Source organism: Cetorhinus maximus, chromosome 13 (genome assembly GCF_964194155.1).
Source record: "Cetorhinus maximus chromosome 13, sCetMax3.hap1.1, whole genome shotgun sequence".
In the NCBI taxonomy this organism is placed as follows: Eukaryota; Metazoa; Chordata; class Chondrichthyes; order Lamniformes; family Cetorhinidae; genus Cetorhinus; species Cetorhinus maximus.
Genome location: NC_135891.1, coordinates 103,196,054 through 103,268,142, shown reverse-complemented (window position 1 = coordinate 103,268,142; position 72,089 = coordinate 103,196,054). Strand labels below are relative to the sequence as shown.

Sequence of the window (72,089 nt, the reverse complement as noted above, 5' to 3'; positions counted from 1 at the left end):
ACCTAAAACAAAAAGGCTGTGTGTATGCTTCAAATAGGATAAATGAAGTGATTGACAAAACTTCTGGGGTCTAAAGAAACCTCTGTATTCTGAGAGAATTTGGCTTCACATGACCCATGTCTTGATCCTTATAAAATACTAATCAGGTTGGGAAGCCTAAAAAGGTCACAGCTCTAGTGCTGAGGTTCTATAATAGAGGCCATTGTCTGATCCGCTCCTGCTTGTGATAACACAAAGGATGAAAGGACACTAATCGAAAAGCAGAATACATTGTTCTTTCTGACGGAATGCAGACTTGAAGTGGAATGATTTGGCCTCGACTCAGTGCAAGGGTGAGGGATTTGCCTGCAGAATGTGCTTCTCTCTCTCCCCTGGTGGGCTGGTGGCGCACTCCTGTACACCACATCCTACTGCGATTGTGGCTGCTCCTTGAACACTTCCAGTAGGGAACTAGATCACAATGCTAGGTGGCACCTCCCTGGGTGGAGGTGCTGTCAGGAACAGCTCGCTCCTGAAGGAGCAGGCCCGTTGCCTGGATACAAATGGGTCACATACATACACATGCACACACATAGCAGTCAGCCTATTCCTCCCATGCCGCATCCCCCGTCACCCCCTGCAATTCGGCAGCACTACACCATTGACCGACAGTGCTACCAGGCAACACTTCCTGATCAATAACCTGCTCACCAATGTTCTGCTTGGACTCCACCAGGGCCAGATATCATTACAGCTTTGGTCCAAACATGAGTAAAAGAGCTGAATTCCAGAGTTAAGGTGAGGGTGACTCTGCCTTTGGTATCATTTGACTGACTGTGGCATCAAGGAACCCTAGTAAAATTGCAGCAAAAGGAGATTAGGGAAGAAAACTCTCCAATGGTTAGACCCATACCTGACATAAAGGAAGATAGTTGTGGTTGTTGGTGGACAATTATCTCAGCCCTGGAATAATGCTGCAGAAGCTCCTTGGGGCAATATCCTAGGCCCAGCCATCTTTAGCTATTTCATCAATGACATTCCCTCCATCATAAGGTCAGAAGTGGGGATTACACAGCATTCAGTCCCAATAGCAATTCCTCATACAATGAAGCAGTCCGTACCCATATGCAGCACAACCTGGACAACATCCAGGCTTGGGCTGGAAATGACAAGTAACACTTGCACCTCACCAGTGTCAGGTAATGACCATCTCCAACAAAGATAAGCCTAGCCATCTCCACTTGACATTCAAATCTTCTACTAATGTTGAATCCCCCAACATCACATCCTGGAGAGTCATTGACCAGAAATATAACTGGGCCAGCTAGATAAATACCATGGTTACAACACCAGCACCTCCCAAAGCCATAACTTCTACCACCTAGAAGAACAAGGGCAGCAGATGCTTGGGAACACCACCACCTGCAGGTTCCCCTCCAAGTGACACAACATCCTGACTTGGAAATATATCACCATTTCTTAGTCATCACTGGGTCACAATCCTGGAACTCCCTTTCTACCAGCACTGTGGGTATACCTACACCACATGGACATCAATGGTTCAACAAAAGAGAAAGCCAGCACCTTCTCAAGGGCAATTAGGGATGGGCAATAAATACTGGCTTTGCCAGCCATGTCCACTCTCAAAAATCAGGCAGTATTTAATGGAGGCATGCTGCCTCTTTTAGGGAAAGCCCGTCATATTAAGTGCCACCCAGGCACTTAACTGGACAGCAGCGGGCTTTCTTTGGGATTAAAGGACCCCAGAGGCGAAGTCCCGCCTGCTGAGAGCTATTGGCCAATCAGAGGCTGGCAGCTCCATTGAACAGCAGTGCCACTGGGGAAGCTGCACAATTCCAATTGTCTTGTATATGATGTGGTACAAGTACAGCCATAGACGTAGAGAAAAAGTTTCTGCTGGTGGGAGTTCTAAACTAGGTGCCATAAATTTGGGAGACACAAATAAATCCAATGGAGAATTCAAGAGAAAGTTCTTTACCCAGAGAGTGGTTAGAATGTAAAACTTGCTACCATATAGAGTAGTTAAGGAAAACAGCATAAATGCCTTTAAGGCAAAGCTAGATAATTTTTTGCTTTTTATTCACTCATGGGATGTGAGCATCACTGGCTGGGCCAGCATTTATTGCCCATCCCTCATCGCCCTTGAGAAGGTGGTGGTGATCAGCCTTTTTGAACCGCTGCAGTCCATGTGGTGTAGGTACACCCAGAGTGCTGTTAGGGAGGGAGTAACAGGATTTTGACCCAGCAACAATGAAGGAACGGTTATATATTTCCAAGTCAGGATGGTGAGTGGCTTGGAGGGGAGCTTCAAGGTGGTGGTGTTCCCACGTGTCTGCTACCCTTGTCCTTCTACATGGTAGTGGTCATGGGTATCGAAGGTGCTGCCTAAGGAGGCTTGGTGGGTACCTGCCATGCACCTTGTAGATGGTACACACTGCTGTCACTGTGCGTTGGTGGTGGGGGGAGTGAATGTTTGTGGATGGGGTGCCAATCAAGCGGGCTGCTTTGTCCTGGACGGTATCAAGCTTCGAGTGTTGTGGGAGCTGCACTCATCCTGGCAAGTGGGGAGTATTCCATCATAATCCTGACTTGTGCCTTGTAGATGGTGGATAGGCTTTGGGGGGTCAGGAGGTGAGTTACTCACTGCAGGATTCCAAGCGTCTGACCTGCTCTTTTAACCACAGTATTTATATAGCTGGTCCAGTTCAGTTTCTGGTCAATGGTAACCCCCAGGATATTGATAGTGGGGGATTCAGAGATGGTAATGCCATTGAACATCAAGGGGTAATGGTTAGATTCTCTCTTGTTGGAGATGGTCATTAATTGGCACTGGTGTGGCGCAGAAGTTACTTGCCACTTATCAGCCCAAGCCTGGATATTGTCCAGGTCTTGCTGCATTTGGACATAGACTGCTTCAGTATCTGAGAAGTTGCAAATGGTGCTGAACATCTTTTATTCTAGGTATGACTCCAACCAGTGGAGAGTTTTCCCCCCACCGATTTCCATTCATTCCATTTTTGCTGGGCTCCTTGATGCCACACTTGGTCAAATGCTGCTTTGACATCAAGGGCAGTCACTATCACCTCACTTCTGGAGTTCATCTCTTTTGTCCATGTTTGAACCAAGGCTGTAATGAGTTCAGGAGCTGAGTGGCCCTGGCAGAACCCAAACTGAGTGTCATTAAGCAGATTATTGCTAAGCAAATGCCACTTCCATCACTTTACTCGTGTGTAAACTAATGGGGTGGTAATTAGCCGGGTTGGATTTGTGCTTTGTGGACAGGACATACCTGGCCAATTTTCCACATTGCTGGGTAGATGCCAGTGTTGTAGCTGTACTGGAACAGCTTGGCTAGGGGTGCAGCAAGTTCTGGAGCATAAGTCTTCAGTACTATTGCCAGAATATTTTCAGGGCCTTTCAGTATCCAGTGTCTTCAGCCATTTCTTGATTTCATATGGAGTGAATCCAATTGGCTTAAGGCTGTCATCTGCAATGATGGCGACCTCCAGAGGAGGCCAAGCTGGATCATCCACTTGGCAGATTGTTACAAATGCTTCAGCCTTATCTTTTGCACTGATGCTCTGGGCTCCCATCATTGAGGATGGGGATATTTGTGGAGCCTACTCCTCCAGTTAGTTATTTCATTGTCCACCACCATTCACGACTGGATGTGGCAGGACTGATTAGTCCTGATCCGTTGGTTGTGGAATTATTTAGCTTTGTCCATCATTTGCCGCTTAGCACACAAGTAGTCCTGTGTTGTAGCTTCACCAGGTTGACACCTCGTTTTTAGGTATGCCTGGTGCTGCTCCTGGCATGCCATCCTGTGCCCTTCATTGAGCCAGGTTTGATCCCCTGGCTTCATGATAATGGTAGAGTGAGGGATATGCTGGGCCATGAGGTTACAAATTGTGATTGAGTACAATTCTGCTACTGATGGCCCACAGCGCTCATAGTCACCCAGTATTGAGTTGTTAGATTTGTTCAAAACCTATCCTCTTTAGCACAATGGAGGGTATCCTCAATGTGGAGAGGGGACTTTGTCTCCACAACGACTGTGCAGTGGTCACTCCTACCGATACTGTCATGGACAGATGCATCTGCGGCAGGCAGGTTGGTGAGGATGAGGTTAAGTATATATTTCCCTCTTGTTGGTTTTCCTCACCACCTGCTGCAGACCCAGTCTAACAGCTATGTCCTTTAGGACTCGGCCAGCTCGGTCAGTAACGGTGCTATCGAGCCACACATTGAAGCACCCCACCCAGAAAAAGTTTTGCACCCTTGCCACCTCAGTGCTTCCTGCAAGTGGTGTTCAACGTGGAGGAGCACTGATTCATCAGCTGAGGGGGTACTGTGCGTGGTAATCAGCAGGAGGTTACCTTGCCCATGTTTGACCTGATGCTATGAGACTTCATGGGGTCCGGAGTCAACGTTGAGGACTCCCAGGGCAACTGCCTCCTGACTGTATACCACTGTGCCGCCACCTCTGCTGGGTCTGTCCTGCCAGTGGGTGATGGTGGTGTCTGGGACGTAGTCATATTCACAGAATCAGACGGTGTCAGGTGTTGTTTGACTAGTCTGTGAGATAGCTCTCCTAATTTTGGCACTAGCTCCCAGATGTTAGTAAGAAGGACTTTGCAGGGTCGACAACGCTGAGTTTGCCATTGTTGTTTCTGGTGCCAGGTGGTCCGTCTGGTTTCATTCCTTTTAGACTTCATACTTGATACAACTAAGTGGCTTGCTAGGCCATTTCAGAGGACAGTTAAGAGTCAACCTGGTCTGGAGTCACATGTAGGTCAGGCCAGGTAAGGGTGGCAGATTTCCTTCCCTAAAGGACATTAGTGAACCAGATGGGTTTTATGACAATGGTTCATGGTCATCAGCCTTTTAATTCCAGATTTTTACTAAATTCAAATTTCACCATCTGCCGTGGTGTGATTGGAACCCAGGTCCCCAGAACATTACCTTGGGATTACTAGTCTGGTGACAGTACCATACACCACCACCTCCCCTTAATACATGAAAAAGAAAGGAATAGAAGTATATGTAGATAGGTGGGGTGGCTTGAGGTTTATACCAAGCATAAACGTAGGTACAGACCAGTTGAACTGGCTGGTCTCTTTCCATGCTGCAAAATTTGATGTAATTTTTATACAATGTAACCCATGCTATCTCAACTTGGCAGCATTTTGTATGCACCATATATGGTAGCAAATTCATGCTTACGCACTGTAATTGGATAGCAACTTAACAGTTTTTTTATTTGTCACAAGTTAGCACATTTGCAGCTTTTAGCCTTCACGGAACATTATTGGCACAGCGGAAAAGTTAGATAACAGAGCAGAAAGCAAATCAGTTTATAGATAAATAGTGAATCTTTTAGTGCTTATTTTTGAAAATAAAGATTTAGGATATTGTGCTCATGAAACATGCTAATTTTGTTACAAAGCCTCAGATCAGCAAGTAACTGGGAAAAAAGTGTAAATGAGGCAATCTTTAATTTGTCATATATTTCAAACATTTTACTGATCAAAATGGGAGCTGTCAGCGTGAAGGAATAATACACTTCCACCCCATTGTCAGCATCCAAAACACTCCCAGACTAGGAAGCACACTGATTAAAAATTCCTACCAAGGGTGGTGGAAGAGACAGTCAATGATTTCAAAAGTAAGCTGAATGGGCATCTGAGGGAAATAAAGTTGTAGAGCTACGGAGATAGAGCAGAGGAGTGGGACTGACTGAACGAGAGCTGACATGGACTCGACGGGCCCAATAGCCTCCTTCTGTGTCATAATGACTCAATGACCTTCATCTAATATCATATGAACCATCCTGTCGTCTCTTTGTGCAAGGCTAGTAATTTGTGGCTATATTGTTGCAACTTTCCTGCTCTTGTTCACTCAGAAATGTGCTGCGATTGCACATGTTACCTATATATAGAACCTATACAGCTATCAAGGAAGGATGGATTAGGCTGGCTAGAAAGACAGGTTACAAAATACAAAAGACCAATCCATTGGGTCCACTTCTGTTTGTAGTACATTCGGACTTTGATAAATGAAACACAATATCGGAATTTGCTGACAACACAAAGGAGGTTTGGCCAACAGCATGGAGGACTATAAGAGATTAGGTGTAGATGGCGTTGTGGTATAATCACCTGACTAGTAATCCAGAGACCCAGGGTAATGCTCTGGGGACCCGAGTTTGAATCCTGCCACGGCAGATGGTGGAATTTGAATTTAACAAAAACCTGGAATTAAAAGTCTGGTGACAACAATGTAAAAAAACCCATCTGGTTCATCTGCTGTCCTTACCTGGTCTGGCCTACATGTGACTCCAAACCCACAGCAATGTGGCTGAGTCTTAAAATGCCCTCTGAATTAAGGATGGGTAATAAATGCTGGCCTGGCCATCCATGAACATCCATGACATCCCATGAACAAATTAAAAAAAAAAGATTTCAGGAAGACAGACCAGTTGGTGCAATGGGCAGACGAATGGCAGATATAATTGAATCTGAGTAAACTAGTGATATCGCCCAAACACACAGCATCAATTTCTACAGACAGCATCCAACTCTACTTCACCACCACCACCACCTCTCTTGACCTTTCCACTGTCTCCCAATTGTCACACAGCTTGTTCAACACCCAATATTGGACGAACAGAAATCACTTCCAATTAAATATTGGCAAGACTGAAGCCATTGTCTTTGATTCCCCTCCCCCCATCCAAACTCCATTTCCTCATCACCAAATCCATCCCTCTTCCTGGCACCCGTCTGAGGTTGAACCAGGTTGTGTCATATTTGACCCTGACAGACCACACATCTGCACCATCACTGAGACTGCCTATTTCCACCTCCATAACGTCACCCGACTTCACCCTGCCCAAGGCCATCTGATGCTGAAACTCCCGTCGGAGCCTTTGTTACTTTATACTGGCGATTTCAATGTACTCCTGGTTGGCCTCCCTCTCAGTAAACTTGAGGTCATCCATAGCTCTGCTGCTATTGTCCTAACTCTCACCAACCTACTCGCTGACCTACATTGTGTCCTGATTAAGCAACGCATCAATTTAAAAATCATCCGTTTTCAAATTCCTCCATGACCTCATCCCTCGAATCTTTGTGATCTGCTCCACCCTGTAACCCCTCCAAGATATCTGCACACCCCCAATTCCAGCCTCTTGAGCATTCCTGATTTTAATCACTGGCCACTGTGCCTTCAGCTGCCAAGGCCCCAAGCTCTGGAATTCCCACCCGAAACCTTTCGATTTCTCTTCCTCCCCCCTCTCCCCCACCTCTTAAAACACTCCTCAAAACCTACCTCTATGACTAAGCTTTTGACCATTCTGCCTTAATATCTCCTTACATGGCTTGGTGTCAAATTTTGTGAAGTGCCGCTGAGAACATTTTATTACATTAAAAAAGTGTGATATAAATACGAGTTGTTGGTTGAGTTTAATCCTAAATTAATCTCAACAATTTACAATATATAAATTGCAGACTCCATCATCAACTATTAAATTATAATCACCAAGGAGTTAATGCTGAACTGACTGATATAGCTGAACAGCCTTTGTAACCTCTATATATTTGTTTTATCAATTAACCCTATAATAGAATCATATAGTACAGAAAGAGGCCATTTGGCCCATTGTGGCCAAGCTGTTTTTTTAAATGATCTAATTAGTCCCACTGTCCATGCCCCTTTTCCTGCAAATATATCCTTTGAATATATATCAAATTCCCTTTTAAAAGTTTCAAAATTGAATTGGTTTCTATAGCCGTGCTGTACACTCCAGCTCGTAACTATTCGCTGCATTAAAAAAGTTCCCTCATCTCACCTCTGATTCTTTTGCCAATTACATTCAGTCTGTGTTCTCTGGTTACTGTCCCCCTTGCCAGTGGAAACAGTTTATTTGCTTTGTCAGAATCCTTTACAATTTTGAACACCTCTATTAAATCTTCCCTTAACATTCTAAGGAGAACAATCACAACTTCTCTGGTCTCTTTCACATAACTACAGCCCCTCATGATCCCTCATGCCTGGTACCATACAAATAAATTACTTCTGAACCCTTTCCAAAGCGCCTTTGACATTCTTCCTAAAATGTGGTGCCCAGAATTGAACACAGTATTCCAGCTGAGGCCTAACCAATATTCTATAAAGGTTTAGTATAATTTCTTTGCTTTTGTACTGTACATCTTTCAGCTTCAAGCCTATGTACTTTTAACAGCTTTAACAATTCGCCCTGCCACCTTCAAAGACGTATGTGAATGCCTAGCTCTCTCTGTTCATGAATCCATTTAAAATTGTACTGTTTAGTTTATATTGTCTCTGCTCATTCTCTCTGCCAGAATGCAGTGCCACACTTTTCTGTATTGAATTGCATCTGCCATATGCCTGCCCATTTTGCCAATCTGTCTATGTCCTCCTGCAATCTGCAACTATCCTCCCCACTGTTTACATTTCTGAGTTTTTTGTAATATACCCAGGTTCGGGCCATTAATACATATCAAAAACATTAGTAAATTTAATACCAACCTCTGTGGGACACCATTATATACTTCCCTCCAATCTGAAAAACAGCCATTCACCACTACTCTTTACTTTCTATCTGTTAGCTAATTCTATACCCATGCTGCCACTACCCCTTCTATCCATGGACTTGAATTATTTACATTCTCAATGTTTAAGTACTGTTAACCTGAGGTTACTACAGGTCGAGTATCCTTTATCAGTAAATCCGAAAACCATGCACTTCTAAACGCCCCACTTTTTTTGAACCTCATGGACCTTTAGCGTGGGAAGCCCCTGACCTGAGCCGACATGAACCTCGCCATTTGTACCCAACTTTTAGTGTCGGAATTCTGGTTGTTTGTCCGCACACTGACAATCTGAACCCACTCCTACAAGCAGGATCGCAGATGGTGCCACAGGTGGGAACTCATGATAGATATTAATTTATTATTCAGTGATACATCTTAATTTTCTATTTTATTGACTTTAGACTATAGCCAGCCTAGGCTTGGGCTATTGTAATGTAAGTAGGCCTAGTCCTAAATGCCGTATCCGAAAACCAAAATGATCTGAAATCCAATAGGCCCTGAAGATTTTGGATACTTGACCTGTATGAATTATTAGTTTGTGATTTTCTTTTCTGATTCTTTGCTAATTGACAAGGGGTGACGGTGTCTGGCGGTCTGGAGCCACTGCCATTTTGTGCAGTATTGGGCTGCTGCTATTGGCGATGATACAGCAAGAAGGTTAATGAAGGGTGGCTGGTCAGTGGAGAACTGAATACCGTTTTTAATTTGATCTCTTTAAACCAATTTTGGTGGTTGGTTTCAATCTGGGGTTAAAATAAAGAAAAAGAAAATGCTGTCCAGGTAGTTCCGCACGTATGACTTTTTGTTGCCGCCAGTTCTTGGGAGGTGATCGAGGAAGCCAGAGCTGTGAGTGGAGCTGTGAACAGCAGTGGGAGTCTGGGCCAAGCCATCAAAGACAGGAATCAGTCTGCAGGAAATTGAGGAAAACCGACTGCTGGCTTCTCACAAGGGACCAAGATGATGGGTATCACCAGAGCTGGCCAATCGACAGTCTGCAACAGACAAGACGCTAGCCCAGCCTCCAAAAACAAGCTCAAAAACAGGATCATGTGACCCAGAGGGGCAGCATGAAAACTGCCCGAGATGACCAGGCTTGAGAAGAGAGATTGTAGCGTAATTGAAGAAAGGTGAACACGAACGCTGGGTCTGGAAGCGAAGATGAGGGAAAATAAGGTAATTGCTACTGCTTCAGTTATTTTTAAAAGGAACTATTGACCAGAAGCGGCCATACAGTACACAGGGTTGTACTGAGGGTTCAGATAAAGGGATCCTGGTGGATCTACGCCATCCAGACTGTTGTGAACAGGGTAGAAGAGGTTCCGCAAAAAGTGCACCATTTTGGCGAAGAACGTGTCTATGGACCTTGGTTCGGCTGGGGCCTGCTGTCTAATGAGAATTTATGGCTAAAGTCATTGAAGAAAAGGAGTTGGAATTCTACCTGAGGAATTGCAAAGCTTTGAAGGACTTTGTGGCTGAAATTAGTACCATATATGCTCAGTAGATTGCCCAGTAAACCCAAGAGATCTATCTTTGTTGTGGGGAGGAGATGGTGGCATAGTGGCAACGTCACTGAACTAGTAATCCAGAGGCCCAGGCTAATGTTCCGGGGACATGAGTTCAAATCCCACCATGGCAGCTGGTGGAATTTAAATTCAATTAATTAAATCTGGAATTGAAAGCTATTTCTCAGTAATGGTGAACATGAAGCTATCGTTGATTGTCATAAAAATCCATCTGGTTCACTGATATCCCTTTAGGGAAGGAAATCTGCCATCCTTACTTAGTCTGGCCTACATGTGACTCCAGACCCACAGCAATGTGGTTAAATCTTAAATGCCCTCTGAAATGGCCTAGCAAGCCACTCAGTTCAAGGGCAGTTAGGGATGGGCAACAAATGCTGGCCGAGCCAGAGACGCCCACATCCCATGAAACAATAAATAGAATAAAAAGTGTATAATTTTGTGTTTTACATTGACAATTCCAATTGACACATTGATTTGTGTTAACTCATGTTTAATTTATGTTGATTTTGATTTAATTGTTAAAGTTAAGTTACAAAAAGTGAAATCTTGACATTGTTTTTTTTTTGGGGATCATTCAGTAAATTCAGTTCTTTTGGTTGTTGATTCCATGGGGATTATAACAAAATGTCAATCCATTCACTCTGTAAATTGTGTAAACGTTAATGTTAATATAATCTTTACTCTTTAATGTGAACCAAATTTAGACATTATCTACCAGGCATAGTTTGGTTCAAAACCCTAAACATGCGCTTGACAAGGTTAGGTGAATGGGTTAGAAATACATTTAGTGCCTTTGATGAATATTCCTGTCAGGGTATTGATTCTTGTGTTCCTGCAATAAAGTGCATTAGGCATTATAACATTCATAACTAGGACCTGGATTTAAAGTCCTGTCTAAAGTCTATTTTTTTTAAAGTCAGCTGAGTGTTCTCCCTGCATGGTAATCAATTACCATGGTTAAAAGTCAACAAACTAAGCCACTAAAAATCTACAGTAGATTTTGTTGGCATAATATGGACCCCATTGCGTCATACATTAATCAACCTAAATCCACTGTTTCATTAAAGAGCATTAGTAATATTAAGCAAGAGCAAATATTAACAGATTGAACTTATACTTTAAACTGATCGGAATTTCCCAGCCATTACCTTACCTTCTCAGTTAAATGTTTTATGGCATGATTGTTGTTTAGATCATGTTGTAATATGGAATTTGCCATATATTCTTTACAACTTGAGGTGCATCCAATTTACTCCTTCAATCCTGACCAATATCAGGGTTAGGTTGCCAACACAGCCACAAGTGTTGTGTTGGCTATAGAATGTGTGTGTGTGTGTGTATGTGTGTATGTGTGTTTGTATGTATGTGTGTGTGTGTATGTACATACGTATGTATATTTAAAAACATGCACCTCTTTTACAAATACTACACAACAAAGTGAGAACTGAGCGCCTGCTATTCAAAGTACAGATCCAACAATCAATGTCAAATAACATGACCTCACATTAGTTGAAATTCTACAATAATATAAATAGTGATATAAATGCATTATGCTGTATATTTAAAACACACTTGGATACTATAGCTTTATCTGTTGTATTTATATACTGCAATATTTTACTCCAATTATAAACTTCAACATAAAATAAATAACTGATTCTTGGCTGTTCGCAAATATTAGCTGCAGGCTGACCCATTACAAATGTTTATCCTTTTTTTTCACATCACCAATGCACAAATTTATTCGAGAGTACAACCAAAGGCCTGGTTGGAGAGTATAGATTTGACATCAAGATGTTTAGCATCACTCTCAATGTTGATAATCTAGCAGCAATGTTTAGGTAAAACTTGTATAAAAGTGTGTAGGCTAGTTTAGTAAAGGAGGATGCCTCTTCAACACAGGCATTAGCCAATTCCTGTATTGTCTCAACCATATTCAACCCACAACTCCAATTAGTGTTCAAAAAACATTGAACAATCTGCCATGTAATATTTACTGCCAGCTGTGATCTGCATAAAATTACCTTGTCAGAAAGGAAAGCCATGATGGATATATTATGTTCCTGTGTGTTCATCTGTGGATACGAAATCCTCCGCGCAGTTATTTGTTCTAAATCAAAACCTTTTGCCAACCATCTCTTTCAAGTGAGCTGCTCCCCTAAATGAGATCAGAGGGTAAACACACAACGGAAACACAGCCGTGATTCAATTCAAGAATTCAGGAAGAACTCTAGTAGAAATAAAGCAGTGATGGTTGATTTGGGCAAATACCGCCCTCATTACTGGTACAAGCCTTAGGCTCGCTGCCCACAGAAGTGCAGAGCACACTAACATGGCAAGCCAGTTCCAGGGTTTTATGGGGTGGGGGGTTCCTGTCTTAAAGGGGAGTGTTCAATTTTCCAGCAGCCTTACACACACTTAATGACAACGCTTTCTATTCATCCTCTATTTTCTTTGACTAGTTCTCAGGCCTCCCAGCTGCTATCCGAAAACTTCGTCTGGTGCTATTTAATCCAGCAGTGCCACAATGACAAGTTCAGTTGTCTCAAGGTCAGAAAAAAAAACGAGGTGACTGGCTTTCTTTCTCTCCCCGCAAACTTTAAAAGATTATTCAGCTGTGATTTATTGGTTCTCTGAAAACATCCGAAATGCCGTCTAGAATATGTTGACTCCTTCCTTACAGCTGGATTTTTTTCCTCTTGTCTGCTGACCACAGTTTCAACATGAATGTTTCTAGTATAATAAAATCATTCAAAAATATTACAAGATTACAGGTGGCCTTCTGTACCTTTGAATACCTTCATTAAGGTTTTTAACTCAGTACTTCGTTGAAAAGAGTTACCAACTCTGTCTATGCCTGTAAAGATCTGTGCGCACTGTGAAGGATTTTGCACTATGCAGCAGTCTCTTTTTTTTGCGTTCAACTCATAATTCATTTTTCCCTCATATCATAACGATTTCTGAGTTTTGTTACTTCCCAAAATGATTTGAAAACTGTCAGTGCAATTTACAGAGAAACCAGCTCCTCTCCCCCCTATTAATGTCTGAAATTCTGTGGCCTATGACTTTGAAAGCAACTTTAGCATTCACTTTAAATCAGGTGAAGTTTCAGATTTAAACAACCAATTTTTATTTGGAAAAGAAAGCCAAGTTCTGAAAGAGAGAGAGAGAAAGGAAGTGATGACACCATCTCCATTTATTGTTTATACTGAGGATTAATAAATAATTTACAAAGAGTGTATTTTTGCTGCAGCAGTGCAAGTTATGTTCTTCCTGTCGTTAGATTTCTTATAATTCTGAAATGATTAATGCCAAAATTTAACTGTGCAGCTGAGCTATTTTATAACGTCAAAATTTAATGAACTTCCCTCTCCCCAGTGATGTCAAACTCTAATATTGGCCCAATGACCTGTCAAATTGCAAGTTCTTCCCCTACTACCAAATATTAAGATCTGTCTCACTCCTAATACTACCCCCCAACTAATCATGAGCAGCAGCATACAGGATGTTAACATTAAAAATGCTACAACAGCCTATTCAGCTGTCACAGTACAGATGTGCATTTTACACTTTCGCTACAGATGGAGCACAATCTTAATATGCTGTGTGTTTCTGTCAGAGCCTAAAACTGATAAACGTATTCCAATTTGCAAAGCTTTTTCAACATACAAAACTGAAATTCTTTATTGAACAATTAGTCTTTTGTGACCTTAAGGGGATACAGGTTCATGCAATTAGCAGAATAAATCATACTGCATGACATAGCACAATGCTTCTAGTCAGTGCAACTTGCTAGGAGTGCCTCACTGGGAGATTAGCAATATAATAATATATTTACAGACATTCCTCTCAGTCACACAATAATTCTTATGTAGGTCTGTCAGAGCTAATTCTAGGCATATTTCACCAACAATCTTTTACAAAGAAAGAAAAGTTGGTTTGTTGACATTTGCAATGTCCTTTGCTTGAAAAAATATTTAAAATCATAAACCCATAAAACATGATAAAAGCTTATACACACAGCTGCCTATATGGTGCAAATCATGCAGAACATTTTCTGAGGTTTACTCTTTTGTCACAAGCCTGAGACACTATTGAGTTACTTGGATGGAGGTTCAGTTATTGAATTGAACTCTTCTGATCATTTCTTTTCTTTGAAAGTTTTGATATCTCCTCGTTTGCTCATGCCACACGTCTGTCAGACAAAGTCCTTCCATCTATCTTGGCTCTACAAAGTGGCTCAATATTTACATTACTTAATGTTTGTAAGCTTACCCATTTGCAATCCTGTGGAAAGCCTGGAAGGCTTATGTTGTGACTTTTTGTACAATAACAGCATAAACAATGAAATGCTGGTATTTTTCCTGAGATAAATTATGTAGGTAACTATAGAAGAAAGATTTGCATTGATATAGCAGCTTTCTCAATCTCAGGATGCCTCAAAGCTCTTGAAAGCCAATCAAGTACTTCCGAAGTATAGTCACTGCTGTAATGTCGGACACAGCAGCCAATTTGAGAGAGGTAAAAGGAAAAGTAAAAGGATTTACATTTTTAAAATTTCTAATAATAATTAAAACTAGAAGAATAAGACTTCACACTTATGAAAGTTAATTTTCAGTGCCAGAGAGGTTGTTTGACGGTAATTAAGACTTAACATGCTGCTAAAAATTTACTTAAACTGCAGTGGACAAGTGTTAATTTTTTTCTGGCAATTTTAGTGGTTATCTATCATTTAAGTACAGGCACTTCATGCCATTCCATGCGTTTCGATACCGAGATGCTCGGCGAGATACTGGTATAGCTAAGCTTCTGGAGGAACAGGGAAACTCAGGACAGCTTCTTAATTCCTGTGTTTAACTGTGCATGTGCAATTGCAGAAGTTGCAGCCCGATTTACTCTTTAATAATGGCAAGTGCTGATAGCCTCATTGTTGCTTTTAAACCATAAAATCTGGGCCTGTGTGAATCATCTTTAGGAATTTAATCTTACAACAGTTTTGGTTACAAGTCGGAGGTTAGACTTGTACACAGCTGCAGTAAATATATGTAAACAAAGAGCTATAAAATTAATATCAATGCTTTAGCTATCACAGCAGTAAATGAGTAAGCAGGTATAAAGTAACATGTTACAGCCTGTATAGTTGGTATAATATATATAGATAGAGAGAGATGTTCAATAGCTTTCTTTGGATCTGACTTACACATTTAGAACCAGGTTCTCTGGATCTGTGAAGACATTTATCCAATCCCTTACCTGCTACCAGGCTTGCTCCGCCAATATTTTCTGTGGAAGGTAACTCTTCCTGTAGTACAGGATTAGCAAATTACTGAGGTGGGCCAAGAAACTTCTTACTGTGCAGGAATTCAAAAGCACTTCCCTGTCTTCCCTTTTGATGCAGGTGAAAATGCAGCCATTTAAATTTACTTTTTACAGCCTTTACTAGGAAATCTTCCCTTTGACTATACTTTCTGTGGGTGGTAAAAGGAAATATGTTAAACCACACCCCCCCAAAAAAAGAAATCTGGAGTAAAGAGTCACCCTGTGCTTCCATTCATCATCAAATTCCAAAGCAACTGTGGTTTATAGAAAATCCACATTTTGCATTAGAAGGATTGGAGGTATCACTTTGTTTTCCAAATTACAGATACCAGGACCTGACGTGTGCCAGATTTGTGGACTTTCCGGATTTTGGGTCCTGGGGGGGGGGGGGTGAATAGGATAATACTTAATTAAAACTTAAAGCCAGGCTGATTTCTCTGCCCCAGGACCAGGCCAGCTTCCACGCCATCAATCCCGACATGGAATAAATGAAGCCGGGCCCAGAGAGCAGGGGGTCAGCGTGCTGCTGCCCGGATGTGATGGACAACAACGCATGATGGGGATTGTAGTTTCCAGGGCGGGAGCTGGTTCTCAGGTCCTCTCGGATTTTGGGAAGCCGAATGAGGGGTCCGGTACCTGTAATTGAAAACACCTGGATTAATTTTACATGTTGTTTGGGCAAACTGCTTTGAAGTTATTAAAAAAACAAATAGAAATTTAGATTGATAAAAACGATTATGACACCTGTGCTTTTAAAAAAACACTTGTATACAATATAGTGTATAATTATGCAACTATGCTTCTTATTTAGCCGACTACAGTGGTTAAGGGAGACAAACACTAAAATTAACATTGACAGTAAAATCATTGCACAAACCCCCTTCCTTCAGTCTCGCTAAATATCCCACAGGATGGGTCGATGGTGCCAAATACTTGTGCATAACTGTAAGGCATAAGTGAAGCACAATCATAAAGTAACTCGAGTGTCCAACAGCCAGGAAACAAAACAAAAAAACACCGACCACTAGAGATATTCTCCAGCATGTCTCCCTTTCAATGCTCCCAGCTCAATACAACCCTCTCCCTGTGTGTTCATACCCCAAGTCCTTTTCAATTCTTTCAGAACCGGAGTCCTCTTCTGACTGCTCAAAACCTTGACGTAAGTGATCTCAGAGCTTAGTAACTCAAGCAGACACCTTGTTATTGAACCGATCTTTTCTGCTCCACCTAGTCCTGACAATTCCCCACCTAATATCCTCCCGCTCACCCAATTCTGAATGGTAGACGTTACAGCCAGCTTGACTGGTGTCACTTTGCAATCTCAAGTTCAGTTTAAAATTTTCTCAGTTCCTACTTTTCCTATTGCTGGTGGATTTAAATTTCTACTTACAGGTTTTTCAGTTCACAGTTGGTTTGTGAAATATGCTATGAGAAAGTGCAGGAAAGTTGGGAGGGGGGTTTGGGGGGATAATTGTTTTAAGGCTCTGATTATTTAAGTTAGAGATATGGAGTTAGGGCAGGAAAGTTGACGTGAGGTAGATCAGCTATGGATTTATGGAATGGCTCAATGACGCCTTTGTTCTATATTAAAAAAAAATCAAAGTGTAACTGATGGAATTGAATTAGTCAAGACATGTCTCTAAGAGCATTTTTGCTTTTATAAACAAGATGGCTGATTTTGTTAGTACTCCTTTCCCATTCCTCTCCAGATAGCCAACTTCCCTGAAAGGGGTGGAGGTGTGGATAGATTCAGGAAAATAAAAAGACAAAAAGGATAGAATTCAACAACTTCAGACCATGATCTCTCTTCTTCCATCCGCACCTTTTTTCAATATTCATTTTTCAATTTTTTATCCACTTGTTTTTATTCATTGTTTTATCCCCACCTTTTTTCCTATTTTCGATCCTTTTTCCCTACCACTGACCCTCCCCCCACCCCACCCTCACTAGGGGCATCTGTCACTTGTTCATGTTGTTCTTTCCAGAGTGCTTACCCTTGTCCTGCAATGACCACATTCTGCTTTCTGACCTTAATGCCACCATCAGCACCTCCTTTAGCCAGTACCACTATCATTAACACCCCTTTGCCCTTTTGTTCATGACATCTTTGCCTCCACCTACTCGCTGGTCTTCCATTCAGCTTTACTTGCTTCACCACCCCACCCCCCTTAAACAATATAAATTTGATCACATTTTTACTACTCTTTAGCTCTGAAGAGGAGTCATATGGACTCGAAACTTTAACTGTCTTTCCTCTCCACAGATGCTGTTAGACCTGAGTTTTTTCAACATTTTCTGTTTTCGTTTCAGATTTCCAGCATCTGCAGTTTTTTGCTTTGAGAGAGAGGTGAAGTGTGAGAAAGGCACACAGAGGGAAAGGAGAAACAAAGGCAAAGTGGGAAAAGGTCAAAGTTAGAAACAAAGATGAACTTCAGAGAAGGCAGCTATTTAGCCCATTGTGTCTATACCAAAGATGAAGGTGTTTTGTCCATAAGCAATATCAATGAAGATCAACTAGCAACCAAGCATTTAAGGAATTTAAAAAAAATACAAATCTTTTATGGCATGAGATAGGTGCTATTCATTGAGGGAAAAAGGAACACTATGGAACAAAAACAGGAAATGCTGAAAAAGCTTAGCAGATCTGACCATCTGTGGAGAGAGGAGTTAATGTTTTGAGTCTGTATAACCCTTCTTCAGAGACATACACTTAAAGCTTTAACTCTGTTTCTCTCTCCACAGATGCTGACAGACTTGCTGAGTTTTTCCAGCGTTTCGTTTTATTTCAGATTTCCAGCATCCACAGTATTTTGCTTTTACACTATGGAACAAATTTATTCAGAGCTCTGCTCTTGCAGGGCAGACTTTGTCCAGTGTTTTGTTTTAACCTTGAAAGAGGAACTCCAACTGAATCACTGCCACTCCCTTGACTTTGTCATCTCACTCAGTCCCTGTATTCCCATATCTTATCACAGGCAAAGCTACTGTTGATTACTTACTATCTTACCCCATCAATTCCACTTCCTTCTACAAAAATCTACAAGTCACTTACAAGGGCACTTTCAAACCCCCAACTATCTAGCATTTGGTGTTCTGTCCGCCACAATGCTTTTGTAGTTAATCTATCCTTGCCCTCTCCCATCTACATGTTGTCCCTCTATGATAACACATGATGAAAAACACATCAGACTCCACATGTACAGATTAGATCCATTTCTACCTCACCATCACCTTTCAAACCCTCCACTGCACCAGATTCATTCTGATGCTCATTTTGGATGAGCAGGTATTCCTTCTCAATATTTACTTGGAAACCATCAACTTCACCCCACAACTGTTCCCAACCCTGACATTCTATTTGACTTTGGGCTGAACTTCCAATCTCATTTCCTCACCCATCACCAAGACAATTTACTTCGATCTTTAATATCGCCAGCATCTGCCCTTACCTCACCCCATCTGTTTCTGAAACCATCATCCCATGCTTTAGTTATTGCCAGACTCAACTATCCCAAAACAATCCTGACCGGCCTCCCATATTTCACCCTCTGTAAAGATGAGCTCATCCAAAACTCTACTGTCCATACCCTGACTCACCAAGTTTTGTTCACCCACACCCCTGTGCTCACTGGTGCAGTTCAACTTTACTTGATTTTATCATCCTGGTGTCCATATACCTGTAACCTCCTGCAGCCCTACATCCCTCAGAACTGTGTTCCTCCCATTCTGGCCTCTTGTGCATCCCCGATTTCCTTAGCCCCATCAATGGTGGCTGTGCATGCAGATGTCTAGGCCATAAAGTCTGGAATTCCCACACTAAGCCTCTCTCTTCTCCTTTAAACCTACCTCTTTGACAAAGATTTTGCTCACCTTTTCCAATACTTCCTTATACAGCATGATGTCAAATTTTGTTTAATAATACTCCTGTGAAGTTTTACTATGTTAAAGGCACAATATAAATACAAATGGTTACTCTTGTTGAATCACTGTATGGGGAATTCACATGAACTCTTCACGTTTAGTGCTAAATTGTGCATGCAGTTTGCGGGCTATTAACCAATTAGGAACCAGGTAAGAATTGCTCAAACTAAATTTCTGTAGATCTCAGACAAGGAGCTGTACCTTTTAGCTAGCCCTATTCTTGAAAGGACTGGATGTGACATTCCTGCAGGAGTTATCAACTATCAAGCAGGGATATTCAACAGCAACCACGAGGCACACAGAATTCTGGAGATCTATCGTATAGATTTTATATAAATGAAACATTTAGTTAAATTTTGAATTGGACCCGAGTGCAAAATTCTCCGATATTATGTTACTATTTAGTTGCTCAGGTTACTGCTGCACATCAAGCTGCATTTATACAGGTATTCTGCTAACAGCCACAAACTATTCTAGGAACCTCCATATTTGCTGGCTAAAACGATGGTAGTAGTCAAATCAAGTTTGCTTTGGAGCCCCGATGTTAGATTCATATGAATTCCATAACTACATTATAATTAAAATCATAGCATGTGGGGCCAAAACAACTATGATGTAATTTACTAAGTACTTGTACAGATAGATAACTCAAATTAATATTTAAAATCACCCATTCTGTTTGGAACACCACCCATGAAACAGCTTCCCACAAAATCACATGGATATTGCAACGTTTGTTGTATTGGTTTCCATTTAGAGTCAGTAAACAGTTTCTGCGTCACCAGGATCACAGGCTCCGATCCAACAACAGCCTTCGGTTTCAGTTACACCCGCATGATTGTAAACGTCATTCATTTTGTATATAAATAATTAAAATAGAACTGGGACAATTCACTCTCCTCCCCTTAGATCAGAACTAAGGTTATTTTGGGAAGGAGTTGATAATTACATAAGGCAGATCTTTAGATCTGCATGATGCTACAATCTATTTTAGTATTTCAAACATATTATAGCCACAGACAAGTGAAAACTAACCAATTACAATGGGTCTTAGAGACAAAAAAAAAGGAACTTTACATGGTGCTTATATCTGTACAACAGTTTATTTACACATACAATTTCCAAACACAAGCTAAAACATAGGTATTACTTGAATATAATAAAGTGTGCTCTGTACAAATTCAAAATCCTAGAGTTTTAGTGACAATTAATGTACAACAAACGCAATCAATATACTGTAAAATATAACTAAAGTAAATGAAATGCATGCAGCTATTAAAACCAGAAGCCTGTAATTTTGCTGGGTAACAAACTGCACGTTGAAAATAGTATTTTGTTAATGAGGGTATTTGTGAAACAGTGCCTTTTTAAATCATTCAACTATCCATGTTGCTTAGTTTTGAGGTGGCAAACAAAACATGTAGTGATATTTCTCCATAACCAGTAGCGTCATCAGCCAGCTTTAGCAGAAGCAGTATCCCATTTTCACCAATAAATACACAGATCCATTTCTATGTTAAAGATGGTCAAGGAAGCTTTGTTCAGTTTCAGTCATTTATTTATAACACATCCCTTGTGCGCTTCTCGGATACATATGACTCATCACAAAAAACACCTACCCTTCCAAAAATTGCCTGGATATTTTTTAATTAGGGACCTAATTAGCCAGCATGCAGTTTTGTACATTTACAGCATTCTCAACATCCTGTCAATTCGAGTCAAGTGCTCAAATCAGCTTACTTTCCGGCCTCAAGCCCTTTTGAACAAAGGGTATAGAGGGACTTCACTCAGGCAAGTTTTCAAAAGCACTAAACATGCCACAATTTTTTCAGTGGCTAAATTTGCCATATTTTATCACAAAAGGGGGAAAGAAAGAAAGAAATGGGGTAGATTTAAAAAAAAAGCTAGTGGACTTCAGTGCTGTCGCCAAGCTAAGAAAATTCAAAATGCTAGCGCATGTATCATCCTGACTTCATGACTGATCATTTTGATTTGGTCAATATAGAAAGCAGCATATTTGAAAAAGGTTCCAGGAAGACACCTTGAGCTTCAGCCTTTGAAGATGCTTGGGGACATATGTCTTCTGCACACCAATTTATCCCCACTGATCTCTTCTTTTCCGCTTTTCAGCAGCTGTAATTAAGATCCACCCAGAAACTAGGCAGAGAAGGTCCTCTAGGTACACTGATGTTAGAAAGTGAGAAAATACTAAGCAGCTGAAATAAATATCTATGCAGGTGTAATTTAAAAAATGCTGAATTTACAAATATGCATGAAAACCATTATCAATTTTAACGCTTGCCTCACATTATGTACTAAGCAATATGGATAGCACCATTACAGGCAAAATTAGCCACATCACATGTTAATGCAGCATGTACATGAATCAGGGATTTCAGGGAAAACTCAAGAATTAAAGCTGAAAATGTTTGAAGAGTTCATACAACCTCAATTTTCCGAGTGTGTTTTGGTAGCTATGCAGAACACAATTTTCAATTTACACATTGTAAATTTTACACACTCAACTCGAGTCTAATAGACAAGTATGTGCTTATATATCCCTTACTCAAAACAATAATTAGAATGTACGTTTTAAAAAAAAATCAGACAAATTCAACCATGGTACGAGTTCAACACGCATTAAAAATTAAAGCATCTAGGGGTACTGCATTTTGAGTAAGTACTTGCGCACATGCTTGGCAAAACAGCACCTCTCTCAATTTCAAATTCGATAATCAGGTAACCAAATATTTCACAGTTTCGACTTCTATTTATTATATTGCATGAATCGGCAGTATGGAACAGTTCAGTAAACTAGGGTAAGATCTCACTATGATGCCATTAATGGCAGATTAGTTACTGGAAAATAAAATTTAACTTAAGTCTCAAATTCCGCAACTGGATCATCTTTACATTGGTCAAACTCCACCTTTATTTGTGCCAAGCAGCAAAGACAGGTGGCCCATTATACTTTGCATTTAAAATGTAAAATACTATTCAAAGCTGCATACTTCACTTTTTCTAAACTTCAAAAAGAATTTCTGCAATGTAGCTCAAAATAGTTGCCCAGAACTTCTAATTACATGCATAGGGACATACCCTATTTTCCAAATACTATTCTTACTCTAATCAGCACCAGTAAGCAAGTTGAACACACAAATGTATAAAAAGTTCAGCAACTTTTGCAATTTCAAGAAGCTTCCAAAAATAGATTTTAAGTCAAAAACTGGCTTCTTTGCTAGAAGCAATTGCATAATTCATATCACTTGAGTGCATTGTAGAAGTCTGCTTGTGTATGGCAGGAGATATAGCCATGAAAAGAGCTTCTTTAAATTAAATATTCATCATTAAATAATGAGGTCATAAAGTCCATTATTCTGAAGGCCATGTCTTCACTGGCTCCAAATTGAAAGTTCTTGCAACAGCAGACCATGTCCATGCACTTCTCAACAGCCGGCTGAAGAGTGGCACTGATTTTACTCAAAGTGTCCTGCCTGTAGGAGGTGCATGTCCAGAAAAGGGTTGGGATGGGAAGAAACAAAAACTGGAGATTGATGAATTGGAAAAAAAAAACATGGTAAGTCACTTAGGCACAAAGGGGGCGGGGGGAGCTTTCCAACAGAGAGAAAAACATCAAGAGTGAAGGGCAAGTTTTTGTCTATGTGAATGCAGATTGTAAACAACCATTAGGTCAAAAAACGGAACTGTATATAAAAAAGCCCCAGTGAAAGGAAACAAATCAGGACAATATATCCGAAGACTCTTAATTCTCTATCATTTACAAGTGAATGCCACAGAATATTCCAATATTAAAACATCCAACAGATGAAGACTACACAGCACTTTTAGGTAGATTTCAACTGGACAAAAGGGGTGCGCATCAACATTTTTTTTGTGGTGAGGCACAAATGAAGACAGGTTCATTATAAAATTTTTAGCAATTTCATGATATAGTCTAGCTTGCTGAACTTTTATACATTGCCATGTTTTTTTAATTGGTGATTACACTAACTTAAGAACAAAGTCAGGATGATAGGCCTATTCAAACTGAGAAATATCTAAGAGTTGGCCAACACTTGTGATACTAGAAAAACTCATTCATTCCAAACCCATTCCAGGACTTGAGCACATAATTTAAGCTGACACTCCAGTGCGGTGTGGTAATACTGCACTGTTGGAGATGTTGGCTTTTAAAAGAGATACGAAACAGCAACCTTGTCTGCTAGTCTCCAGCTCAGGAGGTTGTTAAAAATCCCACGCACTTTTTTTTTTGAATACAATCAGAAAGCTCTTTCCATGTCTTGGCTAACATTTCACTCTTAAATGAAACCACCCACCTTGCCCCTCAAAAACAAAAAGGTAATACATCCAGCTGCTCTTTGTTGTGCATTTTGCTGTGTGGAAACTCGCTGGCATGCAGGACAATCACCTCAAAGTATTTTATTGTATTTAAAAGAACTTTAGGGTGTTTGAGAGCCACAGTAAGTTGCTATGTACAGTCTAGGACCCTTAATTCAACTTATGTTAGTTCAAACTGCAATTGTTCTAAATAAAAGCTTCTGTGCCGTTTTATTAAAATGCTTTATTCATATTACTTGGAAAATTAAATTTGAGGAAAATAAACTTTGAATCAACAGGAGTAGACTGGAATTGGAAGTTTCTCTTTTGTCAATAGTGCCCCAGTTAAAACAGTAAGTGTTGTGAACTAACTGTACTGGTAGTTTGATCAACCGTGGTTCCTTTTGACATTAATCTCATTTGCATGGGCAGCATCCATTTTGTGGATGGGCAATATCTTCTCAGAGGGCAGAAATAGCCAATTCACTTGATAATGGCAAGGACAATTAAGAATATTGTAAGAAAGGGAATTCTGAAAACAGAGCATAAAGAAAATAAAATGCCCCCCAAAAATGTGATTAACAAGTGGATGTCTATTAATTTCTTCCATTCACAATCATAATGCACATTGAAACACACAAAAAAGGTGATATGAATGTATAAAATTATACAGTACAAAGAAAATTTGTTTAATCTGCTCTTTTAAAACTTGTATAAAGACTGCTTCAAGACAGACAACCCCTCTGTTCATACATTTAAAAAAAACTGATTTTAAAGAAATAGGTTTTTATAATAAAACATGGTAGTTGGTTCACATTTTTAAATTTTCTGTAGAGTTGACCTGGTTTGATATTCTGCTGCGATCCCAAAATTGAATATTCTTTAAGAAATATTTCATCTTCATTATTCTTTTGCAAATGTTGTCAAATACGTAAATTTTCAAAACTTGAGGTACAACATACTTTTACTTAATTTCCAACATGAATATAACTGCAACTCCATTGCAAGCTGCACTAGTAGGTAGCTGTCAAACAGTGGTGTGCTGGGGTTGCAAACACACCTACCCCACCAAAAACCTATGCCAGCAACATCAGGACACAAAAGCTCCATAGGAGTATCTTGGGGTTAGTGGAAATGAAAGAGAAACTGGACCAAAACAAAGGGTGACAAAAACTATGTCTAACATGATCTCCTCAAGTCTGAGGATGTGAGAGGTGACACTTTACAGCAATTCAGAGAGACTGAATAGTTGCAGTTTGGAAGAGAGGAGGTGCAATACTGATCTGATTTAATGCATACCTACAATATTGTAAATACATTTAACATTAACAAACTTTGTAAGAAGCTGCTTTTTATTGGTTGCAATTGGCAGTTTAAAATAAGTCATTTTGATTGGAGTACATATTTCAATTGCATAGGAGCTACTGTTTGTTTTCAAAAATTAAGTGTTTTACCTACTGAATATTGCTGGTGTCTATTAGAATACAGCAGATTTAGATTTGCATTTTTTCCCTTATGCAATGAGAATCCAGCACAGAAAGGCCAACAAAATGAAAAGTCATTTTATGCATTTGATTCAATAAAATTCAAGTTAGTCTTAAGATTTGTGAAGGAGGGAATCTGACCAAACCACAAAAACTTTGAGGGAAGATTATTTTTTTAAATTTGCCAAAGCATGGATTTTGTGAAGCTTAAAACAGAAGTGTATTCTACACAGTCGCCTCAATCCTAATTTGGATGAAGAATTATCTGTACACTTATCAATGTGTCCCATCTTTTCTTTTGCTCCGAGGTTCTGCCCACCCAATATGAACTCTGGGGTTGCTTTCCCCTTTGTGATGCTCTATCCGTCATGATACATTGAATTACGATTATGGCCATTTCACGAGAATGTACTTTCCCTTTAGGCACACAATGAGAATATGGCCTGACAAATTCAATGGGATTCTACAAGACCAAATTTCGATGCATCATGTTGGGTGGTTGGGTCAGCATTTCAACTTATTTCCCCCATAATTTGCGATTGGACCAAGAAGAGCGGGCAACAGCAGATACAACGCTAACAGATCAGTCTCTTGGTTTGGTGCAATACATAGTGAAAGGCTACAGTTGGAGCATGTGCACAACATCTGGTCAAAACTTCAGAAATCCAGACTAAAATAACTAAAACCACACAATCCAAGCAAACTACAATATATTATCATTTTATATCATACTTTCATTAAAAGGAGAAAAATAATGAAGGGAAAGAAAAGCACACAACTAGCACCCAAAGCACTCAATCATCAATATATGTCTTCCACCCACATCCCTTACCAATTTACAAGTTTAAACTGTACATTGTTACAAAGTGAATAACTATCAAAGCTGAAATAGCTATTAAAAGGAGAAAAGAAAACTGGTAAAAGACTGCAACACTGCAATTTATTTGCATGTAGCTCAGCTTGAAGTGTGCAGTGAACCGGACCACACCCGAACCAGTGTCACATCTCATTAGAGACAGAATCACTTTTTCTTGCTCTGATTTTGGCTCAATTTAAAATAAATCTGGCTCTGATAGACCCAATGTTATTCATTCAAAACTCAATAAAAGGCCATTTCAATAATACTGCAAAAAAGTCATGTCAGGCCTGGATTTTTTTTCTCTGTGTTAAAGCCATGGTGTGGAGATTTCCACAAATATGTTCATGTTTAAAAGGTAGGTTGTGTTGTGTTGATATAATCCATCACAGTAAATCCAGGACACAGAAAACTAACCAAAAAGAGATACTGTCCCTCTGACTTGTCTGGGTAATGACCCCTTTGGCTAACCTGCTTGTCCTATAGACCCATAAAAAAATACCTTTTTAGAAATTGTGTTATGAATAGCATATCTATACTTACCTGTGTGAATGCACCTTTGTTTGAACTCAAAGCAGCCATGATACACAGGATAGTGTATGATAGTTGCCATTTTTAGCTTCGAAAGTTAAAAGTTAAATGAATCAGTTTATTAGATCGATTTCAACATCTTCTCTTCTCTTGTGTACCATGGTAGCTTCTAAGTCCATCATTCAGTCTCAAGAGTATTGCACAACTCCAGATGCCTGCAATACATCGGTAATTACCTGAGGGGAAAAGAGGTACATATCACCCAGATCAAACATACACAAGTTCACAGCTCATTAAAAAAGGAGCATGCCAATGAGGTCATTACTCAGGTTTCTGTAAAGGGGCATAAGTACCTACAGGCACATACATGGGTACACTGGCCTGGTTCCCTGCAGACTTGATCTCAGTAGATTATTAAGACAGAAGGCACAGTCAAAAGGCCACTGCTGAAAAAGGACTGCTCGTGTGGTACAGCGCACCTTGTTCCTTTGCTGGTTAAGTTTCTATACTTGATAATATAGTTTCTTCATTGTACCACATGGCAAATTTCCATCAGCAGCAAGCCATTGACTAAACCATCTGCCAATCTCATGCCTATTTGTTTGCACAAAAACAGGTTTTGTCTTAAGCCGGGCTCTTCAAGATACCATGTTGGATTTTCCCACATGAAAGTCTTGCTACAATATAGCAGTTCATAATTTCTGAATTTTTTCAGCCACCACAATGGGATTCTCTTTCCGGATCTTCTCTGCTGCTTCAGCCTTGTAATCATAAGGGCAGTTGTGTTTGTCAGAGTAACGGTGAAGTCCACAGAAAAGGTTTCCACAACGACAATCAAATCCTGTTGGGACAGAAGTGTACGGGAAACCTTAAGAAAAGCAGTTTTGTCTTCAGTTCAACCCTGTAAAAAGTATGATTTGGCGTACATTGGTGCTGGGATTCAACAAAGGACTGATGGTAGAATTGAAGTTGAAAACTAACTTAGACCATAAGACATAGGAGCAGAAATTAGACCTTGTTGGATAATTGAACTGAAACTAATGTCGCGCTGAGGTCACTGGTCAGTGAAATGGTGGGGACAAAAGGAAGAAGTGGAATAAAACAAAGAGAAAAATCTCCCAAGATTATAAATATTTCATGTAGACATAGATCATTGGCACAAACAAAATTTTCTAACTTCAAAGCAATGCAGTAAATGTTTGAATGTTCATCTAACATGTACTTCTTATTCACTATGTTAGCCAATACATGAGAAAACAATTATAAACACTATAATACTTTTAAGTACACATTCATGACAAACATGAGCTCCCACTAATACAAGTCAAAGTATTTTTTTTATCCACACATTTGTTTTATATCCATATTTTCCATAGGACAGCACATTATTCTTTGAAACTGCTTCAAACAGTGTGCAGCTGGACAAAAGATTTTGTTAAAAGCGCATTTTCTAAAAGAGCATTTGGCTTCATTTTAAAGTGGACCTGAGCACAGTCGCCAACTCTAAATTTTATTTGTAGACTTTTCAATATGCTTTAAAAGCTCAGTTTGAACCCAGAATTTATCTTAAGCCTCCAGGGTCCTTGAAAGAATCCACAGGACAGGCATTAATTTCATGAATTTCAGCACCACCTCCATTGTACTCAGATCAATATCAAGCATCACACTTCATTAGTTGCCCATTAGAGTCAGACATGTTGGTAAAAACATCTCTACCTGCAAAGCTCAAAGGTACCTTAAAGTATATCACATTCTGAATTAGCGTCTTTAATGATCTCTGATGTGAATTTTGCTGTAATCCAAAATGAGATCAATGGAAATACAGGTATACAATTGCTTATTTCAGGAGTGAACAATTAAACAGTATTTTGTGTGGTACGAGAATGAGCAAATGCCAATCACCCAGAAAAAGTAGCAAATGTTTCTCCTCTACTTTTGTATTGGAATTTGTGCCATGGCAGAGAAATCACTATAGTGGGAAACCCAGACTGTGCAGATTAGACCAGGTAAGAGCAGGTCTGAACTTCGTGGATTCATTTGGATAGCCAGGGTACCCCTTTGGATCTGGTCTCAGGGCACCTTTAGGGGAGATCAGTCACCCTCCAGAAATGTTAAAAGTCAGCATAAATGTGCTTAAAAAGTGGATAAACTCATTGGAACTGTCAGAAGCACCTGTCAAGGCAGCGCATCAGAACTGCCAAAGAGGGCGCTGTCAAGACCAATTGTCAAAGGGAACCATCAAGCTGTCAAGGTATGTTACTGAGGTGACATGGAGGGTATGGGGTTATGAGCACAAGGAAGTGTGTGTGGGGGTTGAGGGCTGGAGGGACTTTTTCTCAGAACTTTGACTAAGTGCTGCAGCACAGAGGTAAGCCTTCCAGCCAGCCCATCTTTGCACCAGCAGCCTCCACACTCATTCCAAGGCCAGGTTCGTGGAGCCGGGAAACGTCCCAACTCTACGTTCCCGACTCATGAGCACAAATATATGCCATAACTCTAATTCAAGTTCAAATTACACTACCTTGTTACACCAAGATTACATGGAATCTGTAGGGTTACATTATCCTTACCAGTCAATCCAACCTTCTTCCTGCAGGTGAAGCATCTATTCTTTTTGGGTTTTGACTTTTCTGGAACCTTCTCCTCTCCCTCTGTGCAACTTTCTGCAGTTTCCACATTCACAGCAACTGGTAATATAACATCCATGAGAGTAAGTTTGTTCTGATGACAAATGTTTGCAGCATAATTACAAGAAGCTCACAGGAGAGAAGGTGGACTACAAATTCTGACAACTAGAATTTTTATTTTAACCTGTTATAAAATTAAGTAATTTTACAAAAACATACACCATAGTTTTAAAAGTGGTTCAGAAATACTAGTTGCTTGGATTCAGGAAGCTCAGCATGCAGATTATCTCCATAAACCAGCAGTGCACTTGTAGACAAAGTCAAATGGTATAGAACACAAGCTCCCAGAGTCAGATCTACAATGTAAAAGTAGCTCGTTACCAGGGTTGAAAGGGTTAAGTTATGAGGACATTTTGCATAGGCCAGGCTTTAATTCCCTTGAATATAGAAGATTGGAGATGGTGTCACTGAGGTGTTTAAGGTGATCAAAAGAGATGAGAGAAAAACTATTGCCTCTGGTAGAGATGTCCAAAGTAAGGGGGCATTACTGTGAATTTGGAACTAGGCCATTTAGGGGTAATATCAGAAACAAAAGGGTAATGAAAATCTGGAACATTCTCCTCCTAAAGCACAAATGAAAATTTCAAAACTGAAATAGATAAGATTTTTATTAGCTAAGACTAGTAAGCGTTATGGAACCAAGGTAAGTAGATGGAGTTAAAATGCAGATCAGCCAAGATATAACTGAAATGCCTACTCCTGTTCCTACCTACTGATTTCAGTACACAGTAACACTAGGATAGTATTACGTTCTGCCAGCATGAACACCATAACCAGATTAAAACTATGAATATTTCCCTACTTAGTATACCTTTCTCATAAATACTGATTGACTTTTTCAAAACAGCAAAAAACACACCCACCCAAACTTACTTCCATTTCTCAACTTATTGCTTCCCTGCTTATTTTCAGAGAGTCTTTGTACTCAAAACACTGAGTAATTTTACTTCAGAGGACAGAAACCAACCTGATGCTGTGACGACTTCAACTTTTAGAGCTCCCTCTGTCTCAGTGCTCGACTCATCTTGAGAGATACTCATTGCTGTCATCTGCTGTGTTACTGGAGTGCTAGAAACAGAATTCTAAATGTCATCAAGTGCAGATTAACAAAATGCCAACATATTACAAGTAGTAGCATATTAGGCCATTTCAAAGAGCAGTCAAGGAGCCAACCACATTGCTGTGGGTCTGGAGTCACATGTAGACCAGGCAAGGATGGAAGATTTCCTTCCCTAAAGGGAATTAATGAACCAGATAGGTTTTTATAGCAATCGATGATAGTTTCATGGTCACCACATGTGACGAGCTTTCAATTCCAGATTTGATTAATTGAATTTAAATTCCACCGGCTGCTGTGGTGAGATTTGAACCCATGTGCCCAGAGAATTAGCCTGGGCCTCTGGATTACTAGTCCAGTGACATTAACAACAGGCCACTGTCTCCCCCACTACGCAACACAGTGACTGCTTCATGAAAATCCACAAACCCAAGACTAAATTTCCTGCCAGGCACTCATTATCCTTCAGACTTTTGTGTACACAGTTTTTAAAACAATTTCTTATAATTATGCTAGGGAGGGTAGATGAACCACAACATGAACACTATTAAGCACTTCCAGGTAATCTACATGCCCGACGTGAAGGAAAGCTCCAAACTTAATCCACTTCTACACCAACTGCATCAGTCTGAATTTTAGCCAGCATGTAACTGAGCCACACAGGCCAGAGGGGTCCAAGGTTTGGTTCCCAGCCTGTATGGAGATAATTGGCAAAGTCTTAAAGTAAGTACCTATGTTTCATGCTTGGGGACAGGAAATCTAGGCTACATACTGTACAAGGTATTGTAGGAAGGCAGGGAATCATAACCCAGCACCACTCAGTACTTTCAGGCAGGGACAGTGAGCAAGAACTGGAGTGATTAAAAAAAAAAGTGACTTTGAAATTTTCACACTCATGTTTCACCATAATCCTACTTGGTCAACTCAATCTCAAGAATAATAGACATACCTAGTTTTGACAGATGTGGCATTAGAGGCATCTGCAGATATTTCAGGGTTTCCTTCTGTGCACTGAACAGGGGTGGACTCTGTGCTTGAATTGCTGTTACTACTGACCGCACTAGCTGCTGTTGGGTAAAGAAAGTTTTAATACCAACTCATTCAACTCAACCACAACACTGAGAATGTACAACAACTTCTAAAACAACTCCACCGATGCATTTGTTAGTTAAAGAATTGTAACTTTGTGATTTAAGTGCTAGTTGGATTCATTGCAGTTGATAGGTTTCCTTCTTTGTCAACTCTCATATCAATTTATCTTTTTAGTGCAACTTTACCAGAATGTGAACCAAAACTCGAGAAACATGCCGAAAAGGGCAAAAAGCATTACATGTACATCTTATACTCCCTCAGGCAGGGAGTATAAGCAACTCTACACACTGAAGGAATATAACAAATAAATAACTGAATTTCTAACATTGCAACCTGGCAAACCTACCCCACAATTTATTTAAAACATATACTCACCTCTTCCCTCTCAACACAGTCAATTTGACAAAGGTGAAAACCGCTACATATTTTTACACATCTGTTAATTGTTAATGGTTAAATCTTTGAAAGCCATATCCTTTGATATATAACTTTCTTCCAATTAAATGAATTTATCCAGCGAGTAGCTTTGCTGTACAGACTAGGAAGATCCCGGGTCTGACACGGTGTACGTTGAGTTAGCTGAAATAGCATGAGGGGTTCTACAATCAATATCCTGGGATTGAAGGAGGGAAAAATTAGCCAGGATTCCTGATCAATATACAGCAATCTTTGCTAAAAATGCGCACATGTATAAATATTGGGGGTGAAGGCAGGATTTGGCATGGCTGCGATACGTCTACATCTTTCTTCCCTTTCCAATCAGTCAAATAGCCTGTTAAATGTACACAGTCTAATCTTACCCAGTCACTGCTTTCAGGAGGAAATGAGAGAATTAGCAAAAAGATGCATTAACAGAGAAAACAATTGTCTGGCAAAGTAGAGTTCATCAATTAGTTCACATGAGTATCTCAGAGATCTTAAAAAAATGTAATACTGAAAAGCATTATTACAAGGAAAGGGAAAGATAAAACCAAAATCCAGTTAGCCATGAGGGAAAGATATGGCCTAAAAAATGCAGAAAGGTTGTAGTATATACATAAATAAAATTCCAAATGAACTCTATTATTTGTGCACTGTAATCACAATAAGGCTATTTGTTATTCAGTCAGTTGATTAGGCCAATATCCAGGATGCAGTTTAAGGGCCTAATTTGCCCCACAAGTTATTTAATTTGCAGCCTGCAAAGCTCATGTCAGTTCCTTTCTACTGTGTAAGCAAATGGACTCCAACTTCAGCTCTTTAATCTCAGCCTGGAGGGCTGGGAATGCTGCTCAGTCTTTTGACCAACTAAGAGTAAACTTTGATCAGTTGCCCAGGTGCAAGAAGTTTTAAGAGCCAAAGCTTCCAAGTTTTCAAGCTTGAGAGGTGTGGCAGGGCTCGGACTGAGAACATGGGCAGATTTCTATGTAATCAGACAAGTTACTGATGTTGACAAAATTCCAGATTCCTGGGGAATTTTAAAACAATTAAAAAATAACTTTTAAGGCTGCCAAGAGAGCCAGTGACATCCCATCTTACTGAGCTGAATTAATTTCACATAAAGAAACTAAAATAAACTTGTTGCATTAATTCAATCCCAGGAATATTTTTCTTCATGAACCTTGACATCACAACTACTTAGCTCCAAGTAATGGTGTGCTTATATAACAAAACTAACTTTGCCACCCTGTCTTTTTCTTTGTTTTGTTGGAAGAGGAAAGCCTTTCAAAATAACAATTGTTATTTCTTAAAGAACTATTTTCAGGAATCAACTTGTAGATAGCCATATATATGAATTTACAAACATAACATTCAGGCAAGCCTTAACCTTCAAAGACACAATTTTAAATACTAAATAAGCTGTCACATCATTTCTTTCTTCTCTGCCCACAAAACATGTTCCATACGCTGCAAGGTTCTGAAAATATACATGTCCACTTGCAGTGGAGAGGTATATTTCCCCTTTTCAGTTACATTGAATTTTATATTAAATACTGTTAGCACCATACTGGCAATGCTTTGGCAGGCTGACTGCTGCACCTAGTTCTCCAGATAGAGAAGGTTAAAGAGCTACAGCCGGATTCAACCATAGCTTCAAACTATTGCGACCAACCTGGAGGGCAGTGAACAGGGGGGAAAAAGTCCAGTTACATGCCAAGTGTAGTCCAGTAACTTTCATCTAGAACCCATTAAGTAGGAGCCAAATAAAGCAAGCTCCAGTCACAGCATCAGAAGTACAGTGCTGAATTTTTAATCTTAGTTCTAGCACTTTTTAAAATTTAAAAAATTGATAAAGGGCAGAAAGAAATCTACTTGTAATAGCACATGCTATCTTTAGGGTTTATTCGCGTGCATGTGTGCGTGTTTACTTCACACAACAACATTGCAAATATTTCCCATACTATAGACATAAGCAAAACATTTTTGGTCAACTTTGAGTATAGTCAATTTTAACGCCCCAAAGCAAGCCTCCTTGTGGCTATTGTTTTAAACCGAATGCCAATTACACTCAATTTTGATGTCTGGTTTAGGCTGAAGATCAGTTTCAAACAGAACAGATTTCACTAGTTCATTTCTGCAATGTTCCTCCAACAAGAAGTCAGCATCTTTAGTTTAACCATGAAAAAGTTTAATGGTCCATATGATTTGCTGTGGCACGGCAACAAATTGCACTCATTATTAGACTCGCTCATTTCAGGTTACGTTTTTTTTGTGTAGCAAGTTGCTGGAAGAGCAAGCTGACAATGTCAATTAGGGAAACTGGGCATCTGGGATAAGAAAACAGGGTAAGCAAGTGTGTACTTCCTTAACCAGACTGATAGGTTATGAAATTAACGGGGCAATGACTAAACTGGAAGTGCTACATTAGAACGTGTGAATTCAATGCAAAATCAGGTAGAGAGATGAATAAAAAGGGGAAGAAAGATTGGATTGAGACGAGAGAAAGTAAAAATTGTAATTTAAAAAATTTTACATTTTTAAAATCTCCATCAGCAATTAAAACCTAAAAGGAGACTCTGCACATCTAATAGTTGGTTTTGTGTGTCAGAGCTTTTCTTTGCCAGTAATTAACACTTCTTACACTGTTAAAAGGGGACTTGGACAAAACTTAAATTTCTGTGGTGGGTTTAGTTCATAACTACTGCGCAAATACAGCAACTTCATATTGTGCAGAGAAAAACGCTGTTTCTGCAGAGCTAACGGCACATCTCGGAAAGCAATTATTTGAGTTCTCACATTTAACCTCACAACTGCCCTTGCCTGAAGTTTCTGTAGCCTTTGCTAGTGCCATCAACCTCATAACATTTTGGCAGAAAATTATATGACAATTTTTAAAAATTCTTGGTTTATCACAAATGCATAAAGAAAAAAAGTTACCCGAAAAGCAGAAAGTTTCCCTGCCCCATTTGGAGAAGTTTCCCATGGTGTTCCATGCTGAAGCTTCCTGACTCACCTGGTGGGCTTATCCTGCCACTGTTCTGCTGTCTTTGTAGATACTCTTTGTAGCAAACTGAACACATTCCATTGGTTCGTGGGTTGCCATAGAAACCACAGCCCGTGGTACACAGCATGGGCACCTGTGTTTGATTTGTCTCCTGGGCCATCCTGTTTTACATATACCCACTGTACAATCTGCAATTAGACAGAACACAGATCAAACAGACTGCAACAACAGCACATGACAAAAAGCATTAGAATTAAATCATTTCATTATTACCATCTAATTTCAGACTCATTCTAAACTTCCTTGGGATAGGAGAAACCTAGAGAAATATCCTATTCGAGAAAAATTTGTGAAACCTATATAGTGAGTGCTTTTTTTTAAACCAATGTAGAAAAGAGAAAACAAAAATCTCTTCATTTTTCTACTTGCTGAAATAGTAAGTGCCAGTTGTGTAATTAGAAGAGCTGATTTGGGATTACTGGACTCAATTAACCAGTACAGTGTTGAAATTTATCAGGATGAGTTTAAGTGATCACGTAGTTTCAACTTTATATGTTTTTCTTTCTTGCCTGTTCAGGTGAACTTAAGGACATAGCTCCATATCTCTCCTAATTAATATGTCCTCACTTCATAAATACAGAAAGATTAAAAAAAAAGCACAAGGATTTTTCATTAAAAAAGAGAGACTGCCAGTTAAATATATTGCTAAACCCAATCTGCTGAGCAGCAAAGCAACTTTAACAACAGATTGAGTCTCAAAATCTGAAAATTACTGCTTCCATTCCATAATTCTGTCACTAACAAGCTCCATTTAACATCACAGTCTTAGTCAAAATCCAATGCAAATGTTTCATGTCCAAAGCTATAATACTAAGATACTGGAAGTTCAGTCATTTGATCACTGGGGAAATCCACAGTACAGGGCTGAACAACAGAAATGAAGAAAATTCCAGGTTCAGTCATTGATCTGTATGTACCAAATTAGCTGCTCTCAGCTGAGGTGACTAGTGTAAGGTGTCTGCTCACACTTGCTACCTTATGATTCCTGCTTGGAGCGTATAGAAACAGATGGTTCCTACAGCTGAACAGTACCAACACAAAATAAAGTACGTGGGCAAAGGTGCTGGCAACCAGGAACTATTACCCCAAAAGGAATCATTGCCTTTAAAGGGGGAAAACCAGGGAGAAACTGCATGATAAATAAAGGACATGGGAACTTCTCTGAAAGGCCACAGCTGATAATTAGGCAGCTGCTGTGCAGTTGTTAAAAAAACACAAAGCTTCAGGGCTTGAAGGTTTCAGAACTGAGACAAAAGATAAAAATCCAAGTTAAATATGTACCTACTGCACTTATACATTCAGACATTTGCTGTAGGCAAATTTAGAAATATAAAAACTACCCATACAGCAGCAGTGTAGTGCAACACAATTCATTCACAATTAGCATAGTGCACAAAGTAACTGTTAGGTTATGTACTCCCAAATATCATGGTCCAGTCACACACAATTGCATAAATTCATGGCTAAAGTGTACAAATTCCAATTAGACATCAACCTTAATTGTTTTATTGTGTGATTAAGATCTAGACAGGGGTTTTGGGGATTGTCTATTCTCCCAAAGTATGCTGCTCGAGTCTGTAGTTTCTCACTTTACAGCAAGTATTTACACATTTGACCTCTCCACAAAATGGGAGCTTCTCCTCCATCCAGATCTCTTGCCTCTCAGCCATGTGATCTGACATTATTATATCAGCATCATGTATGCCTCTGATGTTAACCCTTTACTCTACATCTCCCACCCCCACCCCCCACTCAAGTCTTTATCCCCAACGTATTTACATCTCCCCCAAAGTCTCAGACTTCACAGGGTTAGTCTGAAATGCCTTGACCAATTCTCCCTGGTCTCGATCTAATTTCCTTTTGTGGTTGAGGATATTCCGTACGGTCTTTGCTGTTGGTGTGAGTCTTCTCCTGGGTAGCTATAAAGCTTGTAGTCTTTATCAGGATCAGAGTCTCTAAGGATATTAATGTGCTGCACTTTTTCCTCATGATACCCTGGTCTGTTTCAATCCTGCACAATCCTGGTTGTGGAGTTTTCTTCCCCCCCAGTGATTGAACCCTCCTTCTATTGATCTCAGACCCATGCTCTCTCTGGGCTTTAGCACTGGTAACTCACATGATCTATGCCTATGATTAAAGTTCCGAATCTGGTTTATTCTTTGTTCTTCATGCTGTTTTACCCCGTGATTGTTCGTGGTGACATTGGGTTTGACTTTTTGCGCTAGAGATGGAAGCTATGTTCTCAATCTCCTACTCATTAGTAACTCTGATGGTGGGAAACCTTTTGTAGTGGTGAAGTTCAATAATTCAGAAGATCTATATTATCGTTTTGTTTCTCTTTAATAAATCTTTAATGGTTTGTACCCCTCTCTCAGCTTCTCCATTTGCTTGAGGATAGCAAGGTGAACTGTTTACATGAATGAAGCCCTATTCATTTGTGAAATTGCAAAATCTCTCAATAGCAAATTGCGACCTATTATTGGACACAATGATGTCCGGGATGCCACGTGTTGCATAAATTCGAGGGATTGGATCATTGCATTTGCTGTGATACCATGCAGCCTGAACAATCCATCATGAGTGGTAATCAATGACAATAAAGGAAGATTTTCCCCATTAATTCAAATAAGTCCATTCCCATGGCCTTGATGGGAAAGTAGAAGGTAATAGTGGTTCTTTGTTCTTGGCTGTTTACGGCACAAGAAAGATGGTCAGAAACCATGCCACCAAACTGATTGCTGTTGCACGACATTTTGATGATCATGGTGAAATCTTTGAAGAATATCAAGCCGAAGTGTTTTCGGTCTAACTATACCCTCATTGAAGGCTAGCAAGCTGTCAATGACTGTGAGGTGCTTGTGCTGCTCGAAAAGTATTGCTGAATCAGAGTAGTGGGGAGGGACATAGTTTGCCCGTCCTTCCAGGCAATATTTTAAGATTTGGAGACACCTTCATTTCATTGCTGGGCTTGTTTTATTACCTGCAATTTTCTTTTCCCCGCAGTAGCTGGTTAAGTGCTGAGTGATTAAGAAAAGGTGCAAATCCTCTGGTTTGGTTCCTTCTGATGGCATGTGTGACAGTGTCGGCCATTTTTTGACATGTCCCTTGCACAGTACTCTCCGCGATGGAGTCATACCTCAATCTTAGTCTGAACTGTTAGATTCTGGGCAGCACCTTCATAATTTCTTTCAAGTTCAGAAGGGTGACCGGTTGCTTATGGCCTGTTTCGATTTTGAAATGCAATCCCATAAGTCTGAAAATTTTTTGCATGCCCACATTGTTGCCAACACTTCTTTTTCTATCTTGGCACATCGCAGTTCTGTTTCTGCTAGTGACCTAGAGGTACAGTAGACTGGTTTATGCTTGCCATCTCCCTGTATTGAAATAAAACTGCCTGAGATCTGTAGACAATGCATCTGCTGTTGCAATGGTCAGTAATTCTGCATTATAATGTGCCAAGATTTCAGGAGAGATTAAAAGTGGTTTCATCCTTTCAAAAGCACTTTGCTGGTCTGCATTCCAGCACCACTGTTGATCCTATCTCAACAGCTGTCTCAAGGGCTCACTGATCACTGCTAGATTTGGCAGGAACTTGCCTACTTAGTCCAGCATCCAAAAGAATCTTTGAAGCTCCATTATGGTCTTGGGCTGTGGAAATTCTGATTACTTTTGGGTTTTGTGGACCAACTGTGATTCCAATGGCTTGTACTATGTGACCTAGAAATTTGATCATAGGTTTGGCAAACTAATTTTTCATTCAATGTTAGGCTTGTATCCCGTAAGACTCTCAGGACTGCTCTGAATCTGCGATCATGCTCTTCTCTCGTGGGCCTATGGACAAGTATGTCATCCATATAGCATATTACTCCTTCCATGCCCTCTAGAACGAGAGTGTTTTCTGGAAAACTTTTGGAGTGAATGCTATTCCACAGGGCAATCTATTAATACAATAATGGTGTTATAAATGTGGTCTGCAATCTGGATTCTTTGTCCAAAGGCAACTGCAAAAGTTCGCTATTCGCATCCAATTTAGTAAATAAAGTGCTCTTGGCTAGTTTGGCAAGGCTCTCATCCATTGAGGCCATCAGGTGGATCTCATGCCCCAGTGATTTGTTTCAGTTAAACCGATGCAGATTCTTATAGGGTCGTTTGGCTTTGGGACCACAGTCATTCCTGACCATCATTTTGTTGACATGGTGACCGGTGAGATAACCCGCACTGCATTTTTTCAATTTCACCCTCTACTTTTGTCCAAGAGTGGGTGATGGACTTTCCTCTGTGTATGGAGGCAAATTGGTTTAGCATCAGCTTGGAGGGTGATATGGTCCTCTGTCTTTAATTTCCCTAGGCCTGTAAACAATTTTGGAACTTCATTTTGAAACGAAGTTCATTTATCATCACCAACTTCGTCCACTTTATAGTATAATTTCAGTCTTAGGCATGCCTTTCTGCTTAGTAGAGATCACCCTTCCCTTGATTTTGAATGAGTGGGGTTCGAGGATTTCTCATTCTTTATATTTCAGCTTTGCCATGAGTTGGACCACCAGGAGAGCACTGATGCTAAACAAATTTGCCTTCAAACACTGAGGAAAGTCCCTCACCCACTCTTGGACAAAGTCAAGGGTGAAATTGAAAAGATGAGGGTTGCAATGTAATCTGTCTGAGCCATTTGGCTTCATCTGACAAAACAAATTCCTGCTCCTCAGTCTAGTTTAAGCTCTGCCGGGTGCCCATCCACTCCAAGTTTCATACTGCAATACTTGTTTTCAGTACCATTCACCTCCAGCAAGAAGGTTAGCTCCCTTGCTTGTGGTTCTTCCACTTCTTGTATGTGGCTCTTTTAAAATTTTCTCCCTCTTTCAGTTGTCCACCCTTGAGCAACAAACTGTTTTGAAGTGTTTAGAACCATTCAAAATGGATTTGAGAGAGAATTTTTGCTTTGGACTGTGCACAATCTCTTCATTCAGGTACTAAGAAGTTCTCTGGGGCACAGAAAAAAAACTCACTGGAAAATTTACTCTCTACAGATACGACATTTTCTAAAGGTCCAATATTTTCCTCAGAGATAGCAAAGTTGTTCAGTGTTTTGATAATTTATTTTCACGTCTCTAGGACAAGCAATAGGGAGTGCCCATGGTGATCATCTCCATTAGCTTCCCCATATAGAGGAAAGAATCTGGCCCGCAACCAGTCAGCACTAGAAATCTCACTCTTCATGCCAGGAACCTGAAAACTCCCTGGCAAAGCATGCTAAAGTAGTTTACACCTCTGTTGCTGAATTTATCCCTCAACCAGCACAATTAAATAGGCTTTAATTATTTATACCCTTGATATTTACAGAGTATTTATGTGCACAAATTGGCAAACATATTTGTCTTCATTACCTGTGACAATACTTTCAAAGGACTTCATTGGCTGTGACATGCTTTGTGATGTTGCATACACATGAAGTGCAGTACAAGGAATCTTTCATTTCTCAATTCAAAACGTATTCTCTATTAGGTCAAATTGAAACCATGCAAAAACATCCTCCTGTGTTGTTCTATTAAAATTGCTTAATTTGAAGATTGTGTTTTGGGCAAAAAAATCTGTTTTGAATTAACAGTAGGCTATTATGGCATGCTGCACCACAGTTACATTTTGGGTTAAGGTTAAAAAAAGCTGATGGGGTTTCCCCACCGGTTATCTGGTCATTGGGCGAGAGCCCCCTTTTTGGCAAAACACAATCCTGGCCACAATACTTACTTGGGCATATATCGTCGGTCCTCCTTTGCTGTTGGGTCAAAATCCTGTAGCTTCCTACACATCATCATTCAGGCAACACCTTCACTTGTACTGGAAGCAGTTAAAGAAGGCCTACCACCACCTTTTTGAGGGCAACTAGAATTGATCCTAGCCAGCAACACCCATATCCCAAAAATAAAAGCAGCTCTAAACTGAAGTAAGCTTCCTCGATGGCAAAATGAAAATCAAAAGAACTGTAGCAGCTATTCTCTGGTACAACCATATTTCACGAACATTCTGCTGCCCTGGAGAATTGGCTAAGTTTAACTTGTTGGCCTTGATTTCCTGGTCAACAGTCAAGTGATGGCGCTTGCCTTTGACCTCAAAGAAAGCAATCTTTGCGATGTGATTTCCCCTTTCTCAATGTTAGTTTGAATCTGGTACCAAGTTAAGGGGATCCCCAGGCATCCAGCACCAGTGATCTGTTATCAGGCAGGGTATGCAGTCAAGAACATAAGAAATAGGAGGACTAGGCGATTTGGCCCCTTGAGCCTGCCCCATCATTCAATAAGGTTATGGCTTATCTGCCCCAAGCCTCAACTCCTCTTTCATGCCAGCTTCTCATTGTCCTCAACTCCTGATATTTCAAAAATCTACCTACCTCCTCTTTAAATACTTTGTGATCTCGCCTCCACAACTCTCTGGGGTAGAAAATTCCAGACATTCGCTACCTTCTAAGAAGAAATTCCTTCGTATCTCAGATTTAAATGAGTGTCTCCTTATTCTGTAACTATGTCCCCTAGTTTGAAATTCCCCTGCCAGTGGAAACATCTTCTCGACATCTATCCTGTCAAGCCTCCTCAGAATCTTGTACATTTCAATAAGATCACCTCTCATTCTTCTAAACTCTAATGAATAAAGGCCTAACCTGTTTAGCCCTTCATCCCAGGAATCAGCCACGTGAATCCTTTTTGAACTGCCTCTGATGCTTATGTACAAGGACCAAAACTGTACAGTATTCCGGGTGCGGCCTCACCAACACCCTGTACAGTTGTAACAAGACTTGCCTATTTTTAAACTCCAACCCCCTAGCAATATAGGGCAAAATTCCATTTGCCTTCTTACTTACTTACTGTACCTGTGCACTAAATTTGTGTTTCTGCACAAGAACACCCAGATGCCTCTGTGCTGCACTTTTTTGGAGTCTCACTCTCTATTTAAATAACAGTCTGCCTTTTTATTTTTCCCACCAAAGTGCATGACCTCACACTTCCCTACATTAAACTCCATCTGCCAAGTTTTTGCCCACTCGCTCAACCAATTTGTATCCCCTTGCAGATTCCTTATGTCCTCATCACAACATGCCCTCCCACCTATTTTTGTATCAGCAGCAAATTTGGATACATTACATAAAAGGAAAATACTGCGGATGCTGGAAATCTGAAGCAAAAACAAAATGCTGGAAAAACTCAGCAGGTCTAGCAGCATCTGTGGAGAGAGAAACAGTTAATGTTTCGAGTCTGTATGACCCTTCTTCAGAGCTGAAGAGAAGTGGAAGTGTGATGAAATTTATACAGTTTAAGGGGGTGGGACAAGTGCAGCTGGATAGAAGACCAAGGTGAGGACAAAGGGGGGCGGGATTGACAAAGATGTCATGAACTGAAAAACAAAGGGAGTGTTGATGGTGGTAGTCAGTGCTAAAAAGGTGGCATAAAGGTAAGAAAGCAGAATGCGATTAGAGCAGGGGTAGCATTGTGTGAAAGAACAACTTGGAACAAGTAACAGATGGCCCTGTGGGGGATGGGGTGGGGGGAAAAAAAAGATAGAAAATGGGTTAAAAAGGGGATAAAACCACGGATAAATTAATAAAAATAATTGGATAAAAAATGTAGAAAAAAGGGAGTGAGGATGGAGGAGAGAATTCATGGTTTGAAGTTGTTGAACTCAATATTAAGTCCAGAAGGCTGTAAGGTGCCTAATCAGAAGACGAGGTGCTGTTCCTCCAGTTTGTGTTGGGCTTCACTGGAACATTGCAGCAGGCGAAGAATGGAAATATGGGCATGAGAGCAGGGTGGTGTGTTGAAATGGCAAGCGACTGGCAGGTCTGGGTCATGCTTGTGGACAGGTCGAAGATGTTCCGCAAAGCAGTCACCCAGTCTGCGTTTGGTCTCTCCGACGTAGAGGAGACCGCAAGGGGAACAGCGGATGCAGTAGACCAAATTGAAGGAGGTGCAAGTGAAGCGCTGCTTCATCTGAAAGGAGTGTTTGGGCCTTTGGACGGTGAGAAGGGAGGAGGTAAAGGGGCAGGTGTCAGGTGTTGCACCTTCTGTGATTGCATGGGAAGGTGCCGTGGGGAGGGGATGAGGTGTCGGGGGCGATGGAGTAGTGAACCAGGGATTGTCACTACAGAATCGGGGAGAGAAAGATGTGTTTGGTGGTGGCATCATCCTGGAATTGGCGGAAATGGCAGAGGATGATCCTTTGAATGCGGATTCGGACATATTCCACTCTGGCTCCTCCTCAAAGTCATTAATATTGATAGCAAATAATTGAGACCCTAGGACTGACCCTTGTGGCACTCCACTAGTTATGTCTTTCCAACCTGAAAAAGACCCATTAATCCTGACTCTGTCTTCTGTGTGTTAACTAATCCTCAATCCATGCTAATACGTTACCCCCAACACCATGAGCTCTTATCTTGTGCAATAACCTTTTATGTGGCACCTTATTGAATGCCTTCTGGAAATCCAAATACATTACATCTACCAGTTCCCCTTTGTCAACTCTGCTCATTCTATTCTCAAAGAACTCTAACAAATTTGTCAAACATGATTTCCCTTTCACAAGGCCACGTTGACACCATTTGATTGCATTCAGCTTTTCTAAATGTCCTATTTCTTCCTTAATAATGGACTCTAGCATTTTCCCAACGACAGACATTAGGCTGACTGGCCTATAGTTTCCTGCTTTTTGTCTCCTTCCCTTCTTGAACAGGGGTATCACATTAATGGTTTTCCCAATCGGCTGGGACCCTCCCAGAATCCAGTGAGTTCTGGAATATTTTGACCAATGCTTCCACTATCTCTGAAGCCACTTCCTTTAAAACCTTTGGATGCAGGCCATCAAGTCCTTGTCTGCCTTTAGTCCCATTAGTTTGTAAATACTTTGTCCCTCGTAATAGAGTGCGTTACAAGATCTTTCCTCTCATTAGCTCCTTGCTTATCTGATATCTTTGGGATGTTTATAGTGTCCTCCACCGTGAAGACTGGTGCAAAATATTGGTTAAGTTACCTGCCATTTCCCTGTTAACAATTCTCCAGTCACATCCTCCAAGGGTCCCATGCTCACTTTAGCCACTTTCTTTTTATATACTCATAGAAGCTCATGCTGTTTGTTTTTATATTTCTTGCCAATTTACTTTCATAATCAATTTTCTCCCTCTTTATTAGCTTTCTAGTCAAATGTTGCTGGTTCCCCAAAAATTCCCAATTCTCTGGCCTACAACTAGTTTTTGCCGCTTTATATGCCTTAGTTTTTGATTGCATACTCTCCTTGACCACCTTGGTTAACCACGGGTAGCTCATCTTTCTCACCGAGTCTTCCTTTTTGACCGGGATAAATTTTTGCTGAGCGTTATGAAATATCTGCTTAAACGTTTGCCACTGCTCATCCACTAACCTTCCCCTTAGTCCATTTTCCCAGCCTGCTTTAGACAGCTCTTTCTTCATCCCTCTGTAATTGCCCTTATTTAAGTCGAGGACACTGGTTTGGGACCAGAGTTGCTCACCCTCAAACTGAATTTAAAATTCTACCATGTTGTGATCGCTACCCCCTAGAGGATCCTTAGCTATGATATCTCTTATTAATCCCATCTCATTACACATTACTGGATCTAAAATAGCTATTCCCAGGTAGGTTCTGCAACATATTGCTCTAAGAAACAATCCCTGATGCACTCTACAAATTCATCTTCTATGTTACCCCTGCCAATCTGATTTGTCTAGTCAATATGAAGATTAAAATCACTCATGTCAATTGTAGTGCCCTTCTTACACATCTCCATTATTTCCTGACTTATACTTTGTCCTACAGTGAGGCAAATCGTAGAGGTCCTATAGACGACTCCCACCCATGACTTCTTCCTCTTGCTATTCCTCATTTCCACCCAAAGTGATTCCACATCACGACCTATTGCACCTATATCACTACTTACCACTGCACGGATACCTTCCTTTATTAACAAAGCTACCTCAGCTCCTTTTCCTTTTTGCCTATTTTTCCAGAATGTCGAATACCTTGAATATTGAGTTCCCAGTCTTCATCACCCTGCAACCACGTCTCTGTAATAGCTGTCAAGTCATTTTGTTTATTTCTATTTGTGCCGTCAACTCATTTATCTTGTTGCGTGCATTCAGATAAAGAGCCTTAAGCTTTGACTTTTTACCATTATTGCTTATTCTGGTTCTAATTTCTGAAGCACTCTCCTGCTTATATTTTCTGCCCCTTCATGTCATACTTCAATTATCGTTCACCTCTTCACTACCCTGCACCTCTGCTCTCTCATTTCTTTGATTTTTTAAACTTCCCTTCAATTGAAACTCTGCCCCCTCCCCGCCAACACTAATTAGTTTAAAGTCCAGTCTACAACCCTAGTTATAGGATTCGCCAGGACACTGGTCCCAACATGGTTCAAATGAAGTCCGCCCCAACAGAACAGCTCTCTCCTTCCCTAATACTGGTGCCAGTGCTCCATGAATCGGAGCCTATTTCTCCCACTCCAATATCTGAGCCACGCATTTACCCCTCTAATCTTATTTACCCCACGCCAATTTGCCATGTGGCTCAGGTAGTAATCTTTGTGGTTTTGCTTTTTAATTTAGCCCCGGGCTGTTCGTAGTCCCTCGGCAGAACCTCTTTCCTAGTCCTACCTATGTCGCTGGTACTTTCATGGACCACAACAACTGGATTCTTCCCCCTCCCACTCTAAGTTCCTCTCCAGCCCAGAAGAGATGTCCTTAACCTTGGCACCAGGTAGGAAACACAGCCTTCGGGACTCCCTGTCTTTGCTGCAGAGAACAGTATCTATTCCCCTAACTGTCCTACCCCCTATTACTACTACATTTCTCTTTCTGCCCTCCCACTTGAATGGCACTCTGTACCACGGTCCTGTGGTCAGTTCGCTCATCCTCCCTACAGTCTGTGCCCTTGTTCACAACTGGAGCAAGAACTTTGTACCTATTGGACCAGGGCACTGGCTGAGACTCCTCCAAGGCTAAATGCTGGATGCCCAGACCTGCCTCACCTGCAGTCACATCCTATTCCTGACCACGGTCTAAATTTGATGCAATTAACATAAGGGGTGTGACTGCCTCCTGAAACAGTGTCCAACTAATTCTCCCCTTCCCTGACACGTTGCAGTGTCTGCAGACTCTAGCTCATCAACTCTGAGCCGAAGTTCCTCAAGCAGCCAACACTTCATGTCGTCACTGTGGACCGCACCGGCGTCCACATACTACAGCTGCAACACGTCACCTGCCCAGTCACCTCTATTCTATTTAATTAATTTGGATGTTAAAATATTTTAAAAGTGAATTTCTTAACTGTACGCTTCAGCTGTAATAACGCCTCCTGATTTAAACCACTTGGCCAAAAGAGACACGGAAGAGATGCCCACCAAACACCTTCCTGTTTCCCTTGGACTCTGGCTCCGACAGGTAGAAACAGGATGAAGGGGTTCTCTGCCACTGGTTTTTATCTCCTTCCGCCGCTGCCCTTCTCACACAGGTCCGCTCTCATGTGCTCTCTCTCCAAACTCCGCACTGCTTTATGGGCTCTCTCTCAAAACTCACACTGCTTTAATTAATGAAATATTCGCATAGACAGCAACCAGGAAGCAAAACACTGCGTACCCTTTATTTTTAGTTAAATTTTACTCACAGCAAAATGATTGGACAATTAAACAAGTCACTGGAGGAGGCGGCTCCACAAATATCCCCAGCCTCAATGATGGAGGAGCCCGGCACATTAGTGCTAAAAGATAAGTCTGAAGCATTCACAACAATCTTCAGTCAACAATGACGAGTGGATGATCCATTTCAGCCTCCTCCTGAGGTCCCCAGCATCACAGATGCCAGTCTTCAGCCAATTCAATTCACTCCATGTGATATCAATAAATGGTCGGAAGGCACTGGATACTGCAAAGGCTATGGGCCCTGACAATATTTCAGCAACAGTACTGAAGACATGCTCCAGAATTTGCTGCGCCCCTAGCCAAGCTGTTCCAGTACAACTACAACACTGGTATATACCTAGCAGCGTGGAAAATTGCCCAGGTGTCCTGCATACAAAATGCTGGGCAAATTCAACCCAGCCAATTACCACCCCATCAGTCTACTCTCGATCATCAGCAAAGTGACGGAAGGGGTCATCAACAATGCTATCAAGCAGCACTTGCTTAGTAATAACGTGCTCAATGACGCTCAGTTTGGGTTCTGCCAGGGTCATGCAGCTCCTGAACTCATTACAGCCTTGTACAAACATGGGCAAAGGAGCTGAACTCCAAGAGTGAGGTGAGAGTGACTGCCCTTGACATCAAGGCAGCATTTGAAAATGTGTGACATCAATGAGTACTAGCAAAACTGGAGTTAATGGGAATAAGGGGGAAATCTCACTGCTGGTTGGAGTCATACCAAGCACAAAGGAAGATGGTTGTGGTTGTTGGAGGTCAATCATCTCAGCTCCAGGACATCACTGCAGGAGTTTCTCAGGGTAGTGTCCGAGGCCCAACCATCTTCAGCTGCTTTATCAATGACCTTCCTTCCATCATATGGTCAGAAGTGGGGATGCTCGCTGATGATTGCACAATATTCAACACTATTCGTCACTCCTCAGATACAGTCCATGTCCAAATGCAGCAAGATCTGGACTTGGGCTGACAAGTGGCAAGCAACTTTTGCACCACACAAGTGCCAGGCAGTGACCATCTCCAACAAGAGAGAATCTAACCACCACCCCATGACATTACCATCACTGAATCCCCCTCTAACATCATCCTGGGGATTACCATTGACCAGAAATTGAACTGGACTAGCCATATAAATACTGTGGCTACAAGAGGCTAAGAATCCTGCAGTGAGTAACTCACTTCCCAACTCCCCAAAGTCTGTCCATTATGTACAAGGCACAAGTCAGGAGTGTGATAGAATACTCCCCATTTGCCTGGATGACTGCAGCTCCAACAACACTCAGAAAGCTTGACATCATCCAGGACAAAGCAGCCCACTTGATTGGCACCCCTTCCACAAACATTCACGCTCTCCACCACCAATGCACAGCGGCAGCAGTGTGTACCATCTACAAGATGCACTACAGGAACTCACCAAGGCTCCTTAAACAGCACCTTCCAAACCCACAACCACTACCACCTTGAAGGACAAGAGCAGCAGATAGATGGGAACACCACCACCTGGGAGTACCCCTCCAAGCCACTCACCATCCTGACTTGGAAATGTATTCACTGAGGCTGGGTCAAAATATTGGAACTCCCTTCCTAACAGCACTGTGGGTGTGCCTACACCACATGGACTGCAGCAGTTCAAGGCAGCAGCTCTCAGCCACCTTCTCAAAGGCAATAAATGCTGGTCCAGCCAGCAATGCCCACACCCGGTAAATTAATTTTAAAAATAGAGAAATCTGCATGAAAAGGTACAAGTTGAAACACCAAACTTCATGAAAATAAAAATATGGAACCAATGGAGAAATGTGACATCATAAATATAAAATTAGTTTTCCAGGGTCGGGAGGTTTTTCACATGCAATTCTGAAGTTAGTTCGCCAATAAAAACCCAGTTACAGCTCATTCAATAAGAGGCTTCTTTGTCAAGGCTAATAAAGCAAAAAAGCAAGTTCTCATTAGTCAGTGATCTCTATTTGATTGCAGTCTTTGGTGGGATTTGTTGTGGGTGGAAGGGTTGTTGGGGCTGGGGGGTGGAGAAGAGAGAGGAGGGGGGAGGAGGAGGAGAAGAGGCTTCAACAATGAAGCCTATAGATAAGCATAGAACTACTGACAGCAACTTCTGTATTTCCACATTTAACTACACATGTACAGATTGCAGAAGTCGTCAGTCTGAGGTGGTTTCCTTATTATCATTACCACAAAATTTGGCACAACATTTCAACACATCAGGGGCAGAATTGTATTTAATGTTCTAAAGTTACAAGTCAGAAGCTTTTAAAGGACCTTACCTGGCAGATTTATTCACATGAATTTACTGCACTACTAAACTATCAACATCAGTCTTAAGAATACCAACTGTATGCAATCAAGAGACTTAAAGGAGTCAATATAAAACTTTTGAGTTCAAGGCATGAGTTGGGCACTAAGTCTGGAAAGTAACGTTTTGGCATTTCTCATGCAATTCACATCTGTTCATTTCTCACCCCCCCACACATAACAGATTGTGAAGTACTATGGTAATTGTTTTCCTTTCAAGGTTAGATTGCAGAAAGCAAAGCTTAGAATGGGAGGAGAAAGAAGAAAAGCATTTACTGTGTTCAAGAGACATAATAGTTTGTGCCAACCTTTACTAAAACTTGGGAGCCTGCAAAAATTTCAGGACTCAAAACAAAGGCTGAAAGAATGGCTTAGACGAGAAATACTAAGTTTTATAATATGGTGCTTTGCGTATTGTCAGGTTGCCCAAAGCACTTCATGGCCAACAAATTATTATTGAAGTGTAGGCAAACACAGCAGTTAATTTACACGCAAAGTTCTTCAAATATTAAATGACAAGTTAATGCTGGTTGAATGATCAATAATAACTAACAGGCTGTAACAGCGTCAAAGGATTCTTTTATAACTATACATAGTGCAGTACTGAAGGAGTGCTGCACTTCCATTGTGCTCAATTCCTGATTTGGGAACTGAACGCCTACTGTCAACCATGAGGCAAGAGTGTTACCATTGAACTAAATTTATACTGAAAACAGTAGAGAATTTACACTTTTTCTAATATTGTAGCATCTGAACACAGTCACTGGTCTACTGGGACAATTCCCATCACTGGATTGGGCCAAGAGTTAGACTTTTAAAAACCCTCAGTTCTGCATTAACTTTATGAGAGGGGGCAGGGGAAAAAAGCACCTAATTACTCATTTATTATCTCTTGTGAGTACATAATGTTATAGAAGTCAAGAGTCAATATATTTAACCATGTACATAGTCACCCAGTACAATGAATTGTAACTAATAAGGTTAATTATTGTACTTCCTACATCCATATTCTGCAAATCTCCACTTAAGTTAAACGTGGAGGCTACTCTGGCCAAATCACAAAGTTTACTAAAACAACTTTAGCTGGCTGAGTGTTTTTTAAGACCATTATTTTCTTTGTGTCAATGCTGGGTTTTGAACTGCCCTTATGATAGGTCTTCAACCTGGAATGTTAACCCTGCCTTCCTCTTTCCACGGATGCTATCTGACCTGCTGAATGCAATCAACAATTTCTACTTAGTGTCTTGCATTCGAAAGACAAACTTGATCAGAAAATAACAGTAATTTTGCTCATTTTGGTACTTGTTAAATGGGGCACATGAGACACTGATAGTCTGAAGGCAAGAAGCAATTTCATGTAAAGCAGACACATGACAATCAATGATTCCAGACAAACCTGTGCCTTTTCAAGCACCGAATTTCAATTCATTCATTCTCAATGAATAGCATTTTTGATCCATATATAAAATTCAGCCCTATTATTTGGATTTTACTCTGCACCCATAAAACAAAACAGGCACACAACAGATTCATTAAGTTTAAGTGTTAGTTTAGATCAAGTGACACTGGTTTTAAAAGTTGCAACTGGCAACACAATTACTACAGAGACTCAGATTTTCACACAAGTATTGCAGTCCTTGTTCAGTTGCAGTTCTCATGTAAAAGGGAACACGAGAAAGATTAAGAGTCATGTTCATTCCAAATCATCGTTCATCATCAAACTGCTGCCTATAATGAGGTATTTCCAAGTAGATGCTTATAGTTTGTGCAGAAATTAAACAGGTTAGTTTTTTAGTGCATCTTTCCCTGTTTTTAAAAGGTGCATTCAATTGGACCTAGAACTCCTAACTAGACACACACTACAATATAACTAGCTTAATTTTATATTAAAACATTTACCAAGTCTCAGTATTGCGAATGAAGTAAAATGCAATACAGAAGTTGCTCCTCTGCCAATAAAGGAAATGTTTTATGAAAAGGACTTAGTGTTCCTTTACACAATTGTGGGAACACTGGTTGATGCTGGAACAGGACTCTATGGTCCATGAGTATATCACACTCCTACTAGTCCATTGATAATTATACTGGTGTTAGTTATGAGTCAATGTCTGATGAAAAAGGGGATAAGACAAAAAGCTATTTACAAAAAAAAAGAACTAGACTTAAATTCACAGAATCAACTACCAAAGCTTTTAAAATAAATTTATGAGAAATAAAACAAACATTTTGAAGGACTGAGGCAAATAAAGCTGGATTTGAACCCAGACTAGTGGGCTAAGAGGGTCCTCTTCCCATTAGTTCTAAAAGTGCTGCAGGAAGTGAGCTTGGAGATATAATTGAGGTATATAAAGATGCTAAAGGGGATAGACAAGGTAGACGTGGAGCGGACATTTCCCCTTGTGGGGTGTTCTAGAACGAGAGGGCATAGTTTTAGGCTAAGGGGTGGTAGATTTAAATCAGAGATGAGGAGGAATTACTTTTCTCAAAGGGTCGTGAATCTGTGGAATTCACTACCTCAGGGTGCAGTGGATGCCGGGACGCTGAATCAATTTTAAGGAGCAGATAGACAGATTTTTGAAAGGTTATGGGGAGAGGGCAGGAAATTGGAGTTGAGGCCAAAATGAGATCAGCCATGATCGTAATGAATAGCGGGGCAGGCTCGAGGGGCTGAATTGCCTACTCCTGCTCCTAGTTCTTATGTTCTTAGCAGCTTTGAGTTCTTAGCTGGTAAAGGTGGACAACACAAAACTCTCCACAATTCAACAACTCCCTCAAAACCAATTTAAAATAGAAATCGGCTGGTGTGGGAAGTGGAAAATTAACTTCCAACAATATTTTTTTCTTCACAGAATATAAATAAAACAGCCTTACTCTATAACCAGCTCTAGCCCATATTAAATTTGACTTGATCCATAAACTGGATGTCAAGAGCTCCTCTGCTAACATTAAGAAAAATTCAGAGGAATAAAAGCAGCAACTACTGTACTCATTTAGTTGTAGCATCAATAGGAAGCACTGCCATTAGTTTACTAAATGTGCTTACACTCCTACAAGTATTTCACACTCACAAAGATTAACCCACTGGAAGGACATGTTCTATTCTTCTCCCCCAGTGTTTCAATTTCTTTCAGTCCACTCATATCAACAGATACACATTTTTGCCTAGTGAAGATTGTGCTTGAAGAGAGTTTCACTGTGAACCTGTCATATCTGGCAAAATCCCTTACAGCCAAACCTGCTACATACAAGAGCTGAGGAATGCAACTGTTTTGATAAATTAAAGTGTTACAATTAAAATAGAAAAGTTAAAATGAGATTATAGAAATTGCACCATTTGTTAGTTGGGGTAGAGTGTTGTTGCCTATAGGGTTTAATATTATTTACCCAATACCCCATTTATTTTACAGGATTGCCTAATGGCATGATATAAAGTGACAACTTTCCAGGCTTATCCCATGTGGGAAACAAACTGCAGCAGTGTTTTGGTTGTAGCCATCATTTTGAGTTTGGCTGCAGCAGGTTTACTGCTCAATTCAACCATATTGGCAACCTCTGTGCTCTCAGGATAGACACAATTACTTTAAAAAAGTTATATTTATGCAGTCACTCCAAATGCAGTTAAGCTGTGGCCAATCCATAAAATAAATAGAGCAGACTAAACTGAAGACCCAGCTTCTATAATGGAAGTTCTGTTTTAAGAAAAGAAACAGGAGGAATGTGTATGACATGCACACTGGTCAATTTGAGGCCAAGGGACCCTTTTTTGGTCCATGCAACAGCAAGTTGTGTAATTAATATGTTCCATTTGCCTTGGACAGCTCCAACTTCAGCAGTAATTCTGTAAAGGTAAATAAAGTAATAAGGCCCAGAAAGGAAACATTCCCTAGCACAAATGTCATTACACATTTCTTCTAGCTTTAACCAACACACTTACATGTGTCTTTTCTGGCTTCAGACATACTAAAATGCCACCCTTATTCTCCAGATTAGTGACCAATACGATCTCCCCAGTTTACTGGAAAATTATCAACCATCAAGCTTGATCAATTTTGCATATGGAATCAGCTTTATAACATGAAGGAGGGCAGATTTCACTACTCCAAAAGCAATGTAGGAGTACTGTATAATTAAGGAAATAATAACAATTCAGTGATTGGAGTAGTGCTTAAGGTTGAGCTCATTTATTTCCCCACCTCAGATTCACACTTCACAAAACATCACTGAAAAATACTGAAGAACACATGACAGAAACAAGTGACCAAGTAGACGTCATCCTTGACTGGAAGGGCAGACGACAACTGAAAAATACCCTTCAAAATCATTTACCAAAAAGTGTGAACACCTTTTTTTAAAAATGCAAAGTAAAATTTCCAACTACATTAAGTTTCTGGATACTCAACATCAATTCGGAAAAATAAGTTATTTCTACTTAGACTAATTTGAGTGGAAAATCCCTAACCCCCCAGAAATCAACCATTAATGATTCTAATGAATGTTTCTGATGCCAGACGAAGTTATTATACTTAGTGAATGTTTAATACCTGGATATTTAGGATGTCCAAGTTTTCAACACTGTCAATAATCAGAAACCGTTATGTGCAACAGTCACCAACAAGAAGTTTTGTAATTTGGAGTTTTCCAGTCAGAACCTTCTTCCCTGATGGATCTGCATTGAGTGATATTGTCAAGAGACCCTTGGCTTGATAGTGGTCTGTGCAGCAAAGGCACAACAATCCATTTCAGTGTCTTAAGAAAAAAAAAAATCACCCGGGATTCTTGTTTCCTGACTGCCATTCAGTTAATCCTATTGGGAAGCCTACATGCAGGCAATACTTGGCTCAGCCTCGGGTGTGGCTGCCATGGTACCAGAGTACTGTTGGCACCTATAGAACTGTGCTCCAATGAGGTTCTGCACTATAAAGGTAGGAAAGGATAGGAAAAAACCAAGGCAACTTTCTTCTCCTTTCCCACCCCAACAAACTCCAGCACAGAAACTGCCAGACAGCAGGGAGATTGTATGCTGAAAGTATATTTGAATTGGATTTGGTCAGCAAGAAAAACCCATGCTTGAATATTGAAGGCTCAATGTAAATTACAAATTTGCTCAGAATCAATGTTTTCTTCCAGAGCCAATTATAATTTTAAGTGAAAGTTTCTGGTACAAATAGAAACCTAGATATTCTCAAATTATGGTTGTCAAAAGCCCATTTAAGCTTTAAAGCTTTGGACACTTTATATGTCAAAGCTATGGCTGTCTGGCATCAGGTGGGGAACAAAACTCAAGAGTTTTGGAATACTAATACTGACTATAGGCAATCAGATCTGTATACATGACACCACCTTAAATGGGCTCTTTTCGAAACTTATCATTTTAAACTAATTTCCAAGCCAAAACGTTGCACTGTACAATCCCTGCACTAAGAAAATGCTCCAATTTACTCAAGCATATTGGCGTAATATTTTAAAGAAAATTCAATACGCAGACAGACCAAAATATACATCGTTAATTTTCAGAAGAGGTTGTTCACAATTATCCAGCTTGCCTGTCATATTTAAATAGCTGTGAAACAAACCGATGAATTTGAAAAAAAAAGCAGCAAGACATCGTTTTCAATTCCAATTTAAATGGATTTTTACAAATCAGCTTCATGGCCTAAAAGAAACTCACTAGAAAGCAATGCCACTATGCACATCACCAATCAGGCTACATTTCCTCCCAATACTCCAAAGATAATGTGCTTTCTTCACTAGGGCTTCAGTAAAGAACAATAACTTGCATACAACATTCACCGGAGTGCATATTACACTGTAAATAGTACACATCAGTACTTCATTAAAAAAAAATTCTCATCCACATTTTCAAGTCCCTCCATGGCCTCGTCTCAGCCTATTTCTGTAATTCCCTCTGGCCACACAACTCTCCTACTAGATACCTCTAATTCTGGTCTTGAGTCCCCCAGATTTAATCAGTCCACTGTTGTGGCTGTATCTTTAGCTGCCTAGGCTTTAAGCTTGAAATTTCCTTCCTAAACTTCTCCATCTCCCTACCTCACTTTCCTCCTTCAAGATGATCCTTAAAATCTACCTCTTTTACCAAGCTTTTGGTCATTTGCTCTAATAATTCCTAATGTGGCCATATGATACGTCATTTTATAAGGTCAGTAAAGCATCTTAGGAAGTTTTAAGTTAAAGGTGCTATATAAGTACAAGTTGTTGCTCAATCAAATAATGTTCATTCAAATGCGGCTTGGTTCAGGGAGCAGTTTCAGATGAAGTATTGGTAGCAATTTAAAGTAATGACTTCAAACTAAAGTATCATTGTTAATTGACTTAATTCAAGTTTTCCAAAACATATTGGTAGAATTGTAGAAAATGTACAGCACAGGAGGCTATTTGGCCCATCCCATGCCACATTAAAAAGAGTAATCCAGCCTAGTCCCATTTTCCAGCTCTTGGTCCTAGGACCAGTCAATTACAAGATATCAAGTGCAAATCCAATTTTAAAAAATGCAACAAGGGTTTCTGCTCTACTACCTATTCAGGGGCCGAATTACCTATTGAGTGAAATAACTTCTCAATTCCCCAATAATCATAGAAATTACTTTCAATCCATGTCCCCTGGTTATTGAAGGAAATAGGTCATTCTACTCCATCAATTTTATACACCTCAAATAAGTATCATCTGTTCCAAAGAAAACCATCCTAGCCTATCCAACATTTCCTGATAAGTAAAATTCTCCAATCCTGGCAACATCCTTGTAACTCTCTTCTGTTCCCTCCACAATGCAATCACAGCTTTGCTAATATCTGAAACAATTCTGATGATAGCAACACTATTAGGTCTTTCAAGGACTCAAAACTGTTCAAAACAGTATGTTCAATTGAGTGTGACTTTTCTAATTCTCAGTGTAATGGCCAAATTACTGCTTGCAAGACAAGAGTTCTTTAGGAAGGTACGTATAAACTTCAAAACAGCAATTATTTTTGGAAATTAATACTTTGTAAAGTATGCTAAAGAATACATACATTTTTGATGAATATTAGAATAATTTATTAACCTTCACTCCAGAACTATTCAATGATGAAAATACCAGAATTGACATTTAGGATTGAAGGGTACGATAGCTGTATTTATTTATTTTTCATGTGTGAGGGAATAGGGCGTCCAAATCCTTAATTTTTTTTTTACATATTACACTGGCAAAGCAAGAGAAAGTCCTTTCACACTCCACCAAAATCCTAGATCTGGAAGTCAGTAAACTATGCACAAATAATTTAATGGAACCTACACTCGACAGCCGCTTTAGATGTCAAAAGGCGGCCGGGCTCAATTCAATTGCCATTCATTCCAATATGCAATCATTTAGCTATGTCTAAAACATAAAAAGGTCAGAAAAGTACTTCAGTAAGGAGCCACTATAATGGCCGCGAGTGAAGTTTTAAACTCTATGTTTAAACTCCCGTCAATGAAATTATGTCACAAACTAATAGGCAAAGCAAAGTTTTCGTTCATCCCTGCCCATAACCAATTGTCTACTGGCTTCACAATTAAAACAATTACCACAAACGATTCAAAAAGAAAAAACAGGCAATAATCTGCTGTAGTTGGTCTACCACACACACACAGACACACACACACAGTTGAAACAATCACATTTTTGACGTCCCGAGTCTGTTTAGGGGGAGAAATGGGAATAACCTCACTGCTAAAACAGTTATAGCGTTGCAGACCAAAGAACAGAGACAATACAACTTTAAACCCTGGCAGGGAACAAAGGACCAGGAAACACCATTAATGGGGAATGTCCAGAAAATGTCGTTCAGCCCCAGGCACCAGCAATGCCGTAACGGACAGCGGGCTCAGCCAATCAGGCGCCGCGCAGCCGGCGGATCTTAGGCCGGCGTCCAATCGGTGCAGTGGAGGGGGGCGGGACTTCCCGTCCCCGTATCCAGCCAGTCCGAACTGGTCTCGGCTGATTTCTCCCCCCCCCTCGTTCGGCTTCCAGCCGAGGCCATCAGCCAACTTCCAACCCCAGGCTTCGAGGCCTAAGTCAGGATTGTCAGGCGGGACAGACCCGCTCCCCGATGTCCACAGCGTTGGGGGTGAAATCAGCGGGTAAGGGGAAAGGGAGGGGGGGGGTTCCGGCCGAGCAAAACAGTCTGAAGCAAGCCGGACTCTTCAAATGACGTGTGGAGCAGCCATGGCGACGGACGGGCAACTTCGGCTGGAATGAACCAGCCTTATTTTCCCCTCAGGGAAGCTGGCGTCTCCCTTTAGCCTCAATGCTAATCTGAGTAGGGTAAGAAAGCCTTCGTTTACCTTGACTCTGACACCCTGGGACACCGCTCTCCCTCTCGCTCGCTCACACTGATTGTTCTTTTGAGTCCGGCCTCTTTCCCCTCCCCCACCACCCCGCAACCACACTTCCCACAAAAGACGTCATGGCTTGTGACGTCACGCGCACGGCCTATTGTGACGGGAGCCCCAGGGTCGAAGACGTCATGTTCCAGCCCACTTCCTCCTCCTCCCCTCCTCCTCCACCTCCTCCTCCTCCCCCCCCTCCTCTACCTCCTCCTCCCCCCTCCTCCTCCACCTCCTCCTCCTCCCCTCCTCCTCCTCCCCCCCCTCCTCTACCTCCTCCTCCTCCCCCCTCCTCCTCCTCCCCCCTCCTCCTCCCCCCTCCTCCTCCACCTCCTCCTCCTCCCCCCTCCACCTCCTCCTCCTCCCCCCCTCCTCCTCTCCCCCTCCTCCTCCTCCTCCCCCCCCTCCAGAAGGATGCACATATCACTGATGGTGGCAGGGCAAGGTTGAGAAAGCGGTCTGTAAAGAATCCTGTATTAAAAACTGAAAAAAATGCTGGGGATACTGAGCCGGTCAGGAACCATCTGCGGAGAGGGCAACAACTTTTCAGGGTCATCCGCGATGACCCTTCATCAGCCCTCCGATGCAGAAGAGACAAATGGAAATCCCATTGGGGAGAAGGGCTGAATGGCCTCCTTCAGCGCTGTAACAATTTTGTTATTCTGTGAGCAGAACTTCGAGATGGGAACTCCCGGAAGAGAAATGGCAGTGAGTTAAACACTAACACAAAAGCAAAGTGCTGTGGTTAGTGGAAATCTGAAATAAACACAGAAAGTGCTGGAAATGCTCAGGCAGCATCTGTGAAGAGAAACAGAGTTAATGTTTCAGGCCGTGATGACCTTTCATCAGAAGCACACGGGATCCCAGGCTTTATAATTAGGGGCATAGACTACAACAGCAAGGAAGTCATGATGAACCTTTGCAAAACTCATCTCTAGGCCTCATCTGGAGTATCGTGTTCGGTTCTGGGTGCCACACTTTAGAGAGGATGTGAAGGCTTTAGAGAGGGTGCAGAAAAGATTCACTAAAATGGTTCCAGGAATGAGGGACTTCAGCTACATGGATAGTTTTGAGAAGTTGAGATTGTTACCTTGGAGAAGAAGAGATTTGATAGACGTGTTCAAAATCATGAGGGATCTGGGGAGAGTAGGTAGGAAAACTGTTCCCATTGGCAGAAGGATCAAGAACCAGAGGACACTGATTTAAGGTGATTGGCAAAAGAAGCAATGGTAACATGGGGAAAAGGAACTTTTCACACAGTGAGTGTCTAGGATCTGCAATGCACTGCTGGTGAGTGTGGTGGAGGCAGATTCAATCGTGGCTTTCAAAAGGTAATGCGATAGTATCTGAAAAAGAATTATAGGGCAGTGGGGAAAACGCAGGGGAGTGGGACTAAAGTTGCACTTGCAGAGGACATGATGGGCTGAATGGCCTCTTCTGTGCTGTAACCATTCTATTTTATGACTCTATGAGGCCACCTCTCCCAGAGGCAGCAATGACTCAGTTGTTAGAATTCTCACATCTGAGTCAGAAGGCGGTGGGTTCAAGACCCACTCCAGTGACTTGCTTTCAACTCCCTCCATTGCTTTGGCCCTCTGTAGTCTCTTCCAAAAATGCATATTGTATTTTTTTACCATAAGAACCGAAGCAATAGGAACAGGTAGACCATACAGCCCCTCAAGCTTGTTCCGTCATTGAGTACGATCATGTCTGATCTTTTGCCTCAACTGCATTTTTCCTTCTCTTATAATCCCTTGATTTCCCCGAGGCCAAAAATCTGTCTCAGCCTTAAATATGTTCAACGAGGGAGCATCCCCAACTCTCTGGAGCAAAGAATGCCAAGGATTGAAAGATACTATGAAAAGGTACAAATTTAAGACTATAATAAATGCAAGAATTGCTGAAAACCTTTAGCAGGTTTGGGAGCAGGGACAACTTTTCCCAAATGCGATGAAGGGTCGCAGACCTGAAAAGTTCTCTTTCCGCCAATGCTGCCAAACCCTGCTGAGCCTTTCCAGCATTGTCAGTTCCAGATTTCCAGCCTCCACTATTGTAGTTGTTAGATTATAATTTGAAGAATTACTGTGAAATCTTGTCCGCCTCCACCTCCAAAGGGTAACTCAGCTGCGAACAAACAAAACACACTGCCACAGCAAAACTAAACATTACAACTATTACCTGGAATGAATCAACAGCAGCACTTACAACGCCAGCAATCAATGAAACTATCAGCTACATTCCAGCATATATATAATACTTTATAAACAATATTCTATATGTGCAATCTATGTCAATGTGTTGTAACTGAAAGAATGGTATTCTTCCATGATGGATACTCCTGTGGTTCCATGAATAATTTTCTACCCTTGGTGATATCATCGGGAAATGAGTCAGCTTTCTCACGTTTTGCCTGCTTAATAGGGTTCTCTTAATGAGACCTTAATGGGTTCTCTAATAAGGTACCAAGCCTTTAGATGCATTGGACAGGCACCTCCTCTGAAGAAGCACCTCACATTCAACCCAAGGACACTTAATGGGACAGAAAAGAAACAGGGAAATGTTTTAATTTTGTTGGAAATCCAACAGGGATCATTTAAGAGGTCATTTATCTTGATCAATTACCTTGGATTCTGAACATTTTGGGGACCTTTACTGGCTGTGACTTCAACGCAGCCTAAGATGGAATATTGACTGGAATTCTGAGCATCCTGGTAAACCCCTAAAACTAACAGCAGCCTTTGGGATGAATAAATGACTTGCCTTTCCACCCCTGTTTTATATGGGTTTTTCCAAACTATAGTCCAAAGGTATTCACTGCACGGTCTACGGGCGCACTTATCTTTCCTGTGGCCCACTCACCAACCCTCCCACTTGCTGACCCTCCCGCATGCCACCTCTTTCCTGCTTGCAGCCCCTTGCTCACTCCCTCCCTCTCACCGCCCCTCTCCCAAGCCCTCGCTCACAGAGCAATGAATGGCTTGGATGGATTAAATAAGGTGAAACCATTTCCAGTGACTGAAAGGTCGGTAACCAGAGGACACCGATTTAAAGCAATTGGCAAAAGAAGCAGAGGCAGCATGGAAAAGCATTTTTTTTTTACCGTTATGATCTGGAATGTGCTGCCTGAAGGGTTTGTAGAATCAGGTTCAATGGTAACTTACAGAAGGGAAATGGAAAAATTTACAGGGCTATGAGGAAAGACCAGGGAAACTCTTTCGAGTTACCAACAGTCACAGATTGCAACTTCTTTCGAGTACAATTGCAGTTCTTGGTTTTCCGAGAGTGGGACATGAACCCACAACCCTCTGATTCAAAGGTGAGGGTACTATGAACTGAGCCACAGCATTGGATAGTTCTACCAACAAGCTAGGAGAGACACAATGGGCCAAATGACTTCCTTCTGTGCTGCATTATACTATACCATAAACCGCCTCATAGAACTCCAAAATGGCAACTAAGAAGTACACGGTCCTTAAAGGATCTCAACCAACAAGGTATTTCTTTTTATTCATGGACTGTTGGCATCGCTGGCTAGGACAGCATTTATTGCCCATCCCTGATTTCCCTTGAGAAGGTGTTGGTGAGCTGCCTTCTTCCACCGGTGCAGTCCATGTGGTATAGCTACACCCACAGTTCTGTTAGGGAGGGAGTTCCATGATCTTGACCCTGCGACAGTGAAGGAACAGCGATATACTTCCAAATCTGGATGGTGTGGGCTTGGAGGAGAACTTCCAGGCAGTGGTGTTCCCATGTATCTGCTGCCCTTCTTCTAGATGGCAGTATTCGTGGGTTTGGAAGGTGCTGTCTAAGCAGGTTTGGTGAGTTCCTACTGTGCATCTTGTAGATGATACGCACTGCTACCACTGTGCGTTGGTGGTGGAGGGAGTGATTGTTTGTAGATAGGGTCCCAAATAAGCAGGCTGCTTTGTCCTGGATGGTGTCAAGCTTCTTGAGTGTTGTTAGAGCTGCACTCATCCAGGCAAGTGGAGAGTATCCCATCACACTCCTGGCTTGTGCCTTGTAGATGATGGAGAGGCTTTGGAGATTCAGAAGGTGAGTTACTTGCCACAGGATTCCTAGCCTCTGACCTGCTCTTGTAGCCACAGTATTTATATGGCTAGTCCAGTTCAGTTTCTGGTCAATTGTAAACCCCCAGGATGTTGATAGTGGGGGATTCAGCAATGGTAATGCCATTGAATGTCACGGGGCGATGGTTAGATTCTCTCTTATTGGAGATGGTCATTGCCTGGCGTGAATGTTACTTGCCACTTGTCAGCCCAAGCCTGGATATTGTCCAGGTCTTGCTGCATTTGGACATGGACTGCTTCAGTATCCAAGGAGTCATAAATGGTGCTGAACATTGTGCAATCATCATCGAACATCCCCACTTCTGACCTTATGATGGAAGGAAGGTCATTGATGAAGCAGCTGAAGATGGTTGGGCCTAGGACACTACCCTGAGAAACTCCTGCAGTGACGTCCTGGAACTAAAATGATTGACCTCCAACAACCACAACCATCTTCCTTTGTGCTAGGTATGACTCCAGTGGAGAGTTTTCCCCCTGATTCCCATTAACCCCAGTTTTGCTAGGGCACATTGATGCCACACTTAGTCAAATGCTGCCTTGATGTCAAGGGTAGTCACTCTCACTTCACATACTTGAATGTGGAGCTGGAAACACCTATATTTATAGCTACAGTACACAGTGGTTAATTTAAATCTTATTTACCTTCGAACTCAGACTAAAGTAACATTTGAAATAACTACAGAAGGAATTATTTTTGCTCAATTATAGGTTATGATTCTTCAGCAATCATGCCTTAGTGAATGTATTTACAGCTCAAGTAGGGAAAGTCATATATTCAGACACATAGCTCCTTTGTTAAGTTAAAATAATTCAAATTTAACATGAATGAGTGGCACAAAGCAGCCTGACATCTTACAATGAAGATGATTTGTACCTTTGTGGTATTAAAGAGTGAAATATGGAGGCAAAAATTCAAACTTTTTTTATTTAAATAGTTCTTCAAACACCAATGTATCTTTTTTTGGTGCAGAAGCTGTGGTTTCACCTATAAACTTGCAGGAAGGCAACGAAGACATCCTGAGAGAGTGGTGGAGGCAGGTTCAATTGAGGCATTCAAGAGGAAATTGGATTACTATCTGAAAGGAGAATGCGCAGGGTTATTGGGAGAAAGAGAGAGAATGGCACTAGGTAAATTGCTCCAATAGAGAGCCAGCACAGACATAATGGGCTGAGTGGCCTTCTTCTGTGCTGTAATTATTCTGCAATCGACAAAGGTTGTGAAACTCCACAAACAGTACAGAACTTATGTAAATATTTCTGCCTCCATAGATGTGGCTTAATTCAGCCTAAAAACAATTACAATTAGAGTACCATCCTGAAGGTTAGTGAACAAAGCTAAAGGTCAGCAAATGATAGGACTTTTTACTTTGTAAATGCAGGAAGAAACTATGCAGCTGCTTTAACAAATCATTAAAAAATGTCCATGCTATTGACTGAACAGAATCTACAACACACAAACTGGCCATTTGACCCAGCTTATATATGCCAGTGTTTATACTCCACACAAGCCTCCTTGTACTGTAATTATCTCTGCCCACTCACCCACATATTCTTATATTTCCTCCTCCCTCATGTATGCATCCAGCCTCACTGTAAATGCATTAATGCTATCTGCTTCAACCACCTAGTAATACAACAGCCTAGTAATAGCCAAAATGTACACTGATATGGTCAACTTGTAATATTATATAGTTGGTTGCATACAGTTAACAAAGTAAGTTGGAAATCTGCTATTGATGAAACTAGCAACCATCAAGTACCCTGCGGGCTTCTGGGACTGCATCGTGTTCTTTTTCTAGCTGAAGCTACCCAAATGCAGTTTCATCCTGCAGAGATCGTTCATTATCCACCATCTGAAAAATTAGCAGCAAGTAATTTGTGTGTTTATTAATAGAATAAAGACTGCAGATCATAGTAGAACTATGTCCATTGCTTTAGAAATGGTCTTTTTAAATATTCGTTTACTGTAGTGTATTACATGAATCATTAACATATAAGAACACCGTGGCACATTTCATGCCAGTATTGACTGGCGCATCAGTTGTTGCTATTCTGAGTGGAATATATCTGAAATGGATGAAGATGTAACACACGAAGGATAAAGTTGCATTGTTACCTAATTAGGTATCCTTTAAATAATGTATGAAGGATACAGGAACAACAGGACAAATGAAGGCCACATGGGATCACCGATTCCAACCTGCTTCTCACAGACTGGTTCCTTCCGCCATCAGCAAAATTGCACTATATGAAGCTACTCCATTCCTACTAGATTCGATTTGCTGCATGTCCATCATCTTACGCAGACAGAAGGATGCTGATGATTGACTGGAGCTACTGTGACATTTCCAGCATCGCACAGAAAAATAAGTATTTTTATTTTTATTTACTTCCTTTATTGCCTCATGCTTTAGTAAAGGTAATTACACAACTGTAAACGCAATTATAATATTCTTGAAGGAATGTGGTTGGATTTTATTCATTTTTGTTTCCACTGCCTTGGATTTCTACCCCTGTTTTTAAAACACATTTTAATTTTGGGAAACCTTAAGCTTGTTACTATCCTGGGTACACGTGTACTATTGAAATGTTCAGTGATCCCATGTGGCCCTCATTTGTCCTGTCGTTTCTGAGTAAATTGAGTCTATATTCTCTGGAATTTAGAAGAATGAGAGGTGATCTCATTGAAATATACTAGATTTTGAAAAGGCTTGGCAGGATAGACACAGAGAGGTTGTTCCCCCTGGCTGGGGAATCTAGCTCACTGGGGCCCAATCTCAGGATAAAGGGATTGAGATGGGGAGAAATTTCTTCACTCAGAGGGTTGTGAACCCTTGGACTGCTCTACCGCAAAGGGTTGTGGATGCTCCGTGGTTGATTTTGTTCATTGCTGGGATAAATTTTGGATGTGCCAGGGAATTGAGGGGTATGGGTAGTTGGTCAGAAAGTGGAATTGAGGCAGAAGATCAGCCATGATCCTAATGAATGGTGGAACTGGCTTGAGGGGCCGTATAGTCTACTCCTGCACCTATTTCTTATATACGAGAAACTTCTTTAGGCAGAGAGTGGTGAATCTATGGAATTCATTGCCACAGAAGGCTGTGGAGGCCAGGTCATTGAGTGTATTTAAGAACAAGATAGATAGGTTCTTGATTGGTAAGGGGATCAAAGGTTATGGGGAGAAGGCGGGAGAATGGGGGTTGAGAAACTTATCAGCCATGACTGAATGGCAGAGCAGACTCGATGGGCCGAATGGCCTAATTTCTGCTCCTATGTCTTATGGTCTTACTCCTGAAACATTGTTTGCTCAGTTGCCATCAGCAGTGAAAACCATTTGTGGTTAGTTGTCAGTTTTCTTTTTCAGATATCTTAACAGTTTTATGGACCACACTAAGTCTTCAGCATTAACTGCACAATGTTGGCTTCAACTACTGTTGGTTTTACCAGTCATTAGTTTCGCAGTTTCACAGTACTGCCTGAACTTTCATCCTCTTTCCTGCAATTTTATTTGTTCATGTTACTTAATGGAGCAGTCAGATTTTACACATTGGCTTGATGCAATAAACTATTCTTTAATATACCCCGTGACATTCACATGATTTGCACTCAATACTCGATTAGAGAGGATCAGTCACACACACACATACATAGATTATCCGTTTGAGCAACAGAGACAAACATCTCTGAATAATGCAGCAAACTAACCAGTAGAGGGCTCTCTACATCATCATTTACAAAAGCAATCCCACAAGGTACAGGGAGAATATGCTTGAAATGTGTCTGAGTTCCTGATTTTGTCCACAGGATTGCAATGGTTTTGCCTGTCATTTTAATGTTTTGGCTTACTCATTTCTTTCACTGATCATTTTAATTGCCGAGATCTCAGCCTAGATTAATTGCCCAAACAACTCTAGACTTGACACACGGGCATACGAATTGGGAGCAGGATTCGCACCCTCAAGCCTACCCCACCGTTTTTCTAAGACCATGGCTGCGATTGTCACCACGATCCTACTTTCCTGTCTACCCTCTACACCCTTTGACTTCCCTGTCAATCAGCAATCAATCTAACTCAGTCTCAAAAAATATTCAATGACCCAGCCTCCACTGCTCTCTGGGGAAGAGAATTCCACAATCTAATGATTCCCTGAGGGGAAAAAAAATTCTCATCTTTGGCTTGCAGACCCCTTATTTTTAAACTGTCGCCTCGCTCCAACCCTCCCATAAGGCAATGCCTGGCCTTAAAGCATACTGTTATTAGGAGAGCTCCAGTATTCAGAACACTTAGGAGCCCCTCTGTTGGTGGGCAGGGAATCTGGTGTAGCTGCAACATTTAAAGGTGATTTTAAATGTAGCAAGTGTGTCTTGTGAAATGATGTCTTTCAGCTGCCCAGAAAACGTCCTGTTTCTCAGTGTGACCATTGAAATTCTCAAAGAAGTGAGGCAAAGAAAGCCCACGCTCCTCCCCTTAGCAACGAATGCCACAGGGACATCTAGGAGAGCAAATCAGGGAGAATAGGAGGATGTGGTAAGTAATGTGAGTATTGTCTGGAGCACACCTAGTGTAGGAGAACATACTGTACTAGGTATGTGTGGAACTTAGAAATCACTTCTCCCTAATTTCCTCAATTGCTGTGCCAACTATGGTTCAGTTGGAAGAACTCTCAGCTCTGAGTCACAAGATTCTAGCTTCAGGTCCCATTCCAGGCCTTGAACACTAAAGCTCAAGTCCAGCACTGAGGGAGTGCTGCAGTGTTGGAGGTTCTGTATTTTGGATGAGATATTAAACCGAAGCCCTGTCTGCCTGTTCCAGTGGATGTAAAAGATTCCATGGCACTATTTCAAAGGAGAGCAGGGGAGTGATCCCCAGTATCCTGACCAATATTTATCCCTCAATCAACATCACAAAAACAGATTATCTAGTCATTATCACATTGCTGTTTTTGGGAGTTTGGTGTGGACAAATTAGATGTTGCGTTTCCTACATTACAACTGTATCTATACTTCATTGGTTGTAAAGCACTTTGAGACATTCGATGGTTGTGGAAAGCACTATATAAATGCAAGTCTTTTTCACACTGTCTCATGGTTTTATTGTTAAATACCTGTTGTGCAACAGAGTGTACTTCACACCCCAGCCTTCAGCTAGGAGTGTTTCTTCAGCCACACATTCAATTCATCTCAAAATAATTCGCCTCTCTAATGTACTATTTACATATCATCAGATACAATGGGCTGCTTGCTGAGACTTAGATATGAATGCAAAACCAGGCACGAGGAGTCAGGAGGGAGTACCTGTTCCGAATACCCATGAAAAACAGCAAGTCGATCACAATTGGGGCTTGTACGATGTTCAGATCTGGTGTGGAGAGAACAGTGTGTGCAGGCTCTGCATTTCCCCAAACATTGTCCCCTTTAGTAAAGATGTTTATTGAAGTTAGCTCATGCTTGAAAGCTTAAACAAAAGCAAATACTATAGATCCTGGAAATCTGAAATTAAAAACAGAAAATGCTAGAACAGATGCTGAATATCGCCAGCATTTTCTGGTTTTATGTTTGAAAGCTTGTTTACAATCAGTCCTTGCCCAAGGGTGAATTCTAGGCTGGCATTGCAGGAGGACAGGTTTTCTATTTTCAATGACTGGTATTACACAATAAAACTTCCGAGCAAATGGGATCCTAGTTAACTCATTAACTACAGAAAAAAGTTTAGTTTTTGGAATACACAATTTTCCCTTACAATGCCTGCAATAAATGTTTCTCAAACTTCCCAGTGAGATACAGTATAAAGTACAATTTGTAGAAACTTAAAATGAATGTAAACTGCAGTACAAATATTGGGCAGGACACTGGGAGTACACTCTGCTTTTCTTTGCATTTGTGAGATGTTTAATATTGAGTACTCTGTTGGTTTGAAGGAGACATACTCGTGGATAGACTGTATAGCCAACTGGTTGCATGTACAAGTAGCTATGTTGTATTTGATTCTGTGGCAGAGCCACTGTGATGAAGAATATTGCATCTTCAAATGAATTTCGAAGCTTCTCAAGCACCTAAAGACCACTTACTGATAAAAGCCTTTTTGTATCAGGAGAATCTAGTTACTCTTTAGCCAAATTAAAAGAGCAACACTCACCAGAGCGTCAACTGTCAATAGCCCCACCAGGAAAGAATAGTAGCGGGATTGGGGAGATATTGAGTGGAGTGCCCCATCTCATTCAGATGTGGATTTCTATTACAATGTCTCATATCTTTGCAACTATTTCACAGACTATCCACTTCTAGTTTTGCACGATAATGCTCACACACAACAGAAGGGGCACTGATAGAACCAAAGGAGGCAGCAGCTATTTTTCAAACTCTTACTTCAACGGACAACACGACCACTGACATCATTGGCAGAGGTAGGGCACAGAGCACTGGGGATGCCAAAGCTGGAGACCACGTACAGCAATGTGCATTTGGCCATTTTCCCTGCCTTTACTCTTACCATTTAATCTCAAGCTGTCACACATATGCAAACAGACACACACTCAAACACCAAACCCTCACAGCATGGCACCCTGGGGCAGCTTTGCACTGCCACTGATCTGCTTTCCCTTGTCATCACATTCTAAACCTTGTCACGCTGACCAATTTTTAGGACCTCTGATGACTCCGGCCCTGCAGCTACACAGATGTGAGGGGGAGAACTACCTTCCTAAAGATGCACATCACTTGTACATATATTCCCAAGCACAATATTTACTCCTTAGAAACTAAGAACATGCTTTAGCCCTGAAGATTCATCTTGATGGGATTTTGCTACCACTGTGCACATATCATTTTAACATTACTTCTGACTTTGATGCTAGTTTTCTAGATCTGTTAAAGTGGATTGATGTTGCATCCTTCCCCTATAGCATTCTTGTAGTGAAGTCAGTCAAGAATCACTGCTACCTCCCACCACCAAGCAGTGCTGTTTTCAGTCTAACCACCTGGAGGTGCTGTTTACTTGACAACTGTGTTCCACATATAAACGAGGCTTTCTTGAAACTTATTTAGCAGGCTAGAACTTTCACTTTGTAGCCACAGAATATCTCCCCAAAGAAGTGATTAAAAACTGTTAGTTGCTGCAGTCGGTACTTAAAGTACAGGTTCAAAATTGCCAACCCCGTAGTGAAAAATGGAGGATATGTAATGAGTAGGATTAGTATCAGCAGAGTCAAACCAGGACCCACACCTGAATGAGATCAAATAGAATAATAAAGCACCTTCATTGCTTTCCATTTCTCTCCTGGTGTTTGACAAGGTGTTTACTAAAACCCGCTTTCACAGCCATATCTCCTTTCTCAGTGACTGTCTCCGTCTCCGACTCACCCCACGTGGATTTCAACTGAAATTCCATCCCTCTTGTTTCGAACCCACCCAGGATTACAGGTATCTCCGGGACATAAAACGTTTCTCGGACTGCTGTTCCCGTCGCATTCTAAGATCCACACTCAGTGCCATGCGCCGCCATATGAACACACTCGACCTCTCCCTCCAGCAGCACCGCCGCACCCTTTTTCAAAGCTGCGCGTGCCCCCAGTTTCATTTTATTCTTCGCCTCATCCGTCGCCTCAACAAGAAACTTTTTCTCTTTCTCTCAAGTGCTAAGGAACGCAAGCTCCAACAACTCATCGACACCAACACCCATCTGGGACCCTCCACCCCTGCTTGTCCCTCCGTCCCCACCCCATCTTCCAATCCCAGCCCCAGCCACGTATTCACTATAGCCCCTGACCTTCCCCTCTCCGATGCTGAATGTTCAGTGCTCAGCAAAGGACTTAGTTTCATACCCTTACGCCCTCATCTCAATGAATTTCGGGCTCGGCATGATGCTGAACTCTTCTTCCACCATCTTCGTCTCCGTGCTCATTTCTTTGGGCAGGAGTCCTCTCCCCATTCAACGGATCCTTTTACCCACCTCCAATATTCTCCCTCCACCTGGACCCCTCCCTCTGGATTCTTACCTTCTCTTGATCTTTTCATTGAGAACTGTCGGCGTGACATTAGCCATCTCAATTTCTCTGCTCCTCTCACCCATTCCAATCTGTCTCTCTCTGAACTCACTGCACTCCGTTCTCTCAGGTCCAACCCCAACATTGTCATCAAACCCGCTGACAAGGGTGGTACTGTTGTTGTCTGGCGCATTGACCTCTACCTCACGGAGGCTGAGCGTCAACTCGCAGACACTTCCTCCTACCTCTCCCTGGACCATGACCCCACCACAGAACATCAAGCCATTGTTTCCAGGACTGTCACTGACCTCATCTCCTCTGGAGATCTTCCTCCCACAGCTTCCAATTTGATAGTCACCCAACCTCGGACGGCCCACTTCTACCTCCTACCCAAAATCCACAAACAGAACTGTCCTGGCAGACCGATCGTGTCAGCCTGTTCCTGCCCCACGGAACTCATTTCTCATTATCTTGACTCCCTTCTCACTCCCCTTGTCCAGTCCCTTCCCACCTACATCCGTGATTCCTCTGACACCTTACGTCACATCAACAATTTCCAGTTCCCTGGCCCCAAACGCTTCCTCTTCACCATGGACGTACAATCCCTCTACACCTCCATCCCCCACCAGGATGGTCTAAGGGCCCTTAGCTTCTTCCTTGAACAGAGGCCCGAACAATCCCCATCCACCACTACTCTCCTCCGTCTGGCTGAACTTGTTCTCACACTGAACAATTTCTCCTTTAACTCCTCTCACTTCCTCCAAATAAAAGTTGTGACTATGGGTACCCGCATGGGCCCCAGCTATGCCTGTCTCTTTATGGGGTATGTGGAACATTCCTTGTTCCAGTCCTACTCCGGCCCCCTCCCACAACTCTTTCTCCGGTACATCGATGATTACTTCGGTGCTGCTTCATGCTCTCGTCGGGACCTGGAAAAATTTATTAACTTTGCTTCCAATCTCCACCCCTCCATCATTTTCACATGGTCCATCTCTGACACTTCTCTTCCCTTCCTTGACCTCTCTGTCTCAATTTCTGATGATAGACTGTCCACCAATATCCATTACAAGCCTACCGACTCCCACAGCTCCTCACACCCCACTTCCTGTAAGGACTCCATCCCATTCTCTCAGTTCCTTCGCCTCCGTCGCATCTGTTCTGATGATGCTACCTTCAAAAACAGCTCCTCTGACATGTCCTCCTTCTTCCTTAACTGAGGTTTTCCACCCACGGTCGTTGACAGGGCCCTCAACCGTGTCCGGCCCATATCCCGCGCATCCTCCCTCACGCCTTCTCCTCCTTCCCAGAAACATGATAGGGTCCCCCTTGTCCTCACTTATCACCCCACCAGCCTCCGCATTCAAAGGATCATCCTCCGCCATTTCCGCCAACTCCAGCATGATGCCACCACCAAACACATCTTCCCTTCACCCCCCCTGACGGCATTCCGTAGGGATCATTCCCTCCGGGACACCCTGGTCTACTCCTCCATCACCCCCTACTCCTCAACCACCACCTATGGCACCTCCCCATGCCCACGCAGAAGATGCAACACCTGCCCCTTCATTTCCTCTCTCCTCACCGTCCAAGGGCCCAAACACTCATTTCAAGTGAAGCAGCATTTCACTTGCATTTCCCCTAACTTAGTCTACTGCATTCGTTGCTCCCAATGCGGTCTCCTCTACATTGGAGAGACCAAACGCAAACTGGGCGACCGCTTTGCAGAACACCTGCGGTCTGTCCGCAAGAATGACCCAAACCTCCCTGTCGCTTGCCATTTTAACACTCCACCCTGTTCTCTTGCCCACATGTCTGTCCTTGGCTTGCTGCATTGTTCCAGTGAAGCCCAACGCAAACTGGAGGAACAGCACCTCATCTTCCGACTAGGCACTTTACAGCCTTCCGGGCTGAATATTGAATTCAACAACTTTAGATCTTAAACTCCCCCTCCCCCCATCCCCACCCCGTTTCTCCCCCCTCCCTTTTTTTCCCCAATAATTTATATAGATTCTTCTTTTCCCACCTATTTCCATTATTTTTAAATCTAAAACTAAAACTTTGTCAATCTTTCCACCCCACCCCCACTGGAGCTGTACCTTGAGTGTCCTGTCTTCCATTCTTAATTAGCACCTTTCTTAGACAATATCACCACCTTCAACACCTCTTTGATCCTTTTGTCTGTAACATCTTTTGATTATCTGCTCCTATCACTGCTTGCTTATCTCCACAATCACCACACCCTCAACTTCTCTCTCCCTCCCACCCCGCCCCCCCCACCTTAAACCAGCTTATATTTCATCTTTCTCCTAACTATGCTTCAGTTCTGCTGAAGGGTCATGAAGACTCGAAACGTTGACTGATTTCTTCTCCACCGATGCTGCCAGACCTGCTGAGTTTTTCCAGGTAGTTCTGTTTTTGTTTTGGATTTCCAGCATCCGCAGTAGCTTTTAGCTTTTTGTTTTTATTAGAATAATAAAGCAGCCTGATCTAGAGGTTCTGACTTTTACCATAGCTTTAATAGGATTTTATTATACTTATGGTTGGATATGTGAGAGGGAATAAATTGTGAATTTTATTAAATGGTATATTTTAATACCAGTCTGTCACTAACATAATTAGCTAACATCTTTAACAGTTTATGCTCATACAGCAAAGTCTTTCAACATATGAAACAAGGGTGGGTTAAATATCAGCTTAGGAACATAGGAACAGGAGTTGGCTAGTTAACCCCTCAAGCCTATTTCACGATTT

General features: G+C 41.3%; 1 protein-coding gene across 3 annotated transcripts; it reads right to left on the bottom strand.

The window, feature by feature from the left end:
- Positions 1 to 20,465: 20,465 nt before the first annotated feature.
- Positions 20,466 to 57,330, bottom strand: LOC144688902 (AN1-type zinc finger protein 5-like). 3 transcript variants are annotated; one of them, XM_078555925.1, is made up of 6 exons: positions 57,227 to 57,330; positions 34,860 to 35,038; positions 31,284 to 31,401; positions 30,245 to 30,345; positions 29,161 to 29,277; positions 20,466 to 27,431 (listed from the first exon to the last, which is right to left on the bottom strand). In XM_078555925.1, the coding sequence occupies exons 2-6, from the start codon at positions 35,008 to 35,010 to the stop codon at positions 27,283 to 27,285; spliced, it is 636 nt and encodes a 211-aa protein (XP_078412051.1). In that variant the 5' UTR covers positions 35,011 to 35,038; positions 57,227 to 57,330; the 3' UTR covers positions 20,466 to 27,282. The 3 variants fall into 3 exon arrangements, with proteins under 3 accessions (XP_078412051.1, XP_078412053.1, XP_078412052.1); XM_078555927.1 differs by having other exon boundaries at positions 20,466 to 26,826; XM_078555926.1 differs by having other exon boundaries at positions 31,284 to 31,398.
- Between the last annotated feature and the right edge of the window lie 14,759 nt (positions 57,331 to 72,089).

Excerpts from the sequence above, each read along its gene's own strand:
- LOC144688902 (XM_078555925.1), bottom strand. The coding sequence starts at position 35,010 with ATGGCCCAGGAGACAAATCAAACACAGGTGCCCATGCTGTGTACCACG. Across the intron at positions 31,402-34,859 it reads TGGCAGGATAAGCCCACCAG|CAGCTAGTGCGGTCAGTAGT; the intron begins GTGAGTCAGGAA and ends TTTACCCAACAG. Across the intron at positions 27,432-29,160 it reads GAAGAAGGTTGGATTGACTG|GATTTGATTGTCGTTGTGGA; the intron begins GTAAGGATAATG and ends CTGTCCCAACAG.